Source organism: Tripterygium wilfordii, chromosome 3, assembly GCF_013401445.1.
Source record: "Tripterygium wilfordii isolate XIE 37 chromosome 3, ASM1340144v1, whole genome shotgun sequence".
Lineage (NCBI taxonomy): Eukaryota > Viridiplantae > Streptophyta > Magnoliopsida > Celastrales > Celastraceae > Tripterygium > Tripterygium wilfordii.
Window position 1 is genome coordinate 4,001,274 of NC_052234.1, and position 61,808 is coordinate 4,063,081.

Here is a 61,808-nt window from a genome sequence, read left to right on the forward strand (position 1 = left end):
GCGAAGTTTACCCGGAAACAACTTAAGTCGAGAATCAAAGAGAAGGACTTTCTGGCCAACTTCAAAGGTCTTCTTGGCAATTAGCTTATCATGAAACGCCTTCGTCTTCTCCTTGTAAATTCGAGAATTCTCATATGCTTCAGTCCTTAACTCGTCAAGTTCGTTCAACTGAAGACGTCTATGATCACCCGCCAACCTCATATCAAAATTGAACTTCTTGATGGCCCAATAAGCACGGTGTTCAAGCTCCACTGGAAGATGGCATGACTTCCCATATAGTAACCGAAAAGGACTCATGCCAATGGGGGTCTTGTAGGCAGTTCTATATGCCCATAAAGCATCGTCCAACCTATCACTCCAATCTTTTCGGTTTGTATTGACGGTTCTTTCTAGAATGTGTTTAATCTCTCTATTCGAAACTTCTGCTTGACCATTCGTTTGAGGGTGGTATGGTGTAGACACTTTGTGAGTGATATTATACTTCTTCAACAAAGCTTCAAAAGATCTGTTACAAAAATGAGTTCCTCCATCGCTGACAATAGCTCGAGGCGTACCAAACCTTGAAAAGATTTTAGCTCGAAGAAAACTGAGAACAACTTTAGAATCATTAGTCCGAGTGGCCTGTGCCTCCACCCACTTAGAAACATAATCTACAGCGAGAAGTATATAAAGGAATCCATGAGAAGAAGGAAAGGGACCCATGAAATCAATGCCCCAAACATCAAAGATTTCAACAATATTGAATGGGTTTAGTGGCATTTGATTTCTTGGCCCAATATTACCTGTCCTTTGACAACGATCACAAGTCTTACAAAAATGATATGCATCCTTGAACAATGATGGCCAATAAAAACCACTCTCAAGTACTTTAAGAGCTGTCCTCTTAGCTCCATAGTGGCCTCCACATGCATAAGAGTGACAGAAAGTTAGAATAGAATCAAACTCACTTTCAGGTACACACCTTCTTATCACTTGATCCGGGCATTGCTTCCGTAAATATGGATCATCCCACACATAGTACTTTGCCATCGTGACAAGTCTATCCTTTTGTGCTCTAGTGAAGTCCGCCGGAATCTTCTTGGTAACAACATAATTGATGATATCCGCATACCAAGGATCCGCAACCTGCATAGCAAAAATTTGTTCATCAGGAAATTGTTCTTGTAAGGGTAAAACCTCACCTTCCCAACTTCGAGTATGTGTCATGCGGCTGAGATGATCCGCCACAACATTCTCACACCCCTTCTTGTCTTTGATTTCAATATCAAACTCTTGAAGCAAGAGCATCCATCGAATCAGTCTAGGCTTAGCATCCTTTTTTGTGAGAAGATATTTTAATGCTGCATGGTCAGAAAAAACAATCACTTTAGTGCCTATAAGATATGATCGAAATTTATCTAAAGCGAAAACAACAGCAAGTAGCTCCTTCTCTGTGGTGGTATAATTGACTTGAGCCTCATTGAGAGTCCGAGATGCATAGTAGATAACGTGAGGCAGCTTGTTTACTCGTTGTCCCAAAACAGCGCCCACTGCGTAGTCACTTGCATCGCACATTAATTCAAATGGAAGGCTCCAATCTGGTGGCACAATGATAGGGGCTGTCGTTAACATTCCCTTAAGCTTGTCAAACGCCACTTTGCATTCTTCATTGAACTCAAATTCCACTTCTTTTTGAAGTAGGCGGCAAAGAGGCCTTGTAATCTTTGAGAAATCCTTGATGAAGCGTCGATAGAAACCTGCATGACCAAGAAAAGAACGAACCTCCCTCACACATGTAGGGGGTGGTAAAGAACGAACAAGATCTATCTTTGCTTTATCAACTTCAATACCCTTAAGAGATATAATATGGCCTAAAACTATGCCTTGTGTTACCATGAAGTGACACTTCTCCCAATTAAGTACAAGGTGAGTTTCTTGACAACGTTTTAAAACAAGCGACAAATTATGAAGACAATGGTCAAAAGAATTACCGAAAACTGAAAAATCATCCATGAATACCTCAATAATTTTTTCGACCATGTCAGAAAATATGCTCATCATACAACGTTGAAATGTGGCAGGCGCGTTGCATAAACCGAAAGACATCCTCCTATATGCAAATGTTCCGAAGGGACAAGTGAATGTCGTCTTCTCTTGATCTTCCGGAGCTATGGCAATTTGGTTGTAGCCCGAGTAGCCATCCAAGAAACAATAATATGCATAACCTGCAAGACGCTCAAGCATCTGATCAATAAAAGGTAAAGGAAAGTGATCCTTACGCGTAGTATTGTTGAGCTTGCGATAGTCGATGCACACTCTCCAGCCCGTTTGCAAACGTTGAGGCACTAGTTCATTGTCCTTGTTCTTGACAACTGTTATTCCAGATCGTTTGGGCACAACTTGTACAGGACTCACCCATTTACTGTCAGAGATAGGGTATATCATACCGGCATCAAGAAGTTTGAGAACTTCTTTCTTTACCACTTCCATCATAGGAGGGTTCAATCGACGTTGGGATTCTCTTGTAGGTTTTGATCCTTCCTCAAGAAGTATTCTATGCATGCATGTGGTTGGGCTTATGCCCTTGATATCTGCTATACTCCAGCCAATTGCTGTTTTATGCTCTCTGAGAACTCGAATCAGCTTATCTTTATCCTCTACCGAAAGGTTAGCTTGTACCCGTGGCAAAGCTTCAAGGGCAGCCACCGAAGTCTCCAATTCTTCACACCAAATAGCTTCTTGGTTGGTCATTGTGATGGCTGATTGTTGGCATGGTAATAAACCCAATTCCAGCACAGTTTTTAAAGAGTCATCACCCATGCTTGTATTGAATGTATCCTACACCAAATAATCAAAAGTATCAATGGAAAAACAAGATTGATCATCACAAGGATACCTCATTGCTTCGAAAATTCTAAAGCCAATTTTTTCTCCTTGAATTTCCATGGACAAGGTTCCTTCATAGACATCAATCTTGGTACGCGCAGTTCTCATGAAGGGCCGGCCAAGTATGAGGGGTAAGGAGACCGGCATAACAGCTTCTTCCATCTCCAACACAAAGAAGTCGGCCGGAAAGATCAATTCATTCACACGTACCAAAACATCTTCCAACAAACCTCTTGGTCGTCTAAGTGATCTATCCGCAAGTTGAATAGCCACACTAGTCTCTTGGAGCTCACCTAGATCAAGTGCTTCATAAACAGAAAAAGGCATTAAATTTATAGAAGCACCTAAATCAAGTAAGGCTTTTTCAAACCTTTTTTCACCGATGGTACACGGTATGGTAAAGCTTCCATGGTCTTTCAATTTGAGAGGTAGTTTACGTTGGAGCACAGCTGACACCTCCTCACTCAGAGCTACTGTTTCATGTTCTTCAAATCTCCTCTTGTTAGTGCAAAGCTCCTTAAGAAATTTCGCATACTTGGGAATCTGTTTTATAGCATCCAAGAGAGGGATGTTTACTTGGACCTTACGAAAGGTATCCAAGATATCTTTATCGTGTTGCTCCTTCTTGGTTTTCATGAACCTGCGAGGGAAAGGAATGGGCACAGTATACGAATTTGAAGCATTGGTTACCTGATGGTCGGTTATTTGCTTCTCCTCAATATTTTTTTCCATCTCCTTTTGCCCAAGAATTGTGTCCCTTTTGTCCTCCTCCTCTACCACATCATTCTTTCCTTTGTTATTCAACATTGGCTTGTCCAGAATGTGCTTTCCACTCCTCAAAGTCACAGCTGCTGCTTGTTTAGGGTTTACTCCTTTAGGATTAATTTCGGTTTGGCTAGGGAGTTTACCCGGTTCCCTTTGAGAAAGAACAGTCACAACTTGACTCATTTGTCTCTCAAGGTTCTCTATAGCCTTATCTTGCTTTTGGAAACGACTATCTGCTTTCTGTATAAAGGAATTAGTGCTATCAACCATAGTCATAACCAAATCTTCAAGTGACTTACCAGGTGCACGTTGCAAAGGTGCTGGAGGATTCATAGCTCGAGCTATCTGTCCTTGGCTCGAGCCTTGAGGTGCAGTAATTGCTTGTTGGACATTGTCATTGTTACTCCATCTTAAGTTTGGATGGTCATGCCAACCCGGATTATAAGTATTGGAGTAAGGGTTATACCTTGACCTTTGTGCCGCATAGTTAGCTTGCTCCAGCTCTGTAGAATACATGTGACAAGTTTCAGTTGTATGATCAATATTGAAACATTTAGCACATACCTCACTTTGAGTAGCTTGTCTTATTGGGAGTATGGTCTTCATTAGCATGTCTAATTTATTTTCAATAGCTGTTATTTGTGAGGAAGATCCATCTCGAACATTTACTTCATAAACACTCCTACTCCTTGATCCTTGCCTTCCTCCAGTAGAGAATTGCTGAGAATTTTCACTTAAAGTCTCAAATATTTGAAAAGCCTCATTACTTGTTTTATTCATGAAAGCTCCCCCACATGCTGAGTCCACTAAGACTTTGTTGGCATCGTTCAAGCCTTCATAAAAGGATTGAGCTTGGTCATCTTTGGAAAAACCATGATGAGGACACTTGCGAAGCAACTCATTGAAATGCACCCATGCTTCATGAAAAGAATCTCCATCTTTCTGCTGGAAGGCATTTATCTCCTTTCTCAATTGCCTTGTTTTCTGAGCAGGGAAATACTTTGTGATGAACTTGGTAGCCAGCTGATCCCATGTGGTAATAGATCCTGCTGGCAAGGAATTTAACCACCACTTAGCATCATCCTTTAGAGAAAAGGGAAAAAGAATTAACCTGAGTCCCTCGGCATTTAGGTGTTGGATGTTCTGTGTCCTACACAGATCATAGAATTCCCGAAGGTGCATGTTCGGATCCTCCATCGACTTTCCATAAAAGTGTGGTACAGAATTGATCAATTGAGGAGATATGCTATATGTAGATGCCGTAGTGGGAGTAAAGGCAATGCATGACGGCTGAGCTAGATTTGTAGGGACAAAAAAAGCCTTGAGTGGTTTCTCCTCTTCAGCCATTGCGTTATCCTCAAAAATATGCTGCTCTTCCTCTTCGTCCGAACTAGATCGTGGCAATAGTGGTAGTGACTGAGAGGATGTGAATTCCGTAATTCGGCGTTGGGCTGCTTCTTTACGGTGTAGACGAGCAGTGCGTTCAATCTCTGGATTGTAAACAAGGTCCTTTCCTTGAGAACTTCGAGTGTGCATACACTGAAAAGAGAAACAAAAAGAAAATCAATTTGCAATTAAATAAAACAATCCCCGGCGACACGGCGCCAAAAATTGTTCAGCTATTTTCGAACACCAAAATAGGTGCTGAAAAATAACTCAATTTAATCCTTGCAACTTAAGAAAAACATTGTTGAGTACAGTGAGAAGCAAGGGTATCTCCCGCAGAGGATTGGAATGTAATTGCAAGTCAAATCTAATTGTGATTCGAGCTAAACAGTATTGTGACTCGAGCTACACGACTAACTTAGAATAATCAATAAGAAGTAGGAAACGTTTTTGATTCTTATAAGAGAAATAGTCAAGGGAAAGCTATCCACCACTAACAATCATGTACTGCTGCAATCTTCAACTGTAATTCTTGATTCACGAATGACGATGTTTAAGATAAAACAATGGCATGTTGATTTTATCTTATTGCTTTCTCTTAATTAGTATGTCAAGTGCATGGCATGTACTCCTTAACTTAGTTCTTAAGATGCAATCTAGAATGGCATGTTCATAGATTCAACACTCAAGAATCATTAAGCACAAAGAAAGCAAACATCACTAAATTCACAAGATGTGGCATGCATCTTACATAACCTAGAAATCGATTCACATGAATATGAGCTATCTTATTCATTGGCTACTTGAGACTTTATGAAGATATGGGCGATCAATCATATTGTCCTAGCAATAGAATTCTAAGACATGCATCTAAGCGTGCACTCAAAGAAACATATCTCAGATTTCATCAACAAGTAATATAGTGAAAAGATTTTCATTCGATATCAAGAAATAAGATTAAAGATTAACGAAGCATCAATACAATCATGTTCGGGCTTTAACCAGCCCCTTAACTGAAGGAAAACTAGCCACTCATCATCTGTTTTGAACACTAAAACACAAAAGAGAAAGAGACAACCAAGTAGTAGATCTCCGCTTGCTTGCTGCCGATTTCACCTTCTCTTTGCGTCCTCCGTTCGTTCTTTCCTCCGTCCGTCTATTCTTTGAGGACTTTTACATCCCTTTTATAGTTTCACAATAGGGCACGACTGAGACTTTTGAGACAAAATAGGAATTAAGTCCAATTACCATAAGGAAGTGATTCTCCTAATTGATACAGAACTCGACTTTCGATGCACTTCTCCTTATGGAAACTGAACTTAATTGATTGAGAGAGTTGTCATTGACTTCTAACACATGATTCGAGTGCCCCGTAATCTCCCAAGATTTGTTCCTTGTCTTGAGTACCAAGAATGGTAACTTGAGGTATCAAATCTTCTAATTTCGTATATAATTTCTGCACTGAACCACTGATGCTAAAACTGATGCAACTTCCTCTAGGGAACTCCAAATCACGAACCGTAAAATTCTATGGAAACTAGACTTCTAGATCTTTCCAACGGTATATCACTTGTTGTCCAATTCCTCCTGAGCACGTCCAGTTTATTCCGTGAAATTGACGAATCTGTTTAGGAACCTGACTTGGCTTCAAAATTGTGAACATATTCATCTTTTCTTATTTCACCATATTTTTGCCTCTTTAGCTCTCAATCACCATTAGGGACGTATTCCTTCAAAACTTACACAAAACACATCAAAACAACCAATTTCACAAAGGAAACTAGTGCAAAGTATAGGAATAAGGGATGTAAAATGTGCATAAATATGTGTTATCAACGATCCTTGTAACCGTGCGAATGAGCCAATTTCAATGAAAGTGTTGTGTTCAGAGTTTCAATGTAACACCCCGACCCGGAATGCGTTACTTTTGGTACTATCTAAATCAAACCCTAATAAATTCAATCATCACACCACCGAAAATTTTCACAGCACTTCCCCATATTACGGAGGATGTCAACATGGGGTAAACAAGCAGCAAAATCACCAATATATTCACAACCTAGACAGGGCCTCCGCCATCTAACAATTCATGTCAAAATTTAAATTCTCAATTCTAAGCAGGGCCTCAGGCCACCTAACAGTCACACATAATTTCTCCACACAACAACATATATAATCAACATCCAGCACAAATAGCAATCCAGCAAACATAAGAAATCGTCAGAACACGAAGTCCACAAACCCAGTTCGGGAGTCCCGATCACACGGAGTACCCTCCCTACCGTCCATCCCCCAATCAAGAATAGGGATATCACACAACGTCTCAACTAAGAAATATAGATACGACCAAATAGTAATAACATAAATCAAGTTTAGAACTATTTATTCCTATCACTCCCCAGGGGTCCATCAATGTCACTCTCCCTCCTCCTGATCCGCGACCCTGGTACCGGAGTTAGACTCACCTGCGATGAGAGAATAGGAGAAAGAAAAGGGTGAGCGAAAGGCCCAGTAGGGAATCATAAAGAGTAAGTGAATAATATAAGGCTGAAATATTAAAGAAATGCATAAATGCAACAATATGATAGCTAACATCATGTACACCAAACACAAGTAGATAACCATACCATACGAGATCCTAACATGGCCCACCGGCATCCCTACACATCGGGACCCTAACAGCCCAACGGCATCATCGCATGGTGTTTTAAGCACATATGGTATCCTGATCCGGCCCACCGACATTCCCGTAATCATGGGAACCCTGAACAGCCCAACGACATTCCACATTTCACACCAATCACAACTAGGAGATATGCGGGTCCATACCCGACATCTTCCATGCAATTACAATGCATGTCCAACATGGTTATGCAATAGGGTAAACCTACAACCTACATATATACATATACTACTACATGATGCATGTTCAAGAGTAATTCATGCTCAATGGAAGATTGAACACGTAAGGTATGCAATATAATTCAAATCATACAATAAAGATATCACAAAGTGGGGTTATTCTCCTTTAGGCACAAATAAAGGCGAGAACTCATCATAATGAATAATGGGGAAGAATAAATGTTCTCAATAGGAAGACATATTCGAAGAGAATAACAAAGAGTGAAATTTCCCTACCTCGCACTCCAAAAATTAGCTATGTAACTCAATACTGAACCTTGACTTTTCCCGGCCTCAACCAACCTATTATTCGATAAACCCATCGTCCAATCAATATACAAATAACTTCAATTGCACATATCTAACACAAATTAATCCAATAAATCAAGAACTCATTACCTTCTCTTACCCAAAACTCCCCAAATTCTTGAACTTCACCTACTCAAGCTTGCTACTCCAATCAACAATAGAATCTAGCAATACAACCATAAACAAGTCTAAATCAACCTATTAGATCACTAATTTCATCTAATTTAAAGATTTTCCCCCAAATCTACAAAACCCATAAAACCCTAAAATCCCAAATCACCCAATCTTTAAATACTAGCTTTTAGGTTTAAGAAAACTAACCAAGGTTGTAGAAACAAGTAGAGGGAAGGGATTCAAGCTACCTTTAGGCCTCAAATGATGTGGGAACCCATGGATTTGAGTTTGGGTTCAAACCTTGAAAGATTAGAACAAAGAGAGGGATTAAGAATATGTAAGCTAGAGAGAGAAGTTAAAAATCCAACTTGAAACAACTTGAAAGAGGATAATCTTACCTTGGTTGATGATCTTAGATTGATGGGAGGGAGGAAATTTGAGAGAAAATGAGGTTTAGAGTTTGTTTTGGTCGGTTATTTTGAAAGAATCGCGAAAATGGGTGTTTAAAACAAATTCTCGAGTGCAGATTTTTTGGAGGTGTCAGGACACCTCTGCCTAAAAACGCTCTGTTCCCATTTCTTCAGTAGCTGTTCGGACGGCTTTTAAAAACTGTCCGGACGGTTACCTCTGTAGTCAAAAATTTCAGTTTTAAAACTACTCGTACACCCCCCAAATCAGCCGGTATTAATTTCTAATGATTTTATATATATATACATACTCAAACGTGTTTGTCATACCTAATTTCTAAAAGAAATGAAGTTCGGGGTATTACATTCAATGACTTAATTTCTCAACAATTTCAATAACATAAGGCAAAGTGTTGTGGTCAGAGTTTCAATGACTCAATTTCTCTCAACAATAAACCAAGCTCTTGACAAAATAGATAAAACCCGAATGTACAATTTTCTGAGACCAAAATGGCATCAATCTGAGACCAAAAATACGGCCTGCAATAGGGTTAATACAACTCTGGAATCAATCTGAGACCAAAATGACATCAATACAGGCCTGCAATCCTAAAATACTAATATGAAACCAAAATGGATAGTCATTCCCCAGGTATTTACAGCCCATCAATACCAGTATCTCAATATTTTCAAAGTCACATATCAATATGAACATACAATACATAAAAGTAAAATTTTTAGGATCAAAACATCATCAGCTTATCCATCTTCCAATTGTGTCTTCCATGCATCCAATGTCCCATTATGTGAAGGCCTGCATCAAAAAACCAAAAAAAAACTGTAAATGTAAGTTCAGTTTATTATTTTCAAATAAATTTGAATTAAAAACCAAATATGTACCTAATTGTTCTTCAACAAAGGACAATTCCTCTTGTCATGTGATTGTCCAGCAAGGCTACCTTGCTGACTAGCTATTTCTTTATCCCCTTTGAGCCTCTTACCACAACCTTTTGCTTTTACTTGTTCGAGCTCATTGATGACACGTTCTGAAAGAGCAATGCTAGGTTTGCTAGAGCTCTGTCCCCTATCATTTTGAGTCATCGCATTTAAATTGCTTTCAAGAGACTTCAACGTGTTGAAGGCTAGCTTATATGTATCTTCCCTAACCACAGATGCCTCAACAATTTTCCATGCAAGCCCACGCAATGCATTGTGCTTTGTAACTACGTTAGTATCAAAAGTACCTTTTCCATTGTCGCTACCATAAGACAAGGTATTTAGATACTTTGCAGATTTTGTCCATCTATGCAATATATATACCTCAGGCAGAGGAGCGTGCACTTGCATCTTGGTGTTGAAAACAACAAATATGTGACGACATACGTAACCAAATGACTCAAATTTCCTACAAGTACATGCCAAACGATTTAGTGACTTGTTGTCCACTACTTCCACTACTTTTCTTCCACTTTTTTGGCTCCCATCAACACGCATAACATTGTAGAAGCACCTATTTTCTCCCTCATACTCAATAGTAACTATGTACGCCATGCCTTGATACATTTCCTCTTGGACTTCGTAAAATATGTTGTGTGTATAATTCAGCCATGGACTTCTCTATAGACGACATAGTCTTAGTAATTGGTTGTTCATTAATGTCTTTGTGGTCAAGATATAGCTCTTGGTGTCTTTGATGTTTTAGATCTCTAGCAAACCTAACCACAAAATCCATCAACGTATTTTTCTTCGAAACATAGGACTTGAAAAATACGTGACAACTTTCTACTCTTTGACTTGAAGACATTCCTGCAGAAAATGTGTCATTCATATCTACCCAAAAACAATGAGTAATCTTGTCATTAACATCCATGTTGATTGCAAAGTAAAAGTCTGGATTTTTTTCCTTTTCGGACTCAAAATACTCGTATAACATTTGTGCATCATGTCCAGCATACATTTGCACCTCATCTCGCTGATCATTGTAAAAATATTTTTCTATACTCCCCATATTCTCTATCCCTCCCGTATCTAACTCCACAATATTGATTTGTTTATGTATTGGCACATTTGCTACACTAAGTTGTTGTGTCAAGGCCTTCTTGGCAGGACACATGGAACGGTGCGACCGAAGCATATGAACTTTCCTAGGTGGTGTTAACACATGATTATGAGCCTCGTAAAATGTTGAAACAATGTAACATTGACTGAAATCTGACTTCACAAGAGATATCCTAGCATTACATCCTTCTCTGGTTAAACCTCGTTTCCTTTTAGGAACATAATCTTTCTCTACCTTCTCTCGAGACCCTCGTTTAAAGCAAACAAATTCCCTCTGATTATTTCTTTATTGCTAGTTTTTTAGAAGTCCACAGATGAGTACTAAATCCAGCTTCTCTTGCATATTAGTTATAAAAAGAAAGGGCTTCTTCCAATGATTCGAACTGTTGACCAATTTTTGGAACTTTTTCAAGGCTTACTTGTGGAACGAAGGTTAAATTATTTGACGAGGAGGAACTCATATCCATAGTAATGCCATCGATACCAACCCACAATTTTCTCCTACATTTGTCAAACAACAACCATGTTCAACCAAAAAATAATTACAACAATAAACAATACATTACTAAAGAAAAAGAAGTGTTGATTGAAAAACACAGTACAAGATTCATTTGCTCCTAATATTCATCTTATACCACATATTTGCCATTGGGTTACCTCAATGGCAAATAGCTCAAAACCAGGTGAAACAGAGAAGCTCGCCACTGACCTAAAGCGTAAAAATGCACAAAAAGAGAAGGTCGAGAGTGAGTATTAACTTATAGAAAAATAGAGAAGATTATGAACTTACAGAAGCTCTAAACCTTACCCAGTAAATTTAGAGATGTACTCGCGACGAATGTGCTGATGTGCACAAAAAAATATATGGGTAAGAGGCGTGCTTGAGGAGAAGACGCTGTCTATAATCATGACGGGTCACCTTGTGTGGATTTCGACAATTAGTGACTTAATGGTGTGATGAGTTTCATGAATTTTCCGGTGAAGGGAAATCACAAAGGGAGGAAGGGGGTAAAGAGTGAAAAAGATGGTGTACAGTAGGGTGTATCTTGCGGTTTTAGATCTCAGCCTTAAGATTGATCCAACGGTTGTCAAAGAAACCCACAAATTAGACCCTTATGAGAGAAAAGTTGTATATGTATATATCAATTCTCTCATGAGGTCTTAAAATGAAGTCTTAATTTTTAGGAATCAAAATATTTTTAAAACAAATTTAGAAAAAATATATTGTATTTTGATCGGTTTTACGAACCCAACAACATATTTTTTGTTCGAAACAAAAATCAAATTCAACATGAAAAATACGTGATAATCCATTTGACCAATTCCATTACCTTGGGCAAGTACAGACAATGACCAATTTCTTGCCTCCACCACCTGTGGGAACATTTCTTGCTCACATTTCTTGCTTTCCATCTTCAAGATATGAATCTCACTGCTATTGGCATGGATGATTCCACAATTTAGATATATAATGTCCATGTGCATGAGGTATGTTCGAGATTCATGTGTGCATAGTTTCAGAGAGATTGGCTATTTAGTTGCCATTGTATTCGTTCAGGTTAAGAGCAAACGTTAAGGCTAGGGATGGCAACGGGGCGGGACGGGGGCGGATAATGGCTGCCCAACCCCCGCCCCGCACCGCACCTCAATGGGAGCCCCCTGTCCCGCACATCGGGGGAACTTTTCCCCCCATCCCCGTCCCGTTATAATCCGTGGGTCTCCTCCCCGATCAAGGGCCACACAAATCCGCTCGACCCCGACCCGACCCGATTTAACATATACAAATAATGAAATAAACACCTAAAGTCCTCAATAAACATACAATCAAAATTACTATAATCCAAGCATCCAAAATAATCATCATACTACTTAATCCAAGTATCCAAAATAAACATATAATCAAAGTTACTATAATAATTCAAAGTCCAAACTACTTAATCCAAGCATCCAAAATAAACATCCAAGCAAAACTACCACAATCATCCAAAGTCCAAACTACTTAATCCAAGCATCTAAACTAAACATTCAAACAAAACTACTACAAATATCCAAGCATCCAAAATAAACTACTACAATCAAAGTTACATAATCCACGCATCCAAAATAAATAAGTTCAATACAATCAAAGTTACATCACCCAAAGTCTCAAACAACCAAAATAAATAAGTTCAAGTCTTCAAGACAATCAAATAACATCCACAAGCATAAAAAAATCAACCAAGCATGGTTACATCACTTGCTTCTCCTTCTTCATCATCACAATCATCAAGAATATTTTGAATTGTGCTTCCACCCTGATGTGAACATCGTTCGTGAATCCCACATTGGTGGATTCAGGTTCTAAGTTGCAGTATATAAGTGGGTCAATCCTAACACTAGTTAACCGATTTTCTAGTGGATAGTTAGGGCCTGCTTGTTGCTGGGCTTGGGCCTGGATTTACATCACATCCATTGGTAATTTTTTTGATGAAGAACCTAACACCAAAAATATATTGTAAAATAAGATAAACTCAAATAAATAACTTTCAACTAATTTACATATTAATTTTACATACCTCTATTTGTAGAAATTTCATTCCATAGCCAGTTTTGAGCATACATCAATGCCTCTACGGTTTTCGCATGAAGTTTACTACTGTGTGGACTCAACAATCGACCACTAGTGCTGAACGCAGACTCTGAAGCAACTGTAGAAATCGGAATGGCATGAATATCCCGTGCAATACATTGCAAAGTGGGATACTTGGGTCCATTAGTTTTCCACCAAGCTAGGATATCAAAATCATTAGACCGAGGCAATACATCATCCTCAAGATAGTGGTCCAGCTCCATTTTCACATTTTCAATTGTACCCTTTTTTCTGCTATTAACAAATTGGTCAAAACTTGCAAGAGAGTCTTTCTTGACCACATTTGTAATACCAGATGATGTTTCAGAAGAGTCACCAACCTTGTCTATATTTTGGGACCTATATTCACGCATCAAATCCTCACAAGTTCCCTTAATCATCCTAATATGATCTTCTGCCTCATCACCATAAATCATAGGAAAGTAGAATTCCAACAACATCATCTTATATCTAGGATCTAGGACAGTTGCAACACCCATGATCCCACTAATGACATTCCAATAACTATTAAATTTATCAAACATGTGAAATGTCATTTCCTTAATCACAACATTATGACTCAAACACCACTCCATCAATGCTATTTTAATCTCACAAACTTTTGGAAAATAAGAATTAGAAGTAGGATATGTGGTACCTGAGAACAATTTAGTCACATTGAAGAACAACTCTAGCTTCTTGCAAATATTTTCACAAAACCTCCCATTCTTCCTCTCTTGACATGCAGTCATAGGATGAGTCACGTTGTTTTAAGCGAAAGAAAACATTCTTGTACATTATAGTAGTAGACAACATTATATATGTGGAGTTCCAACAAGACTTACAATCAAGTACCAATTTTTTATCTCTTCCCATATGTAACTATAGTGCTGTCTCTTTAAATTTTTGTCTTCTCTTTGTTGATGCTGTCCAACAAACAAGGAAGATAAGATGTACCTTATCACTCGACTATGTAAAGTCCACGAGTCATCAATAAAATGTGTTGTTACAACTATAAATCCCCTTTTTCTGTTACTTGATGTCCACATATCAGTTGTTATGGCAACTCTACCTCGATTCTTATCTAATTTCTTCATCACCTTCTCTCTCTCATGCTCGTAGATATTGAAGATCTCCTTCTTTATTGTATTTCTACAAACCATCTTAAACATAGGTTGCAATGAAGCAACAAATCTTTTGAACCCAACATGCTCAACCATAGAAAGAGGATACTCATGCAAGATAATCATAATCGAGAGTTCCCTCTCTGCTACTTCTTGATCAAAGTGATAAGCAGTCAAACTCATTTTCTCATCTTCTTTATTTTGTTGATTCACCAAAATTTGTTGTCTCATATCTCGAATATCCTTGTACTTCCGCTTAGGGCATCTCTTATAATGATCATGTAGATGACTGGTCCCTATTCTACTTTCTCCAACAAGGTACTTAAAACAATATTGGCACTCCGCTTTAACTTTTCCATCGACTGTTTTTCTTGAAATGATTTTGGGTATACATAATTGACTTCAATTTTCTAGTACTCTCACTCTCTATAGCAGGAGCTTCAGACTCTTGTTGAGTATCCATAGGAGGAGGAGACTCTGACTGAGTCTCAGGAGATGGGATCACAGGAGATTGTGGATTCTCATTGATCGGTGGAAAAGATGGATAACCACTACCACTTTCATTATTTACATGAGAAGATGTTGTAGACATTTTCTTCACAATACCTACAATCAATTATTAAAAACATTAACACAAATATACAAATATAGTATATATATAAATGATCTCACACATTTAAACACAAGTATAGTATATATAATTATATATAAATGACTCTCAAAAGTTAGAAAATAAACAGCATGCCTCGCTAGTATATGTATAGATTCTCTGCCGTGTCATTTAATTGATCATTTATTTTGCACTATTGATCAATTAAAGAGTACACATCATGCTAACCTTGACAAATCAGGCTAGCAACATCAATCTTTTTAATACAACAGGAGGCTGAAACAAAAAGGAAATAAAGACAACACTCGTGTGTTGACACCATATACAGATATACAAACACTATCACAATGGCAAATCAGAATCCATGTACAAAATAAGATAATGACACAAAATTAATGACTTAGGTACAACAACAGTGCTCGAACAGATACGGTTGTGTGTTGACAATTGGAATAAACAAATGTGGCGCCGGAATCATGAAGAGAGATAAGATGAGTAGTTACCGGGAGCAGGGGACTTGCCGGAGGTAAGTGAATGAGTGAATGAGTGACTGATGCCCGGATGCCGTAAACCCGTGATCACTCTTTCTTGAAGCTGTAGCGGCAGTGGCGCGAGAGAGTAGAGACCGAGTGATGGGTTTAGCCGTTTAGGGTTCCTACTTCCTACTTCCTACTTCTTAGTCTCTTAGCCACTTAGGTGAGCTGGCAGTGGGGTTTGCCGGTTGGGACTTGGGGTATCAGGTATGGGTTTTTCATTTTTTAAAATGTTTTGAGTTAATTGAATTAATTCATAATTGGATTAATAATGACTTAATAAGATTTGATTTTTAATTTTAATAAATGAATTAATGACTTATGGTTCAGGGATTAGGGATTATTTATATTGGATTAAAATTAGTGTTTAGGGTTTAGGGTTTATTATATTGGATTAAAACTAGGGTTTAGACTTTAGGATTTAGTGCTTAGGTTTAGAATTTAGGGTTTATGGATTATTTAGTTCTTGGGGTTTAGGGATTATTTATATTGGATTAAAATATTAAAACTAGGATTTAGGGTTTAGGGTTTATGGATTATTTAGTGCTTAGGTTTAGGGTTTAGGGAATTAGGGTTCATGGATTATTTAGTGCTTATGGTCTAGGGATTATTTATATTGAATTAATTCTAGGGTTTAGGGTTTAGCGCTCAGGTTTAGGGTTTATGAATTAGTTAGTGCTTAGGTTTAGGGGTTTAGGGTTCATGGATTATTTAGTGCTTAGCGTTTAGGGATTATTTATATTGGATTAAAACTAAGCATTCAAGTCTCTATTTTAACATTATTAGTTTATTACTATATTAGAATGTGTTAAAATCAAGTCAATTTAAGTTAGACCATATTTAATTTAAGATTTAGGGTTATGTTTTTATCAATATTATTCAATAATCAATCTAATTAAGAGTGTAGGAGTATTGTAATATTATGTTTAGGTTTTTAGGGTTTTAATGTTTAAGTACTTAGGTTTAAGACTTACCAAATAAGTTTAGGGGTTACTTTGATTTTGATAATAATGTCAAATTAATATATGTTTAGATAAACAAATATTTATCTATATATATTATAAAAGAAATCTTATATATATATAATGTACATAAACAACATCTATTGCGCGATAGGTCGGGTCGGAGCAGGTGGCATACCCGCCCCTCCCCCGCGCGGGTTGAAATACTTTGCCCCCGTCTCCACCCCGCACAAGTCTCGGATCGGGAAAAATCCGTACGGATCAGGGTGGGTCGATGCGGGTCGGGCACGAATTGCCATCCCTAGTTAAGGCCACTCTCAAAGAACAACAAGCCTCGCCTTCTCTTATGTATTGAATGTGCTAGTTTCATTAGGAGCAGATGCTCAGGTGATAAGTTTATATTTCCGTATTTGTTGACAAACATTTGCTCTTTGGCTTTATTATTCTCATATAGTTGTAACTTGTAACTAGGTTACTGCATTTATTTAACATCTTTCAAATGTCATTGCCAAAAATTTCCCCGAGGCGCTGTCCTTGGAAACCCACAAGAGTTTTGGGGCGGATAAGAGTGATATCGTTTTAATATTAGCCTATCACAACATAACTTCTTGGCTCCGCCTTTGAATTTATGAATTCAGATGTAGTAGCCAAAAACTTGTCGAACCCACTTTGCAGTCAACACAAAGTTCAGTAAACATATCCGGTCAAAGCAAACCAAAGTTGGGGATGACAGGGGGCTGTTGTAACTTTTACAACAACCCCAACTGTAGTATTATTTTATGGCCGTGTTTGATGAATCATTTTGGGCAATAAATGGTTTACCATCACCAAACAACAATTTCATGTACCAAAAATCGAGGCATTTTTTTAACAGTATATGATCTTTTCCGAAATTGTCTCATTTTAACAATTTTGAGAAACTTTGAAACCATTTTTCATTTATGCCCTCGATTTTCTATGCTTCTCTCACCTCTCCAATGAAGCAGCTTTTCATCTCGTACTGCGCGAACTCTCTGACAATGGCTGATCATTGAAGAGTAACAAGATGAAAGATAGCATTGAAAAGTGGAGAGATTTGGGCATACTTTTTTTATTTCTTTTTTAATATAAAAAAGCAAGCTATATAAGGAAAATAAAATACGTATTTTTAAAAATATTTAATATTATTTAGTAAATGTACGAATTTATTTGTATAACGTATGAATTTATTAATATTATAAATATTTTCCAAATTATTTTAATATGTTACAACTTATATATATAATACTCTTGCACGTGATTTACACAACAATTTTAACACCATATATGCTATCAACAAAAGTACAATCAAACACCTACCAACATTTTAAGAACCATATCTGTTACCATTTATTACCACTATTTATTATCTACAATAAATACAATATATGTTACTGTCAAAATTGTCTACCAAACGCACCCTATGGCTCAATTTTTTTAAAAAAATTTTTAATTATATTTATATTTTGATCGGTTTACGAATTTAGTAGTGTATTTTTTGTTCGAAACAAAAATCAAAATCAAATAATAAGTACATGACAATTTTGGATCATTGATTATAAATCTAAAATATTACATACATTTTTAATATTTAATTTGATTTTATTTCAAACAAAAAATATATCATTAAATTCATAAAACCGATAAAAATATAAATGTGTATTTAGTCGAGGCATTTTTTCATATTTCATTTATATATGAATGTTTTGTATACGTAGTAATTTTGGATACTAATATACACTTTATGTGTGAGTATATATATACACACAATTTATTATTACATCCAAAATAAACTAATCACAACTAGACTAACAAAGCTAGACATTTTATTAATATAGGTAGTAGTGCATGGACATATCCAAATACCAACTAATACATTTTACACTGAGCTCTGTTGTAAAAATAATTATAACAAAGCCCAGCACCCAAAGTTGGGTCACTACTCACCTATGTCCAATCTCGCGAAGTCCCGTACTCGCCAAGGTACAAACTGACGGAGCCTAGGTCCGCCAAGCTCAGTCCACTAGCAAAGCCTATGGCGACCAAGCCCACTCATTGGGCGACCAACGGGTATGAACTATACGTCTATACCCGCCTCACTGCCTCAGGTATAAATGCTCAACCTATTCTTGGTCTTGCTGTTCATGCACGTCCATACGCATGACCTTCCACCCCCATAATCGCTAAAACCTCCCCCATCACTATTTAATCACATGACTTGCCTGCCTTTCTCCTCTGTCTCGACCACCCTATGAGATCAATCATCATAGGCTATTGTCAACCCTTGTCCTGACCAACTAACTAAACACATCTCTGAACCTCACACGCCGAGATAGACACAACCTGTAACCGCCATCCGTCTACTCACTAATATCGATTCAGGCACAATCATTTTCTCAACGAATCACATTGCGCCGTGCTCTCTGACACGAGTCAACTGTAACTCCCACCTTCCCACGACTGCCCTACGACCTACATTGACATGTCGCCTCCGCTACAACAAATTACCATTGTACTTGCCCTTTTGTTTCTGCGATCAACAACTTACCACAGATAGCATACCAATACAACTTCAGTTTTAGAGAGTGAAAGGGTTGCAACTATGGACCCCTGTGATTTTTATTGACCACAAGTGTGAATCTCTCTCTTCTCTCCTATAACAATCCGCCAGGAACGCAAAACACTTTCGATAATCAGATTCTTCTCCTTCTGCACCCACAACCGCCCTACCATGATCAAAATTATCTTCCCCGACTTTCGACTTTCCAGGGCCCAAGTTAATGTTAAAGGTTCACGGTATGGTTAGCATTTATTTATTTTGGTTAATGGTTCTGCATTAATAGGACCACGGTTTTGTTCCATCAATGTGTCCTAGAGAATTCAATCATTCTATACGAAATTTTGGATGGGATTGTTACTTTAAAAAGCCACCAATACAAGAAGTGTTTTTTGCTCGTTAATGCAGATCCAATTCAGACTTCGTCCGAAATAATATTAAACGAAAATTGAAAATTTCTCATATCACATTTGAAAAAAAAAGAGAGGGTATTAACTGCATTTGTTTTTTTTTTCCAGAGAGCGCTACTCTTACAGGTAAACAAAAAATGTTCCTCGCCAATTACGAGAGAACCAATAACCTTTCAAAAGGGCGCTCCCTTAAAACCTATATCTTGATGTTAAAGTAATCCGGATCGAAGTGATGTAGCCTCACATAACCATCTTCACCTCCACTTGAGAAACTGTAATTTCGAAGAACAAAAAAAGAAGGGGAACTGGTCAAAATTATGAAACCCTAAACTACACAAAGCTTCAATTTGAAAGAAATTTTCCACCCTCAACAGGAAAAAAAAAATCTTAGCAAAACCAGAAAGGCATCTCCCTTGTGCATGAACTATGAAAATGTAAAAAATGGCAGCAACTATGATTTGGTTCACCAAATAGGAACTAGTGATTTACAAGACAGAACATTTGAAAAATTAAACCACATAAAAGGCATGCGAACTTAAAAACAGAACACACATTCTCGAAAACTAACATTCAATGACACTATAAAATAATGGGATTCCACTGCAAAACAGCTGTTCAAGTGCTCAGTGAAGCTAAAGACGAAGGATATAAGGGTAAAATTCACTGATCCCCCTATGTACTGCCAATTATCATTTTGCTACCTATCATTCAACTTCAGTCGCTGCGTCCACCAAGGTTTACCCCCCAAAAACGGGTTCAGGAAATACTTGCTGAACTATGGCCCTCACTCGGAGGATCTGCTAACAGCTTGAGGTGGTAAAGGGAGACAACAAAACCACAAAGTTCCAAAAATATATTTGCTAGCTCAAAATTCTAATCCATCCCACAAGAAATATCAGTTAACCCAAGCACAGAATATTTGGGCATTCAACATATCAGTCAGCCCTTGCTCTTCACAAAAAGAGTGAGATTCAAATTTTTAAATCACTTGATGTTCAAACACACCATGTATACCCAATGGCCACGAATTTCTGACTTCATAAATTGCTTCAAGGAAGTTGTCCTTCGTGAGCATCTATTTAGCTTTCTAGTTGTATGTTAATAATATAAGCAGGTGATAAACAAAATGCAAGGAATGTTATATGCATAATTTTATTGCTGAACAAGAAATTAAAAGGTCATATTAATGAATTTGACGATTTCAAAGGGTACAACAGCAGATTTCTTTCTGAAAATTATAGAGCAGCAGATGTCATAAGGCCAATGCACGGCAAGAAATCAAAGACCAACACTTAAAAAGTTCCACCATAAATGGAAATACGCCAAGATAAATGTATTAAAAGAAAACTATACCACCCACATAAAAAGGTTCTAACGTTGGACCAACAAGAACTTGCGGTAAAAGCAGATAACAACCAACCCGACTGATGTGAACAAGAACAACAGAGCTTAAATAATTTTTCACCTTGACAACTAAACAAATTTTTTTATATAGATTAAATTCAATGTATCACCTCAAAGGTTATCTGTCAAATTCAATCTCTAATATAATTGAAAAAAAAAAAAGATTCAACATAGTCTGTAAAGAGAATCTCTCAACTTAAATGGATACACTTTCTAAAGATAATAAGTTAATAACCACCAACGAGATGTGATATAAACTGAACTTTCATGAAAAATAGATGAAGGACGACATTCTATTATGAAATGGCACAGCCAATAATCAATTTATGATTCATAAGCTGTAATATATTAAAATCCTACCTCCTCCCATCCGGATTGAAAGCCAAAGCATTTATGGGTCCAAAATGTCCCTTCACACCACCAATTTCCCCTTGAAGAATCTGAACATGCAAAAGTCAAAACGCAAAATAGATTGAAGAAACTTCATAGCCACAAAACATACAAAAGCATCAACTACAATTTACCTTATCATAAAATTTAGCCTCAAACTTTCCAGCACGATGGTCAGTGGTTGTAACAGCTGATGCATCCTGACCACCTCCAAGAACCACCTGGATAGAAAAAAGGCCCGTATCAGTCTTAATTTTTAAACAACAAAATACTGAAGGTCAAGAAAAAAAAAATGTAGCATCATGAGAAACCAGTAATAATAATCAAACGTACCATCTATTCATTTATCTACATTGGACTAAACCATCTAGCAATCTATCACAACCAAGTTGCACCATTTGTTTAAAAAATAACTACTAGCACAGACCTTTCATAATTCAAATACACAAACTAAGAATGTCTAAATGACCATTGAAGCAAAACTCATTGTACAAACAGTCAATTCAGCAAAGGATTAGGAACTTAAAAAATGTAGACCTCATAAACTGCTAGAGCTAGAAGTAAAAGACCGTTTAATGAGGCTGAGCATTCATACGAAGAGAAGATAATTTAAGGAGTTGAACTGATCCAACCTCAGCTGAGTATTACGCATGCAAACATTCATCTAAGGCCCTAATTTATAGACCATATTATACAACGATGAGTGGCTAGACTTATATCTGAACAATTGAAAATACGATAATTTCTATTCCATTACAACAGTTTTTAAACCTCATGCCAATATAAATAAATGGTAATATATTAACGGCTACACCTATTCACATACCCAACCAAGCATGGTTAACCAATACCTCTTAATCTGTTCTCTTAATATTTACTCAACAATTGCTAGTCCTACAATATTCCATCACATTCTATTAAACTCAGATGTCTGCACCCATAGCTGATCACAAGGAATAATGCGACTACAAAAATTATTTTCTTCTTGTAAAGCACTTGAAACATAAACAAAAAATCACACTTGATATCTAATTTTCCATTAAATTTAAGCCCTTCAAATACTCTTTAAGAGCTCAGTCATGGTCATCTTAGAAAGACCTCCAAAAAACCAAAAACCGGTGGGGGACGCACTGCCACCTCTCTATGTAAAATAGATGGGAAAAGTACAAATGAGAATGTAAATGAAACTTTAATGCATCTTCAGTCATATGTAATTTGAGAAAGAAAGATGAGCAAGAATCCAATACAAAAGTTGAATAATTGAAAATTCAATATTACATACATGATCAAGAAGAGGTGACATTGCAACAGCATTCACAGGGCGTTCAGTCACATAGGTCTTGATAAGAGTCAATGTTCTGGCATCCCAAAGCTATAACAATTGAAGAAAAAGAAAACAGACATGTCAAAGAGAGATAATCCAGAATTTTTAGGGGAAGACCTATTAATTTCAAAAATGGCGGGAAACACACATACACACTCACTCACACGGAGAGAAGGGGAGGGGTATCATACCTTAGCAGATTTATCCAGAGAACCAGTTAGAAAGTGAGAACCATCGGCAGATTTCATAAGTGATGTCACCGTCTTTTTATGGCCAGTTTCCTTATCTGATTCTTTAAGCAAGTTGCCAGTCTGCCCCATAATAGAGAAGGAAAAAGTTTACACGCAAGTTTCTGGAATTAATAACACGATTGAGAATGAACATAAAAAGTGATCAATGGAATATTCAAAACTCATATTTTAGAATATTCAAAGCTGATAGTAATAATATCTAATATTTTCATTCAAAGCTGATAGTAACAATATCTAAAACTTAAAATTTGAGCAAGAAATATGTATATATTAAATTAATATAAATGTCAAAGGGACAAGGACTGCAGACCAAACAGGAAAAAGATAAAGCATGCAAATTGGAGTCAATCCAAGGCTTAATAAGCCAAAAAACAAAAGTAGCAGAACCAAATTTCTCTTTTTGGAATGTAAAAATTATTTATTAGAGGAGCACCAAGGGGGTGCAACCAAGAAACAGAGGGAGACAACAGAAGACCAAGCCACCAATATTAAAAAGTGGCTAGATCAATGTTCTCCAAGACATAATTACATAAATCTGCATCCAGAGCTTAACCATAATAAGCCAGCTGTCAATAAAAAGGTAAACAAAAGACTTGATGGAAAAACCAATGTTAGCTAAAAGATATAGGCGAGCATGTCGCCTAGTGATAGAGTTCCAGTGTGCAACCTAGAGGTAACAAGTTCAATTCCTGAAAACAGCTTTTTCACATACTACGTGGGGATGTGTACATCTTGAGTCCTTGACATCCCAACCCCGCCCACTGCCAGAACCTCGTGCACAAGTGTTGTTTACCTTTAATGGTAGCTAAAAGATAAATTTGGTGCAAAAATATGCACATAAAATATCCACTAACCTCAGTATCCCAAATACGGACAATAGCGTCTTCTCCGGCACTTATAATAGTCTTGTTCAATGGCCCCCAAACAGCTCGGTTAATTCTTCCTTGAGGGCCTTGGATGGTTAAGACAGATTCAGCAGTCTCTGCAAAAGTAAATTGAAAATGCTACAACTGGCTGAAGCTGAACAAAAAACTTTCTTGAATAAACAACATAATTACACAGTAGAACCCCAAATTCTGAGAATGTGCATGCAACAGAGGAATTGTAAATATTGCTCTACTGTGCTGCATAACCAGTTAACCACCCCTACCCCAAAAAAAAAAAAAAAAAAAAAAAAACTGAAGTGGGAAAGGAAAAAAAAAACATTGGTTTCGAATAATCAGAACCTTCAATGCCTTTAAGTTTTGCATTATCTTTGAGGGGAAGAGGCATTTTGCTGAAATCATTCTATTCTATTTTAAAAAAGATTCCTGGTTTCAAAACACTTGCCTATTTTTAGATATCATAGAGAGAAATTTATAGTTCTCCGTAAACCTTTTTTATTAACTGAAATAACATCTCATATTAAACATAATAACTCTCCTTCAACCCCACCCCCTTGCCAGAAAAAGAGAATCAATATTTTTTTCATTTAACAACATTGTTTTATGAAAAAGGAAAAGCTCATAATAATCATTCACTGCTTTCCTCTGTAAAACATAACTTCCTTGCAGCTCCCCTCCCTTTTCCAAACACAACCTCTCCACTATAATGAAAAATTGTAACTATGATTTAGGGAAATTGGCTGCATAACAAACCAGCATTAAAGTTTCCAAGTCAGGGAAAAAAGAAACTGCAAAAAAGAGAGGTCAAATTTCAAAATTAAGAACCACAATAGAGACATGGTTCAGTGGGAGACGTGTCAATATTAACAAATCAATGTAATCTAACTTTCTAGTAGCAGTTATGATAAGCACTAACATGCAAACTACTAGTCGCAGTGAAATCATATTGTTTGCAAGAGAAAAAAATATATAACAAACTTTTAAAAACATAATCCATGAAAACAACATCTTTGCTTTCTTTTTAATCAAAGGCCATCACTGAACCTAGTTCTCCACTGAACTGGACAGTCAAAAACAAGAAGAAAAAAAATCATGCTGAATTAGCTGATCATTAATCTATTCGAAACAACTGATAATCTGATATGCTTACGTTCATCGACATCTCTTGCAATGCGCTTAACATGAATGGCAGAAGTCAATCCCATAAAGGGATCAGTGGTGATCACAGCATGCTTATCGCCAACGGAAAAGTCCACAGCCCTAGCTGGTGATTCAAATTTGAATGTAAATAATTGCTGTCCTGTTTGAACATTCCACAGCTTTGCAGTCTGATCCGCACTCCCAGTAATAAGTCGCGTTGAATCTCCTGCAATTTTATTAATTCAAAAATAGATAAGAATCCCAAAAGAATGTTATCAAACAAGGAAAAAAAATCAAACAAGAAACAGATAAAAATTTTACAGGAAAAAGAAAAGAAGCCATACTTTGTCCCAAGAAAAAAATTTCAGTTTATAAGGAAATTTTAAACATCAAACTTCACATGCTAAGCCCTTTACCAAGTCAAGCTAAGTTATGAGCCCATTTCAATCGTTTAAGTCAGCAATCTTAAGTTCCACTATGTTAGCTTCTTTCACGTACAGAGATTAATTATCACGATTCACACAGATTGAGGCATCAATGCAACGGTTCAGATTAGCTTTATTTCAGTTTTGCGTATATAGTTAAAAGTTTATTGTCTATAATTTTCTTAGCAAGAATTGTTTTTCATTCAGCTCTATATCCTCGATTAGAAGAACGTATAAAAAGAAGAGATGCAAAGAAGAGAAGAGGCGTAGAAGACAAAACTAACTTGAGACATCGCAACACCAAACGGCGCCATTATGGCCGCGATAGGTGCCGAGGCGCTCGCCGTTGTCGGCGAACCAGACAGTGGGGTCGTGATCCTTTGCACAGGAGAATAGAAGATCTCCGTCTCTGTTGTACTTTAGGAACGTTAATGGCCTTTCATGGCCCTTCATCAATATCGGCCTCATTCTTCCTTCTCTTGATTGCCGTTCTCTCTTGAAGGTGAGAGATTTCGACTGTAGGGAGTTAAGGTTTTTTTTAAAAAAAACTCACTTGCAGATGGAGCTGTGAATTTTGATGAGGACTATTTGCATCTCTAGTTAACTAAATACATCCTAAAGTCTAAAAAAAAAAAAAAAAACTCAATCTAACAATACCACTATTGACCCTATCAAATTCCCCCAATTTCTTTCCTTTCTCCCGTTCTCTTTTTCCTTCTCTCCTTCTCCTCCTTCTCAGATCTCAGCCTATCTGCTTCTCTCCTCCTTCTTCCTTTACCATAGCAGAGGATCTTCAAAAAAACCCAGATGGAAGATCCATAACAGCATTTGGAATCTTCAATAAAGGAAAAAAAAGTCCAAAGAATTTCTTGGGAGGGAGAAGAAAGTCGAGTGATTAAAGAAAGATGGTGTGGATGGTAAATTAGGAGAAGGGGAATAGAAGTCAATTATGGGGAAGAGCGTTTCTGTGCTGGGTTTGCCTTATGTTGGCCACTCCCAAGATACCACTATCCTCTGAGTACCACCTGTTCGCTGATATGCACAACTTCTTTCAGTCTTTGGTATGCCATTTCTTCTTCTCTCTTTAGATAGACTCTGATTTAGGGTTTTGATGAAGAAGATGAAAGAGTTTTTTTGAAAAATAACTGTCGGTAATAAATAATTTTTAAATCTAATCATTTTTTTCAAAACACTTAAATATAATCTTTTTGACAAAGGAAAAGAGATTCATATCGTTTCATGTCTTTTTATGCATTATTTCTCACTTAAACCCCAAAAATGGGTTTCCCTCCCAAAAACACTCCTCTCCCTCTACGAAACCACTTTCTCTCTCCTTCAAACCCAGTAAAACCGCCCCTGTATACCTCTTTCATTCAAAATTTGTCACAGATCTAGTGAAATCCATAAGTCAAAGCTCAAATCTTCAAGGTTGACTCAAATCTTCAAGGTTGAAGTATAGGGACGTCTAAGCTCCATAAGCTGCCATAGCGACGTCGTCGAAGATGCAAACAAGCATAAAGTCGGCAATGCAATCTCCGTATTCGTTCCCCTAGAACATATAAGTGCTCACCGTGGTCGCTAAGTGTCCAACCCTTCGTCTCCTACTTCATCGAGTCTGCATTTTACCGTACAACATCTTGTGCTCAAAAATCTTGTCATTTAAGTCGAGAAGGAAGATAGCACCAAACTAAGATTAGTGTAGTGCATTTTATGAGTTAATATACCAGTACAAATATTTCGTTGATAAATGATTTTTCGTTGATGTGAGACAAATTTTTCGTTGGTTACTTCATTAGTTTTCGTTTAACTCAAGCAATTTTTCGTTGATAAAACATTTATATGGTTGATAATATCACGATTTCAATGAAGTGGGTTTCTCACCCAACAACTTTAACCATGGCTAGATGTATAGCGCAGAAGATAGTTCGACCAATCGTAAATGGCAGAAAGTTTACACTTACACTTCACCATTCTGTTAGTGTAATAAAAACACCAGTAAATATATTTCGCTGTTAAACTTGTGTATTTTCGTTGCTAAACGGGTATATTTTGGTTGCTAAACGTGTGTAATCTCGTTGCTAAATGTTTGTATTGTCGTTGATATCAACAGCTTTTTTAGTTGATAACTGTTTTACTTTTCTTATATCATACCAATTGCAGGTGTTTCGTTGATAACTGTTTTACTTTTCGTTGTTAAACGTGTATAATTTATGCCTGTTTCGTCGACAAATTGCATGTTTTTGGTTTTTAATATTTCAGATGCAAGTTTTGGTTGATAACCCTGTTACTTTTTGTTGAATTTTTTGATTAAATACTCACTTATTTTGTGATTCAGAAATGGAAGAGGTTAGCATATTGGTTCGTTATTGTGGGTCTTGGGAAAAGGTTGGTCTCAGTTATGCATATAAGGGTGGGAAGAGTAAGGGCATGATCACTCCAAATGACATTTCCTACAACCAATTATTGGATATGGTGTACGAATTGACCAATATCGATTGTCGGACACATAACATCCAATTGAAGTATATTTTCAATGTCCATGGTCCAGCTGAACCTGTTGAGATTGAAGGTGACAGGGATGTTCTTTTTTTGTACGATGCAACAGCGACAAGAACATACCTGGGACATCTCTATGCATTTCAAACACTGATAGAGAGGTATATGATGAATGATGATCGATATGATATTGCAGATATAGAATTGTTTGATGAACCTGACATAGTTGGATTGAGCCGGAACATTGATGATCGTAACGAACCTGAGATAAATATATCAGAAGTTAACGCCAATGATCATACAACTGCCCAGGAAAATTTTTCTTCTGAGGGTAATGCTGGATTTGCCAGTTCTAATTCAATTGGTGCGTCACAAAGCTGTGGTAATATGATCTCACCTGTTGTACATGATGATTCATATGCTGTTTTGAAAGTCGGAGAAATATTTCCAGACAAAAAGAGCTTGTTTAAAAAGCTATGCATGCATGCGCTTCATTTGCACTTCGAATTCAAAGTGACAAAATCGACAAAAACTCTTTTTGTTGTTCGATGCAAAGTAAGTGAATGCAAGTGGTGGTTTCGAGCAACAAGAGTTGATGACACTTGTTTTTTCGTCATAAAGGTATATCGTGACGAACATTTGTCTTCTTCTTGTTTTGAATTTCATGAAGCTCGTCAAGCAACAGGTTGGGTTGTGGGGGAATGCATTAAGTCTACATATGAGGGGTTAGTTGAATTTATAGACCAAATGACATTGTCAAGGATTTTCAGAGAGTGCATGGAGTTTCAATCACTTATGGGAAAGCTTGGAGGGCTAGAGAAAGTGCCCTACATTCATTACATGGTACGTCAGAACAATCTTTTGCTGAACTTCCTTCTTTTTTTGCACAATTGGAATCAAACAATCCAGGAACGGTTACACATATTGAGTTGGATTCTATCAATCGATTCAAATACTGTTTCATGGCCATTGGACCATCATTAAGAGGTTTTCGTACTTGTATAAGACCTGTAATTTGTGTTGATGGAACTCATTTGAAAGGTAAGTATCTTGGAACATTATTTGTTGCCACATGTTTGGATGGAATCAACCAGGTTTATCCTTTGGCTTTTGGAGTAGGGGATTCAGAAAATGATGATGCGTGGACATGTTTCTTTGAAAAATTGAATGGAGCTATTGGAAGCATGGATTCACTTGTTTTTATATCGGACAGGAATGCAAGTATTGAAAAAAGTATCCGGAGAGTTTTCATGAGGCCATACATGGTGTTTGCATGTATCACCTTGGTCAGAATTTGAAGTCTAAAAAGTTTAGTGATTCCGTCATCCCTGTATTCTACAAGGCAGCAAAGTCATACAATAAGGTGGAGTTTCACCATATCATGAATCAAATACGCAGATTCAATGCAGGTAATGTTTTCAAGTATTTAAGTGAAGCTGGTTTTGAGAAATGGTCTAGGGCTTATTTTCCTGGACAACGGTATAACATCATGACAACAAATATTGCTGAATGCTTAAATGGAATATTGAGGGATGCTCGAACTTTACCTATTACGAAGTTGATGGATCATCTGTAATCTTTATTACAACGATGGTTTCATGAGAGACGATCAATAGCTCTTGAAATGAAAGGTGAACTGACTGACTATTACGATAAAGTTGTAGAAGAAAGAAGGAATAGGTGTTTAAAGTAATTTAATTCTCGTTGATAACCTTGAGAAATTTCGTTGATGATTTATTTATTTCGTTTAGAATTTAGTTATTTTGGTTGATAAAACTTTGAGAATTTTCGTTGATGATTTAAACATTTCGTTTAGAATTTTGTTGTTCTAGTGGATAAAATGTATCGTTGATAACTTTGATGATTTTGGTTGATGATTTATATATTTCATTGAGAATTTTGTTATTTTCGTTGACTAAATGTTTCGTTGATAAATATTTTTTTCTTGTTGACTACTATAATTTTATGGTTGATAATTAAAAATTTGCAATTTTCAGGGCTAGGGTCATGACTGTGAAGCCTATTAGTATAAATACTTTTCTTGTTAAAGATGGTGCTGATGGAGGACAAGTGGATTTGGCCAGCAAGACTTGCTCCTGCAGAGTTTTTGATATTGATCATATACCTTGCGTCCACGCTTTTGCAGCATGTAGAGTTAGAAAATTACCAATAATTTCATTGTGTTCGTAATATTATCGTACTGACAGGCTGCTACTGGCATACGCAGAACCAATCAACCCTGTTTTGAACACATACACTAATGTTCTGACTGAGGAAGTGAGGGTTGTCTTACCTCCAGAAACCAGGAGAAAAAGTGGACGACCAAAGAAACGTCGAATTCCATCATCCGGTGAGTAAATACAAAAAAGAAAATGCAGTCGTTGCAAACAAGATGATCACAACCGTCAAACTTGTAGTGAGCCCATTTGTTTACACCCTAGCACATTAACACAATGAGAGTTATGATTGAACTTGGTCATTGGTTTTTATTTGTTAGGCTATCTCATGTTTCGTTGATAACTATTATTCGTAACGTTGATAACTCTAACTGTTTCCGTTGGTAGTTATGTTATGGTTCATAGTTTTTCGTTGATAACTATTACTTGTAACATTGATTACTCAAACTGTCTTCGTTGGTAAATATAGAATATCATATATATAAATGAAATAATTACAGTTGTATATATTAAATAAAGATAATATGTTAATGAAATAAAAATTACATTCTCATCATACCCATTTTCCATGTCCCGACTGTAAATTTTTTCCTAATAAATCCCATGTCCTCAGGTTTCAAAATGGCCACGTCCTTATTGGCTGATAGAATCTCTATGAATTTTATACAGAACATGCCGCAGTCCGAACTAAACGAAAAAGCAAGCGAAATTAGATCAATTATTTATTAGAAGAATATTTATTAAAGGAATATAAAACCTTACCCATTTTGTTGTTGAGGAACTTCAGGTTGACGCTCTATGGTCCATGGAGATTCATTGTCGATGACGTTGGCCCGCTTTAGCATCTTGGGGATCAATGTTGCAATGGATTTCATTTCATTACTAAATGTCTCCTGTCTGGTGTGTTTGATAAGTGAATCATAACAAATGATCCTCTTCTCTTGAAGGTCTATCACACCAGCAGCCCAATGATCAGCAGTTATATTAATTGGGAAATAAACCCTATCCAAATTGGACCAAGAGACCATATTTGCCTTAGATCCGTCAACAAAATGCAATAGAAGATCATTAGGGTCCCAATGTGAAGCCTCATTGTTCTCTTCGTGCAATTTGTAACGGATGTTGAGATATGTCTGGAAAAAAAATTATATTGAATTGTTAACGAAAAAATATTTATGTTATCAACGAAAAAGTGTATCTTATAAACGAAAAGTGTAATATAAATGTCAACCTAAACATAGATAAAATCAATGAGAATTAAAATACTTACATGAAAAGGTGTATCCATAATCGCACATTTTTGTCTGAAAATATCAGTATTCTCAGACATTCTTTTACGAATGAACTCGAATGCAACGTCAAGATGCTGCAGAACATATTTATATCATTATAAGAAATAAAATAAGTTTATCAACCATAAACACCAAAACAAATACAGTTATGAACCAAATCTATATGCATATATCAACCTATAATTCATTCACGTATAACGACAACCATTGGATATCAATCTAAATAGAAGCAGTAGTCAACGTAAAAGTAATTCAGTTATAAACATAATTTAAAAACTTTCATTAACATAGACACTAATGTATAAATTTCTATATCATTAACAGAAAACGTAATGTACATAATGTACAAATTAAGAGTTATAAGTGCGTACCGTATATAATAGCCACTTGCTTTGGTCGATGATTGTATCAAACCAATCCTGTTTTGCATCAATTATTTTTAGATCAATTGTCTTATCATGATTGATGGGATTCTTATAGAATTCATCCATTTCAACTTCCCATTCGTTCGGATACTCTGAAATAGGATTGAACTCTGAGAGGATCTTTCTCTTCTTCTTGGAAGGGTCCGTATATGGTGACACTTGGTATGGACCCCTCTTCTTCAATCTTTTACTCTGATACTGTTGACCTTTTGTTGCAAGCTTTGTCAACAAACATAATTTATTTGCATTAGTATCATCCTCCTCATTAGCAATTGAACTACCCCCATCAACCATTTCTTCATTCTCAGTTTCTTCAACTGAGGCATCAACAAGTTCATCAGGTTGATCAACCTTAACTTCAGAGATACCAACCATAAAATTCATTGGTATCAATCTTATCTGAAGTAGTTGCAATCGTGTTGTCAATCATCAACCTTAAGTTCACTGTTATCAACTTCAAACTGGTCATTATCAACTTTATCATCAACCTTGATATCAACACTGTAACCCTTCTCAACTGCTACAGAAGGATTATCAAGATGACGATCATCATCATCAACAATCTCATCGACATGGGGGGCAACATAAAATCTATTTGCATCATCATCATCATCGATTGTTTCAGTTGGCAACTGATCCACCTTCTCAATAATATCGCCAATAACTTTATTGGATTCAGTTGCCAAGTGATCTTCCCCCTCGATGGATGTTATATCACCCTTCTCTAGGTGCCCAATTTCCACCTGAGCAGCTCCAACTCCATCTTTATCATCATTTAAAGAAGGCTTCTTCTTCATTGAAACCTTCTTTCTCCTGGAAATCAGCTCTTCCATACCCACTTTTTTCTTCTTCTCCAACTCTTGTAACTCTGATATTTCTTTGGTGGCCTTCGGCATTAAACTTGAGCTCCTTCTCATAGTATTTGTCTTTACATTCTTCCCCTTTTTTATTGCCCTCATCTCACAATCTTCCTCTTAATCCCCACCTTTTCTTCCTTTTCCTCAACTTTATCATGTACAATTTTCTTTTCTTCTTCTTTTTTGCTCAACTTCTGAGCAGATTTTAGGCCCACAATCTCGTGCTCAATAGAACTGAGTCTCACCGAGATATCATTTATCTTCCCATCCAGTTTATTTTCTAATGCAGCAAGAGTATCCTTGACCAATCCCTTGATCAACGAACTCACAAGCAATCTCATCTCAAATGTATCATCTGACTTTTTAACTGAACTGACATCAGAGTCAGCTCCATGGTTCTGAATGGGTTGCTTGGCTTTCTTTGCCTTCTTTAACAAAACACCTACATTCCCTTCACAATTAAATGTGTAGTCTTGCTCACTTTCTGAGTGTGTGTTGACCATTTCAAAGACTGTAACCTGAAGATGAAAAAATAATATAAATTAAAACATCTAAATTATATTATCAACGTAAATATATACAATACCAACGTAAAATATATACAATACCAACATAAATATAACAATACCAACGTAAAATTCTCAATAACAAATAAAACATCTAAATTGTAAATTATCAAACTAAACATTTTCATTATAAACCAGAAAAATATAATTACCTCATCCGCCTCCAATATATCGTTGACAGTCTTCGACTTTGGTGCCTTAGTTGATGACCATTTCAACATTCTAGGCAACAAATTCAGATCAACACAGTCTGCAAAACTTGCTGCAATTCTGGGAATAACCTCATATACCCATAGTTGGAAAGCCCAATAGATTGTACCATTCATAATCATTCTACTTGGCCTTAAATTTGTCGAACCTTCCAACAAGACAATTAGTTAGGGACTGTATTGTCTTCTTGTAGGACAAAGTCCCTCATGGGTACTTGTTGAACATATCAACATAATCAACTAGATTCAAGAAATCAACATCAATCAGCAGCTTCACGTCTCTACCTAAGAGTACATACTCAATAAAATATACAAGTGCCAACTTAAAGACATCTTCTGGATCTTGACAGTGCATAAAAGTCCTTTGTAACTCTTGGCATGAAATATGAGAGCTTCCATTGAAATACTTATTCTGCAAGCCCACCCTAGGTTCACCAGACTTCTCCATCTCTTTCAAATATAATGAGATGCCTGGTAGGGAGTGACACCTCAGTTCAGTTATGAGGTTAAATTCCCTTATTGAAAAACTAGATTCTTTTCCACCAATCAAAAACACCAACTTCCCTTTCTTTTCATCCTCTTTTGATTGTATTTGCCGAAGGAGGAGTTGGTGTACAATCTGTGGAGCCCATTTAATGTTTTTCAGTTGTAAGAAAGCACCAAAACAGCTTCCCCTAAACAAAGTCAGCTGATCTTCGCTCAGCTTACTCTTGATATCGCTTATTGTTTCATATAACTTTGAAAAAGAAAGAACCTTGGCACCAAATCTCTCATTGATGAGAATCTTGTACGCCATTTTATGTCAAATCTGCATATATATGAATAGTGTAAAATAAGTTTATCAAACATAAACACAAAACCAAAACAGTTATCAATTAAATATATATGTATTTATCAATGAAAAAGTAATACAGTTCTCAACGAAAACGTAATACAGTTCCCAACGAAAAAATAATACAGTTATCAACGAAAAAAGTAATAAAGTTATCAACGAAAAATTAATAAAGTTATCAACCTAAAAGTAATACAGTTATCAACCTAAAAGTAATACAGTTATTAACGAAAAAGGTACAAACTTTCATGAACAGTACAACACCTTTCTACGTGTATTGTAAAACTGATAACAACCAACATGCATGTCTTTACCAACGAAACCCAACACCCTATAACATATATGTTACACACATGACTGTTTCACTAACATCTTCCAAAAATCTCATACATATGAACGAATATTCAAATAAAAATAACGTAAATCAGCACCGTCAATCCATGAATTGCAACTAACCTTAGTCACGTTTGTTGTTGTTGTTCGTTGGTAAAAAACCAGAAAAAATTCCAACAAAGTGGTAGTCTCGGAAGAACGAAGAAGATGAAGATGTGAGAGAAAATTTTTTATCTTGCTCGTGTGTGAAGAGACGAAGAAGAAGATGAAAGGACGGGTATAACGCAAATCGAGACGGTTACTATTGGCTTTTAGAGTTTTGAACAGTGCAAGGGTAATTTTGTCTTTTCCTTTGTCAAAAGGGTTATATTTAAGTGTTTTGAAAAGAAGGGTTAGATTTAAAAATTGCTTATTACTGAGGGTTATTTTTCAAAAAAAACCCAAGATGAATTGGTTAATTTTTAATTTTTTAATTTTCTTTAATCTCAACCGTTGATGAGATCCAATGACTGAGATTATGGGATGCAAACTGCAAAAATTAAACAAAAAATGAAATTGGGGTGAACTCATAAATGTTATGTTTTTTATTGGGGTTTATTTAGAATGGGGTGTACTTAGTTAAGTAGGGGGTGTAAATAGTACTCATCGTGATTTTTTTTTTTATTTTTTATTTTTACGTTTCTCCCCTTGCTGTGGATCAGTAGATGGTGGGCCGTTTGACCACCCAAACGGTCCAGCCCATAACGCATAGCACAGTAACAGTTCCAAGAGTAAATACTGTGATTCCATTGCACTGAGAGAAAAAATAAGAAAAAAAAAATGTACGTTGAGTTTGAGCTTCATTTGTCCTTTGTTTTATTTTTTTCTAAAAAAACGCTGTGGGAGACAGTCATACAGAGATATTGGGTCCACTTGATAGAGCGATTGAATTGATTTTTAATGTTAACGGGAAAACAATAAAAAAAATAATTGAGCTTAAAGATGTGGAATTGTTGTGAGGTGATTGACGGACAAAAAGCTGACGCTAGTGGAAAAGTTGTCGAATTAAAATATTATAATATAGATTTTATGATTTTGTTATTAAATTTAATCTAATAAATATAATTTTTATTAAAATTAATTTTAAGCGTAAATTATCAAATATTATATAAATTAATAAAATATTTAATATTAAATTTAATAGTTTTATATTATAATCTTTATATTAATAAAATACTATAATATGATGCAAGTGGGAATAATAATATAAATTATATTTTTAAGTAAAGCTAATAAAAATTGTTACCTAAAATAATTATTTTATCAAATATAAAGTTGGGTCCATGTTTGTTTTGTTAAAAAAAATAATAAAAAGGTTAAGTACTAAAAATTGGGGCCCATGTTTGTTTTTTTTAAAAAATTAATAAAAAAGTTATGAATTAAAAACTGGGCCCATGTCATTAAAAAAAAAACAGACAGCTTTCCGCTAGGGGTGTTCATTCGATTTTTGGTTCGGTTTTTAATCAAAACCGAAATGTCCGAATTGATTCGGTTATGATATTTTAGAATCCATAATCGAACCATATATGTTTGGATAACCAAACCGAAATAACTATATTTTTCGGATCGGTTTTTGATTTTTGAAGAAATGGAAAATAGCCCATGGTCGACTCCAACTCCATCTAACAAAGTTTGATAAAAATTCATGATAATGATAATAAATATATTATCTCATCACAATTAAAGAAAAATAAATTTACAAAACCGAGAGACAAAATATGATCTAGAAAGAGAAAAGGAAAAAAAAAACATACATGAAAATGTCTCCCCACTTTCGCTTTAGCAATAATCAATCTTAATTTATGTGAATTTTAAAATGATGAAGCCACCATGAGTTTCAACTAATCGATCTTAATTTATAATTTGTCTAATGATTAAGTTAATTGGTATCTAAATTTATAATTTTTTATGAAGATATAATTAGAGTTTTACAAATACTACTTGATCTCTCATAGTCTCATATCCCAATATATAATTTATATATATATATATATATATATATAATATTAATATTATTCGGTTTTTTTGGTTACGATTATGGTTTACGGTTTAGGTCACACGACTGACCAGACAATGATCACTCATTGTACTGTACAAATCCTTCAAGTCATTACGCCTTCTTCGTGGGGACAAGATTTAAGCAAATATAAAAAAATTTCTCAAAATTTTGATCCTTTGGGATATAATTATTGGGATTATCAGGAAGCTTGGATAAATGCTTTCCTTTTTCAAAATCAAGAACAAAAACATTCCTGGTTTTTCTACTTTAAACCATAACAAAATTATAATTTTCCTTATTGGTTCAATGAATGGTGGTGGTACCACGGACCGGTCCCACAAATTCTTCCTAAAAATGTCCAAGAGGGTTATGACCTCTTTCGATCCCAATATCAACCTAAGGACAAGTCCTTACCCCCATTATTATATTTTTTCTCTTCATTTGCAATATCCTGGATATCAAACTGGGTTTATGATTTTCATACTGAACCCAATTCACAAAAATTCCTTATACGTGTTTTCAAGTGCAAATGGTGGGATAAATTTAATTCCTGGAGGGCTTCTCCTGACAATGTCACAAAATGGCTGTCAATAAACAAAACTTTTTTAAAGACCCCAGAAAAAGAACACCAGAATATTCAAGGAATAAAATCATTTATCAGCTCAAAACTGGTTTCAGCCAATTCAGAAAATGAGCTCACTGAATTCCTTCAAAAAACTCTTTCTGAATTAAAGACCAGCCAATCCTCTGTTCAATCATCTAGAAAATCTTCCCAAAGTTTTGGATCTGATGATCTCTTAGAGGATTGACACTATTCAAACCCAGTTATGGTTTGGCTATTCCACCTCAAACGGTCGGTGGTAAAGAAATTATCAAATCCGTTGATAGTTGGAGACTTTACTAAAAAGTCCACAAAACCCATGCGGTACCTAATCAAATCTAGGTCAATGATTTGGCTATTCCACCTCAAACGGTCGGTGGTAAAGAAAATATCAAATCCGTTAAAAGCTGGAGATTCTGCTCAAAAATCCCACTGGGTCAAAGCTCAAGACCAGGTTCATAGCAAGCTGGCGAAAATCCAGCCATAATGCCTGCTCTTCCTGACAAAAACAAAAGAGACGACATTATCATTAAAAGCACCAGTCGTCAAAACCACAGGAACTAGGCAGCGCTACAGGAAAATACAAAAGCAACAGTGACAAAAAGTGAAAGCTACAGGGATCGGCGCAAAAGTTAAAGTAGGCCAAAATAGTCCAAAAGAGCTTTTCACTTTTATTCCAAATGTCATGCTCTCTCCATCTATATAAGGAGAAGACATGTAGTTTAGGAGGGAGTTCACTCCTGAGTAAAAATACCTCTCTCTAAAACCTCTCAAGTTGATAGTCTCTCGGAGTTCCTCCGCAGTAGGTTAGTTTTCAATTTTAAATATGCTTTCATATATGCTTGCATATATATATGTTTGCATAAGCATACAGATTGGTATCATAGATACCGCAAGTGGTCTGTAAAGCTTTTAAATTTATGCATCAAAACACCAGTACAAACTGATATCACAGATATCACAAGTAGTCTGTCAAACATACAGATATCATTTGATATCTGATTATCAATACAATCAGTTGGCTGATTTAACCGCCTTCTTTATTTATCAATTATTTAAGTTTATGCAATTTATTGCATTTTATTATCAAATGCTTGGCCGGTTCTACCGCCTAAAGCTTTAAATTATTTATGCTTCCAATATCAAACTGCTGCCATCTCCATCGGATGGTTTAACCACCAATGGATGGTTTTATCCAATTTTTATTTATGCAATTAATTTTAATTTTATTATGTTTATTATTTGAATATATTTTATTCTTAATATTTGTATAAATAATCTGTCCATAATCTTAGCATAATTTTAGATTTCTTTTATATATATTTTTGTTTATGTCTACTTTAAGACATATTACAGGCCTCAATTGCCTGTCTTAGTCTTCTCCCTTAATCTCCTCTCCGCTTGCCTTGGTCCTCGTCGTCTTGGTATCGGAGCCAGAGGCAAGTACGTTATCTAAAATAGTGAGTCTGTGTCGCCTACGGTCTGGGTTGGTGTCTGGCCGATAATTGTGAAATATAGGGCCGGCCATGCTGGCGTTTGTGGGTGAGGACAGGCAGTAAGGGCCGACGGACAGGCCAGTAAGTCCCAAGTGGCCTCTTCCCACCATGGTAGGCATGTATCAAACCCTATAGGAAACAATTCGTAGGTCACCGTACCCGAGTTCAGACATGAGTTCACTCTTTAGATCAATGTCTACCTCCAGCTCAGTTGCTGGCGATGGGATCATCAACACTGAGGAGATTAACCTTGAAAACTTAGATAGATCAATTGATATTTGGGATATTCCCCGAGTAGAAATTAACAAAATTTATAAAAAAGAATCTAAGTTATCAATTTTAAATAGGACAGATTATACAATCAAAACTGAGGAACGTGATGTATCTCCCAAGAAAATCGAAAATACAAACATTGAGTACATTACTCAATCATCCGACGGAAAGGTCGAAATCTCTTTCGGCTCTCGACGTCATTCAAGTTCCTACAAACCACCCCTTAGTCCACAAAATAGAAAGTCCTTTTCTACATTAAATGTCAAAAGCAATACTAGAACTCCACAAAACACCTCTTATCATTCTGAGATACGAGGAGTGGATACCTCTAGTACAATACCAAAGCCCTTTTACGATGTCCAACAACCCGAATCCTCATTGGATTCCCAAACTGAACAAAAAAGCTCACCACCAATGTCACCCACCTATTCACAGATGGTAGGTAATTCTGACCATTCTGAAATACTAGAACTAGGTGTGCTAGACAGCAGTGCTGAATTTGTCATAGACAAAAAATTCGTCCAAAAAGAGTTTTACTCAAAAGAAAACACCTCAAAACGTGATTGGTTTCTTGCCAATTACAAAGGTCAAAAAAGAGATTCAATCCAAAAATCATATTATGATTTTATGACAAACCATAGAATCCAATTATTATTCTTTGAACGGTTCGAAATGACTTCCCCCATTGGGAATGATTATCCTTCCAGTTTACCCTGTGAATACCACCGAAAGAGTCCAAAAATGGCAGGATATGCCTCAAGACACTGTCATCGAGTTTGAACATCCACCTTTAACCCAACTCAGACTTCAATACAAAAAAATCCCTGTAGTAGCTACTCATTTTAAGATAGCCAAGTCAGATACGGAATACAAAAACTTAGTTGAACAAAATAATTTCACAAATCAACATTTATCCACAATAGGACAACAGTTGAATAGGATTGAAGACTATGTCCAAAAACCATTTCTCCATCCTACTTTAGATAAACCAATTTTTAAACCCTATGAAATCCCTTCACCTTTGATCAAAATTTTTAAACAAAAGGACAATGATTTCAAAGAAACCTTAGATAATAAATTAAACCAATTACGAAGTGAAATTGCACAATTTCCTTCCTTACAAATTCCGGACACCTCAGAAACATCTTCAAAACCTGTTCTACACAATCTTGAGAAAACGATCTGCCACACTGACGACTCGGCGCTTGAGCTAAACAAAATGACGTGGCAGGCGCCACAAAAATTATATTATTCCAAAACCACTGTACCCGATCTTATAACCGAAAAAACCATAACCGCAAAAATATTCAAACATTTACTAAAATCATAACCGTATCCGAAACCATAACCGAAAAACCATATCCGAAAATCGAATAACCACGGTTGCGGATCGATTGTGGATACCCCTACTTTCCACTGTCAATAAGCTCCCCATGGATCCGTTGGTTCCGCATCATCGTTTGGTGCAACGGAACCGCAAAGAGGCGGATCTGCTACACCACACTCTATACACCTTAATACTATTGGTTTATGAAGTGTTACACTCCAATATACCCAAAGTGGGTACTCTTGTGCTAACACTCCAAATGTTTAGTGGGTCCCGCAAGAGAGAGAAAAACAAAACCAAAAGAGAGTAAGAGATGATGTGGCATCAATTAATTGGTTGAGTGGGTCCCACAAAAATTACTATTTATCAAATTAGAGTCACTCCAAATATGGAGTATGGATAAAATTTCTACATGTTTTCAAGTGTGAAATGTTGCCCATTGTGAGCAACTAGCACTCCATTCATCAAGAAAATAACATTTGGCGCACCCTCAATGGCTCCCATTGGAGTTGCTCTTAGTTAGATTTTGCTAGTTCGCAATCCATGCAATATATCGAATTATACATGTACAAATCAATGTCGAGCAGAGAAACCCATACTACGATTAGTTCGGGAATCGAGAATTAGCTTCGTTTCTGAGTCAGTTCCTAGGCTGAGTTTCTCAACCTTAGTATATTAAATTTTACTAGTATGTTCATTAAATAACATTAATTTTTAAAGGGCAATTAATCGACACCCAAATATGCAGTTTATACTTACCCTAAGTGTAAGGCGGTCGTCAAGTAGTAAATCCGAAGGATTTCGGTATCGAACACAGAGAAACAATGGAAGTTTGAAGTGCACGAAATGCAAGAAACTAAAAAGAGAGTAAATCACAACGAATAAAGTGTTCGACCAAGAATTAGTGTTTAGGTCAACATTGTGTTTTTGATGATTGTGTATGATAGTATGAAAAATGTGTGTGAGTATGCTTGACTTGAACATATCAGAAAACATGTTTTAATGGTTGTTTGCCAAACTATATGTTGATTGTTTAATCTTAATTTTGCATACTTACTCTGGTTCATGATCATATATCATGTGTTAAATGCTTGTGCTTAAATATGTACATGTGCCAAGTAATTGACCTTAAGTGTCAATATACTAAGGGCTTGAATTGGAACTTGCAAGTTGCTTAGAATTGCACTAGGGTTTGTGACTTTAGATGAGCATAGGTGTTGTCCAATGGCAGTAGCTTCGACACTTGAGTGATTTATCGACGTTACATATATTGAATTAGTTGCAGCCTTATTTCTTGATCAAACGATGTACGAATGACTTGAAACTTGGTATGCACATCACATTATGTCTAAAATGATTTATCATACAAGTGTCATGATTTATTGAATCTGAATTTTATATGATTAACCAAGTGGCTTTATATGAAGATATTTGAGCTTACATGTAATTGGGGAATTTCATCTCCTATTTCTTTGTAGGCTAATGCATATTTCCATCATATATGACTCAAGAATCAATCTTGGACCGTATGAGAAGGTTCGGCATTCAATCGTGAGCTTGGAGCTCTAGGATGCTAGGAAAAGTCCTCATACCTTCCACTAAGGAATTCTATGAAATGATTGGAACCAGGCTTAGGGTTACTAATTCTGGATATTGGAGCTGCAATATCATTTTATATTGTGAAGAATTCAGGTCATGCATGACAGTAGCAATATTGGACCCAATTGACTCAAGTGTTCAACATTGGTGCAATGTGTGCATGGAATTCTTATATGGTCGTGTATAAAAACTATATGGTGCTAAAATTTATTTGATAAATCTTCAAGAAAATGTCTCAAAGGTTGGAGGGAAGTCTCTTACCCATTTGAAATCAAGAGAGAAAGAAACGAGCCAAAATACTTGGAGAAGAATATGTCAATAAAGTTTTTACCTAAATAGACCAATATGTGGGACCAGCCTTGTACTCTCTACTAGATTTGTATAGTTCTTTGTTTGGCTATCCTTGTGAGAACCTATTTGTATACACTTGTAAAAGCCCTTTTTGTAACGCCCCGACCCGGAATGCGTTACTTTTGATACCATCTCAATCAAACCATAATAAATTCAATCATCACATCACCGGGAATTTCGACAACACCTCCCCATATTACGGAGGATGTCAACCTAGAGTAAACACACAGCAAAATCACAAATATATTCACAACCTAGGCAGGGCCTCCGGCCATCTAACAACTCATAACACAGTTAAATTCTCAAATCTAAGCAGGGCCTCAGGCCACCTAACAGACGTACATAATTTCTCCACACAACAACATATATAATCAACATCTAGCACAAATAGCAATCCAGCCAACATAAGAAGTCATCAGGACACAAAGCCCACAAACCCGGTTCGGGAGTCCCGATCACACGGAGTACCCTCCCTACCGTCCATCCCACCGTCAAGAATAGGGATATCACACAACGTCTCAACTAAGAAATATAGATACGACCAAAATAGTAATAACATAAATCAAGTTTAGAACTATCTAGTCCTATCACTCTCTAGGGGTCCATCCGTGTCAAGCACCCTCCTCCTGATCCGTGACCCTGGTACCGGAACTAGACTCACATGTGAGGAGGGAATAGGAGAAAGAAAAGGGTGAGTGAAAGGCCCAGTAGGAAATAATAAAAAGTAAGTGAATAATATAAGGCTGAAATATTAAAGAAAGGCGCAAATACAACAGTATGATAGCTAACATCATGTACACCAAACACAAGTAGATAACCACACCATACGAGATCCTAACTTGGCCCACCGGCATCCCTACACATATCGGGACCCTGAACAGCCTAACGGCATCATCGCATGGTGTTTCGAGCACATATGGAATCCTGATCCGGCCCATCGACATTCCCGTATTCATGGGAACCCTGAACGGCCCAACGGCATTCCACATTTCACATCAATCACAACTGGGAGATATACGGGTCCATACCCGACATCTTCCATGCAATTACAATGCATGTCCAACATGGTTATGCAATAGGGTAAACCTACAACCTACATATATCCATATACAACTACATGATGCATGTTCAAGAGTAATTTATGCTCAATGGAAGATTGAACAAGTAGGGTATGTAATATAATTCAAATCATACAATAAAGAAACCACAAAGTGGGGTTATTCTCCCTTAAGCACAATTAAGGCGAGAACGCATCATAATGAACAATGGGGAAGGATAAATGTTCTCAATAACAAAGGGTGGAATTTCCCTACCTCGCACTCCGAAAATTAGCTATGTAAATCAATACTCAACCTTGACTTTTTCCTGGCCTCAACCACCTATTATTCGGTAACCCATCCTCCAATCAATATACAAACAACTTCAATTTCACATATCTAACACAAATTAATCTAATAAATCAAGAACCCATTACCTTCTCTTACCCAAAACTTTCCCAGTTCTTGAACTTCACATACTCAAGCTTGCTACTCCAATCAACAATAGAATCTACAATTTAAAAATTATCTATTTAACAATAACTACATCAGAATCTCTATTCTAAACTACATTATCAAAATATTAATTTCCTCTTATTTTATTATTACTTGTGTATATTATTTTATTTGAAGTAAAAAATTAAATTGTTTACGAAATATATTCTAGTTTATATATTAACTTTAGCAAAGACAGTTAATAATAATTTTTATAAATATATTAGTAAAAAATATTGAGTGATAATAAACTAAAAGTCTGAATTAATTATAAATAAACTAAAAGTAAAATTTCCCAACGACTATATTTTAAAAGAAAACATTCTCAACTATTATATTTCAAAAGTAAAGATTTTCAACGACTATATTTGAAAAACAAAGATTCTCAACAACTATATTTAAAAAGTAAAAATTCCCAACGATTATGTTTTAAAACTTAAAATAAAAGTTAGAGAGAGCGCGACTCTCTAACTCCCCTTCTATTGTGCTAGAGGACTCCCTTTCATATGAAAAACCTAGACTTCAAAAAGTTTCTTCACGCGTAGCTCTCCTATTTCTAATTGAAGTACTTCTCGGCTGCGCAAAATCTCCACCTTAATTGACTTTTCACACGGCTTCCTCTCCTTAATGGTCGGCTTTCTTTCTAGTTTCCTAATTTAAGTACACCAAATCTTCCTTTGCCTTGTTTGATGTCATACCTTTCTTTCTTCATGACACTTCATACACGGCTCAAGTCTCCTTTTGTCTTTTTCTTCCCTAAACTTTCTCAAGCTTGCATTGAAATTGTCTTGATGGGCTTCAAAGAATCATTGGCTTATGGGCCTTAGTTGTACTTTGTCTCAAAGCTTAACAATAGTATAACTTCATATCTAAATAAAGTTTTATTGACCAATTTCGCATATATACTCCTGAAAACAAAATCAAGAGAATTTTATGTATTATACATGCTCAATTCAATTAAAGGACACAAAAACATTTGTAATATGAGGTAAAAAATATCTAAAATATAGTACGAACTAAAGACCAGCAAACTCGATTGTCGTTTCCTGTTTTGAGAATTTGCTACCCTATACTTGTGATAATATCAGATAAACAAAAACCTGGGAATGGATCATACGCTCATACCCGTAACTGCATACCCTGCCCACGCTCACCACCCATCAATGCAAAAGAAGCAAAATCCCACCACGTCATTAAATTGCATGGCAAGGACGAGCTATAGACATCCATGACAATAACAAATGTCAATGACTCCTACAGACGAGCATGTTTTTCTTACCCATAACACAAGCATGAATTAGATGAAATATCTGAACAGAGATGCACTATGACAATGTCTGATAAAATGTGTCCGTGTACATCGACAAATAACAATCCACGAATACCAAGCAAATGAATGTTATAAAATACACATAATCCTTTGAACCTGAAATGAAACTTTATCTTTGTAAAACAGGCAACCCTTATATACAATCAATTGTCGTGACGAAACCATTATCAGGACCAACTATAGCACCTTCCTCTCAGATTAACCTTAAGAGGTCTTCTTATGCTTATATTTACTAGCGCAGGCAGTGTAAACTATCATGTTTAAGAAGCTGAGGCCAGCCAGAAGCCAGAAAAAGTAATCCAGATGGCCCTCATTCAAGTTATCCGGGATCCATCCTGAATTTCCACCCCTAGTTGTGAAGTAAGTTACAACGGTCAGAATAAAAGAGCTCAAATAATTCCCTAAGGCGGTTGTCAGAAGCGACAATGCGCTGCACAAACTCCTCATTGCATCTGGAGATTGGTCATAGAAGAACTCCAGCTGCCCAATGAACGTAAATACCTCTGCAGCACCCAACAACATATATTGAGGTACCTGCCAAAAGATATTAAGAGGTACCGGAACAGCCTCATCAACCAAACCTAACGAACGTGCAAGCTGCAATCGCACAATTTCCACCAAAGCAGCAGCTGACATGCATAGAACTGAAAGAAAGAGGCCAATTCCCATTCGTTGCAACTCAGAGAAGCCTCTTTCCTTCCGTGTAAATTTCCTTGCAACTGGGACAATGATCCTATCATAAACAGGCACCCAGAAAATAACACTGATAACATCAAAAGTTGAGAGAGAGGCAGGAGGAATAGTGAAAGAACCAACTCTTGTGTCCATCATTGTCCCTTGTTCAACAAACATAGTAGACATTTGCGCATACACAGCAGAAAAAACAATTCCAGTAGCCCAAATTGGAAACATGCGAATCAAAATCTTCATTTCCTCCACCTGTGTCACAGTGCATAACTTCCATGGGTCAGAGAAGTCCCCACTTTTGATCTCATTATCCGAGAGTACAGCAGCTTTATCAAGACACCTGCATCATAAATCCAGTTTGTTTTTGATGAGTATACTACCACGCATAAAGGAGCATCTGAATATCTTAAAGCTCAACAATTTAAATCTAACGATAATGGACAGAATAAGGGTGATAAGATAAACCAAATTCTCAAACAGACAAAAGAAAGAGAAACAAAAAAGAAAGAGCTGTCAGGTGGGTGGGGTGGTGGAGAGAAGTCGAACAGAATTCCCTTCAACCTCCCGCTGGGAAAATCACACATAACTGTCCATACTTTTAACTATATTTTCAAAACATTAACATTTTGCTGACAGTCTTTCCTCAGAGACAATGTAGATAACCATTATCGATGATAACCTCATGCACCTAATTGGAATAATAACACCGTACAGAAACAAATTTCCAATGGAAAGGATAGAAAACGTAAACTAGAATCTACCACATTACACGTTAAATCATTTTAATTCAAGGCGGAACATAAAATGTAGAACAGGAACTGAGTATCTAAAACCACCACAAAAACCATCCCCCAGATTGCCCTTGGGATGAATAAGAAACTAATGACATGCCCTTCCACTTGAAAATATGGTAGAATGATAAGAATTCCTTTCAAGATTATTCTTAAATAAGATAAATTAATCTAGAAATCTTGTCAATCAATAAGATCATTACTTTGCCATTTCACCATGAAGTGATGTGTTTTTTAAATGTTCAACGAAACATGGGACATATCTAATTCATGCATGTTTGAAACACTACCAAAGAAGTGTGTTGCGATAAATCAATCACAGCCTCCTACATCTCTGTACCAGAATCTCAGTCCACCTCAATGAAGTCAAAGTACTAAATTCATTGCTTTCCAATATCATGCAAATCATCTTTCATTGGGTCCAAACAACCCTTAAAAATAAAACACTCATTAACAAAGCATTTTATAAACAAACATATTATTCAAATGAAAATAGCAATTGACATGGCAAAGCATTAATCTTTGAAGCTTTGTCAGAGTGGATAGTGCTGTGAGGTGGAGTGAGTGTGTGAAGAAAGGGGAAAAAAATGCATTTTAACTCAGCACATTAAAGAAGAAATTTACTTCAGCTCATCACTGTGCTCTATTTTCCGACTTCCTTCGATGGCTGAGCTCTGTGTTTCATACAGGAGACTACTGTCCTCGGGGACCTTCTGATTCCACTTCCGAAATGATGCAACCAGAACCTGACACATCCTTGTAAGAGGACTTCCCCCGGGTTTCTGAAATCTGTAGAGGGGTGTGCCAGAAAAGAAACTAGCAATTGCGATTCCCATGAACAGTGCGGGAATGCCAAACCCTAGGCCCCAACCAGCATTGTCTTGAATCCATACCAGAAAACTACTGGAGATAAGAGCACCAATGTTGATAGAAAAGTAAAACCAGTTGAAAAATGATCCCTTGCTTACTCGTTCTTTAGGATCCGTATCATCGAACTGATCTGCCCCAAAAGAGGAAACACAGGGTTTGATGCCACCAGTCCCCAGTGCAATTAGATACAGCCCAAAGAAGAATACTGCATATTGAGCTGGAGTAGCTGAAGGGCAAACAGAATCCAAGCATTCAACAGGCTTCAATGCAGGAACTGACGCTGATAGGGTCAATGTACACATCCCCTGTGAATATTATAGAAATGAAATGTTAGATCACAATAGAGAAAATACAACAGCAAAAAGAAAAGGGAAGTAAAGATTTCTAGTCGTCCCACTCTCTTGACTTTCTAGCCTAAGATGGACCAAACTCTGTAGTCAAAAACGCTAAATATTTTCTTCGAAATCTAAGTTTTGGATCATTCAGTTTTCATTTCTATACCTTCATATTGTCATAGTTGAATTAGAACAATAAAAATCAAGGAAAAGCATATATACGCAGGCTTACTTCGTTATAGGTGGTTAGAACCCATGACGCGTAGGTTGCAACAAAGCAATTTTATCACTCCACAAAGGGTTGCTCCTTAGTTTAGACTCCCAAATACCAGGTAGAATTTCTCTAGAACTATCTTCCCAACATTTTTGAAATCTGAGGCAAATAATATTGAAGGTGGGTGGAAAACCCTGAGACTCTTATTTCTAAACTGAAACTCCAGAACCAGAATGATTTCGCTAGTATGTATAATGATGCACTATCCCCAATAGATCACTTCAAGAACACTGAAACACGCAAAGCTTGGATGGGGTGATTCTGCAAATGACTAGATGGATATCTACCTATGACCTCATCTATTCATAACTCTCTCGTATCTGAGATGAGGTTAAACAAAAATTTCATTCTATGGTGCTACAAATTGTGAGACAACACTGCAGGACTGACTGAATGAAGGGATATCAATAACCAAATTCTCTAGCTCCCTAGCCTTGAGGGAACATGCAAGTTCCTGGCATATGTAGAGACCCAAGTAACAAACCAAAAGCATAAATAATAAATAAGAAGTTAATCTAATTACCATTAAGTAAATTGTAGAGAAAGCAGCTATTGTCCAATATCTTCCCCAATAAGCATCTGCTAAGACGGCTCCAATGAGAGGGGTAAGATAGCAAGTGCCTTGCCAGGTGGTAACATTTCTTGCAGCCGACACGTTTCCTTCATTTAGCTTCTTCGTAAGATAAGAAACAAGATTTGTCGCAATCCCATAGTAGGCCAGACGTTCACAACATTCAGTACCTGTTTCCATACTCAAAAAGTAAGAAATAAAATTAATTGTTCACCATGTAACTGAAGTAAGAATTTTTTTTAAACTGCTGCCATGCACAATGCTCCCGTGGTGGACGGGGTTGGGGACACACTATGCAGGCAGACGTTACCCCCATATAACATGTGAAGATTCTGTTTTAAGAATTGAATATGTGACCTCCAAATTGCACCCCTACAACTCTACATGCTCGCATGTAAGTGAAGAAGTAAGATGCATACCCAAAATGAAAGGGCATGCTTTCCAGTTTCCAGTGCTCCTCTTCAGAACCGGCTTCCCATGAAAATCAACAGAGCCATCTCCAGTATACAGTCCACTGCCTTCATTCTAAATGTACAGTAGAAACATCATTATATACATATTTAAGTCAGATGAAGAAAAACCACAACCTCTTTGATACATCGATGCTCAAAGAAGAAAAGAAACACAACACAAAATACATATATGAGAACAGTTTTTGAACAAAGGGATAACAGCTAACCTAATGCCCGAGATTCAACCAAAAATACTCATTTTTTGTTGTCAACTAACCACAGTCCACATTTATCTTTTATAATTCCCTGTACCTGATAAAATGGTCTTGAAAATAGAGACCGAATCTGCATGTCTAAGCACAAACCCCTAATGAACTTCAATGGTCAAAACTTAGTATATTCAAACTTCGGAAACACAAAGGCATTTTATTTTACCCACAATCAAACAAGCAACAATCAGCATGAAATTAATAGCAATCATAAGAGGAATCCCTAACTGAACTCGGTCTACAGCAGCACGGCAGATTATTATACTTGAAACTCGTAGAGAAATAGTGATCAAAGACACGATCTCACTAAGAATCAAACCTTAGAATCTCCAAATACTGCTTCAGATTAAGATTTGAATTATCTAGCGAACAATTCAATTATCCTAAATCCAAATCGAAACCCTACATCATACGAAGACAGATTTACTGCATCACTTCGTAGTTATACACAGAATCAAAGTCAATCTAATGAAGGAGCTATTGAGAGAGAGAAAGGTACCTGAATAAGACAATCCTCCAATAGTGCTCTGTCTTCCTCCACGGATCCCATCGGTTTTTTTCTTTTCAGTCGCTCTTCTTGGGCTCTTTCGATATTCCCAAACTGAAAAGAGTGAAGGAAGCAAATAAGGAGAAGATCCTTTACATAGAAGGAAAGGATAAGGAGCCTAGGAATCTGACGTAGCCTTGACGACTTGCTCTGTTGCAGTAAATGAAAACCTGTAAACCGCCGTTTCTTGCGACCCGTAAATTCTGCCACGCCACAACTGCAATTGTTGTCGTAACACTCCTCTTTCCTTTTATTGGGAAATATGCAGCATGACCCTAAAGTTTGTTCTACTTGTATACACACCCCTTTTATATATTAATTTTAGAGGCCTTAATTTTTATTAATTGCACGAAGTGTGTGCAAGTGCAACAAAATAAAATTTCAAACATAAAAAGTTCCCCACGCAATGGGGCAACTTGCACGCCCCTTACGTCTGGGGGCGGCCGGAAGAAAATTAGGATGTGATTGACATGTCAATTTTCTTGTAGGGTAGGTAGGTGACTAACCATCAACACGACTATTCACTTAAAATCAGTGTTATCATAATCGACCTTCGCATCTATTGGTCACAACAATTTTGAAGGTTAAATCGGTTGACCCAATTGATCAAAGGTTGAACCGCTCTTTTTTTAAATAAATTATTTTATTTATAAAAGGGATAAGTATCAGGGAAGCTCCTGAACTATCAAAAAAAGGTCATTTGAGCCCCTAATCTTTTTTTGTGTCAAACCAGCCATTCAACTTCCAACTATGGTCCACGTTAGCCCTTCCACTCCTTTCCGTCAAAAAATACTGACGTGGACCTCATTATCTAACATGGCTTTATTTTGTATAGAAATGTAAAATATGTGTAAAGGATGACATGGCATAGGAAAAGGAAAAAAAAAACCAAAATTAAAATTTGAAAAACCCTAATTCTCTCACCCTCTCTCTCTCTCTACCCCCTCTATCTCTTCCTCCTCTCCCTCTTCTGTCGCCTCACTTACTCATCCACCTTCAATCAGATCCAGCCCAAACTTTTTACCCAAAAAACTGCACTTTCTTAAGTTTTTGTCATGTGAATAACAACTACCCTACAGATAACGACAGCGAATCAAATCTAAGGTTATGAGATGCTCTTCCAATGGCCTCTAAGTCTCATTAATTTCTATGGATTTTTGGGTGCCAAGTCCTGGTTGCCCACCACTTGTTTGATATATGGTTCTTCTATTTGATTTCAATGGTAATTAAAAATTCCACTCTTCGATTATGCTTGTTTCTATTAAGTTTTACAACACCGATCTAATTGACTTTTTGAATTTGTTGTGTGTGTACTTTTCACGTTGCTATATTGACAGAGCTGAGATGTTGTACTTGTTGCCTATGTCGTGTCTATCGTGGACGAGGAAGACAGTGCGAATGGATTGCTGGCAGTAGGGTCGGAGACCTGGTCGTGGACAAGGAAGATGGTGCCATGGCACCGTTGATAGTATTGTTGAATGGAGAAGACAAAGTTAATTGATAGGTGTCATTATTTAATAGGCCATTACCATGTGTATGTCATGTGGAATTCATTAAAAAAATTCAAAATTACATGTCATTGGTCAACGGCCAAGTCACCTCAGTTATGACGGAAAGTGGTCGGATGGCTTCTTTGAACCAATACTGGAAGATGAGTGGTTAGTTTGACACAAAAGAAAGATTAAGGGTTTAAGTGGCCTTTTTTTGATAGTTTAGGGGTTTCCTTGATACTTATCCCTTTATAAAATAATAGTAGTAGTAGTATATATAGTCACTTAATTTTTGAATATTCACTTAATTTTAAGACATTAACAAATTGACTTAATTTCAAATATAACGAAACAAGTATAACTACGAAATATATTGGTGGTGTGGTGAGGTGTGTTCATCCATTGGATTGCTAAAAAGTGAGGCCAAATTGAGATTTTTCATTTTTGTGGTGTTCTTTCTTCTTTTTTTTTTTGATTAGGGAACCCCTTCCAGACACGTCTTGCGAGCTTTGCTCTACGCGACGGCCCACAAGAGTAAACCCTAACCCAGCCCGCCACCCCACTAGACGGTCTGGGCTTTAAGTCAAGACCGAGGCCCAGGTGGGATATAACTCCAGTGGACTAGCATGCTAGCGCTTCGTTCCCGGTTGGAATCGAACCCCTTCCCTCCACATGCACGCGCGAGCACGCACAGTTGAGTGTGGAGACCGAGTGATCGACCAACCAGGCTATACCACTTTCGTTTGGTGTTCTTTCTTTGGGTCTCACAAAGAAAAAAAAGATAATGGAAATTATTTTTTGAAAGACCATTTTGTCCCACATGGAAGATTCAAAAGACATGACATTTTTTTTGTCAAGATGGAAGATTCAAAAAAAGTATGACATGTTTTTTGTCCCACGTCGAAGAATCAAGAAAGAGATATGACAAGTTCCATTATAAAATTAGATGTTGCGAATGTATAGACGTATGGCTCGTGCAGTTCTCATTTCCCACGATTAAACCTACGGGTCTTGAGCGTTGTCATGGGGCAATTGCGTATTTGGGCCAACATGAGAATTGGCCCGACTTCAGTAAAAAATGAAGGTTGAACCTGTCTGACCAGCGGGCTGATCTAATAACATTGCTTAAACTACGTGCTAAGACACCACAATGTGTCTTGTAGAGATCAACTGAGAGATATAGTTGTAGAGAAGAGTAAGGAGTAGGACAAAGAGTAAGGTGCAACGGTAATGTTGAATAAAATATAGAGTAGTGTTCGGCGTAGTGTAGGCTCATATCCCAACACTCACACTCAAACTCAAGATAAAGTCCTAGCTCTCTATGTAATATGTTTGTTTCATGCAACATATCCAATTGATGGCTGGTAATGACATGTTGTTGCCTCTTTCATAGTGAGGCCAGTTCCATAACAAACACAACCTAGTCAAACAAAACCCAAACCAAACCAAATAGACAAACCCTATCCCACTATATTCAACCCAGATCAAACACACTCTCAAATCAATAGTGAAGTGATCGTAGAAAATGAAGAACCCCTAATCGGCAAAAACTATTCACTTGGATTGGGATTTTGGCATGAGTCCTATTGCATCCACCACGTCACGACAGCTTGAGGAGAATCTTATGGCAACACCACTTCCTTAAATACGAAAAGAGAACCTAGACGAAATTGGCCTTTTGTCTTACCAGAGCTAGAGGTCTAGTCAGGTGCTCCCACGTGCCAGTAAAGAGGACAACTACAAGTCGCCTAGAGAGAGAATCCTTTTTTAGAGAGAATCTTTTTCCTCTCACACATCAAGTTTATCCGCATTTGAAAGATTATTTGGGCATGCTCCAGATTATTTTTCTTTAAGAATTTTTGGTTGTAGTTATTTTGTTCTTATACCTCATTTAGAGCGTAACAAATTATCCTTGTGCTCTGCCATTTGTGTTTTCCTATGATTTAGAGAATGTCAAAAGGGATATTATTTTTTTGATCCCAAATGATGTCATTGTTTTGTTCTTGAGCACATTCCTTTCTTTTTATATTCTTGCTAGCACTCATGAATTGATAAAATCATATCTTATTCATATTGACCATTTTTTATTATGATCTTGATAGTTTCTCTTCTCAAATTTACTGCACTAGAAATATTGACCTATCTTCTACATCTCATTCGCACATTTCTATAATCTATGTTGTAATTAGGTTGACTGTTTGTATACATTACATTTAATTTTCTATTTGACGGTCAACTTGGCTATAGTTTTTGCCTTAGAGGACCTTTTGTCATTTTTTTTTTATCAATTGTGAGCTCTGTGTGTCTGCACGTGTGTGTACGGCTCATGAAGGTGGTACAACGTGCGGCATAGGAGGCATGTCCACTATCCCACATCGAACAATGCTTGAGGGGAAGTGCAGAATATAATAGGCCAAACTCTCAAACTAGTAACAATCGGTTTTCCTTGGAGTGGTGGCATCAAATCTCATAAAAACTCCGTGGTAAAACGTGCTTGGGTGAAAGCAATATTGGGATGGGTCACCTCCTGGGAAGACAAAGCCATGAGGGCCAATTGGGCCCAAAGCGGACAAAGTGTTACTAGACTTAAGGGGGCGGGTTGTTATAGTTGGTATCAGAGTCGATGGGTTGGGTCGGTAGGGTACTCATGGTCCTGTGTGGGTGCGCTCACGGGGATGTGAGCCTCTTAAGAGGGGTGGAATGTGGGCTCTGTGTATCGGCACGTGTGTGTACGGCTCCTGAGGGGGGGTACAACGTGTGGCAGAAGAGGCATGTCCACTATCCCACATCGGACAATACTTGAGGGGAAGTACAGAATATAATAAGTCAAACTCTCAAACTAGTAACAATTGGTTTTCCTTGGAGTGGTGGCACCAAATCCCATAAAAACTCCATAGTTAAACGTGCTTGGACGAGAGCAATATTGGGATGGGTGACCTCCTGAGAAGACAAAACCATGAGGGCCAGTCGGGCCCAAAGCGGACAAATTGTTACTAGACTTGAGGGGACTGGCTGTTACATTGATAGCTGTCTGATTTATGGTCATTGTAAGCTATTGATATAGCAGTTGTCAAACACATAAGGGATATGAATCTATATATTATAAAGTGAACCTCAATAAAGTTGAAGAAACATTCTCATGCTACGACGTCACCATCCAAAATTGGTGAAAATATGACACCTGACAAATTATTTGTTATGGATATTCACTTGATTTTAAATAAAAAGTATGTTAATTTATTCACTTTGTCTCTGCTAGACTTTTGTTGTATGGAATCTAGCTTGAAAGTTCTGATATGTATATATGTTCAGGCAGAAGCACTTGTTAAGACGAATCAATGTTATATTCAGGGCTAGAGGTAACAAGAAGAGAGACATGTATGTTGATCCTGCATTAGCCGGGATAATCATCTCGAAGAAGGCAGAATGATCCCTCTTCAGATGGAATTGGTAGGCAAAGATGCCTACATTGTTCTAGATGGTGCTGACATGGATTTGTCTGCAACAAATATTGTTAAAGGAGATTTCTTCTACAGTTAAAGGCCACAAGGCCAACAACACAAGTAATGGATTGTCTTGAAAATGTGGATTCCTCTGTTCTTCCAACTGTTAGTATTGAGATTTGGTTGAACAATTCTCAAACATTAATTCTTGATCTCATTAACTGTTTCCTCGACCCCAAGTGACTCTCTTGTGCATACCTATCCTATTGAAGGATTTTTTCCAACTTTTACAATGGAACATGTTGCAGAAATTTTGAGAGTATCTCAATCTGAAACGTAGGTCAAGCAAGATATGGCCACCCTTCAATTTCTTCAGTAAACTTCTCTCTCACTAAAATCCTCTATTTCTCCCTTCAAGTCTCTTATAGGTTGTTTGAGCTTCAATTACTTTGAGCTACATATTTCCTTTACTTTTCTATCTCGGGGGTGGTAGAAGGGGCTTTGTATTTGAGATTCACTTACTAATTTTAGTTATGAGTTTCAATTAGAATGAATTGTATGCATTTATTCTGAAAGTTGAACTTTTTGGTTTTTGTTCTCTTCAATGTTTTGCACACTGTCGTATGTATGAGGAAAGTAGTTGGTGGACATCACCTTATTTGAAGAAAACATTGTTAGTAAAAAAAACGTTGTTCTAGGGGGTATGATACCTGTTGGTACCGGATTCAAAGGATTAGTGCGTTTTTCACGGCAACATAATAACATTTCTTTGAAAACTAAAAAGACGAATTTATTCAAGGGTGAAGTGAGAGATATTTTGTTCTACCACAGAGAATTTTTTGATTCGTGCATTTCAAATAATTGTCATACAATTGATGCTGCTCAGTGATCACCTATTTTAGCCTCATGTTGTTGTTATTGTGAATTTCAAGGGGTTTCCTTTTCGTCTCCTTAAGCAATTACGAGATATGTACCTCTTTTAGATTGATTTGATGTTTACATGCCAATTATGTAATGACTATATTGTTAGAGAATGACTGATATTGGGCAAAAATTCTAATTGCAACTAGGTACAATTATGTAGCACCATCTTTCCGGGCATGTCTACATGGAAAGGGGGGCGTAGCAAGACTCAGAGGACTGGCTAATTTTGTTGATCATGTCTTGGGCATGCTCCAAAAAAGATGAAGCAATTCATAGATCAAATGGCTTGGATGGAACTTTTATTGGCTATCCCATTCTAGAATATGTTTTGCATGTGCATTTAGCATGAATCTATTCGCTTTGATATGAGATATGTCCTACATAGCTGCACAAAATAACTAAAACATTTGTTAGTCATATTATTGAACTTTCAAATCAAGTATTAGGCTTATGATATTTTCCTTGAAGAGCTTCCCTGTTGAAGAGATCATGTGCATTTATGTAGCAGTATATGTTGCACTCACTCTTATTAGCATAGTTGATGTCCCAACTTCATATGAGCAAGCTAGTATCAAAAGATTGAATACTTAATTTCAAACATGTTAAACTTCTCAAAAGTAACTCATACAAATTAGCACATAAAAGATTTAGAAGTACAATTCAAAATATACCTTGAATGATTAACCCATCCCATCCATCTTCAAGAGCTAAAACATTAAAAAAAATACTTAATCACTCATGATCTTGAAAGAAAACATAAATTTCATTTATATAAAAAGATTTTTACACAAGATTCAAGAGAAATCTAAGTTTAGAGAACACTAGAGAAAGACACAACAAAACAATATGAAAGTATGTAATGTGGGCTTGGACACTTTTATTCGTGGCCCATCATGCAAGCCCACACTTTTGGTCTAAAAGATCATATTCCATGCAAACAATGGCCCACGGGTTTTTGGCGATTTTCATGAGCTATTTTTGCTAGGCAATCAAAGAGTTGCGTTCTAATTGTAACTTAGGCCGTAATCGACCATAGTTAGGCTGAACGTTTTCATATATTACAATTAACTTTCTATTTGATTGTCAAGCTTAGGGCTTTTTTTTGTTTATCTTTCACGACAGTAAGCCATCTTCTAGATAGTTATGAAATAATTTTTCAAATAATGACCATTGATTGGTGAGCAGTCTTTTTGACTCGGACAACTGTTTGATTTATGATCATTGTAAGCTGTTGTGATAGCAGCAAATGAAAACTCACAAAGGATTGTAATACTGTGATGTATGACAAAGTGTAGTAGTTTTATAATAATTAGAAGACTTAGTTTAGTTATTTCCTTGTCTTGTTAAAAGTCTATTTCTAATTTTATTATTAGTAGTATTTGGTAATTTCATATCTATTAGGGTTTTATAGTTTTAGTATTTATAGGGTTATAAGTCGTCAGGCTAAGGGATCTTTGAATCTTTGAAATAAAAGTAGTCTACGTTATTTTGAGGCTTTTCTCAACTTTCTTGGTGGATCCAAGCTTCCTTGGTGGATTCCAAGTTATATTGGCTTAGTCGTGTACTAGACAATTGATCCGTACTTCCACACCGCATCAGTTGGTATAGTTTGATCTTTACTACTAAATTTCCTGTGTTGATTTGTATGATTTACTTTTGATAATTTAGCATGATTAAAGCTAGATATTCAATGTTATGATTCTAGTACGCTTGTATGAAGTTAGGACATCAACTAGGCTAATGAATGACAAGAAAAGAGAGAACAAAAATTTTAAAAGTCAACCTAAAGATTTTCCCCCAACTGTCAGAAAAGAGACTACCAATGCAAAGTATTACAACTCAAAACAATCCAAATTCCATGGGAGAAAGGCAGCTAGTAACACTTCTAGAGCAAATGGTGATAGTCATTGTCATTTTTACTTCTTCATGATAGGCAGCATGTCGAAGCGGAAGTAACAAACTAAATCGTACTATGACGAATTTAAGTGAAAACGTGGAATTTTCCACAAGTTGAGATCAAATCTCATTTTTATTGATATTAATAATAATAATCAAGTGTACCTCAAATTACAACTTAGAGAAATATTTATACTAGAAAAGAAACTCTAAAACGAGTAGAAAATGAAAACTAAACTAAATAAGGAAATATCGTAAATTATGCGGAATAATATAAAAGTACCACGTAAATCCCTTAAACTTACGAATTTGGGCTCAAACCCTGTTGTTACAAAGGAAAAAATCTCATTTTTGTGTAGGGCACATAATTCCCTTTTCAAAAATATATTATGGGCCCCGTAACTCCCCCTGAATTGAAAATTATGAGCCTTCAAAACTCTACTGTTAAACATTGCCCCTACATCAAATATTGAGGTACAATCAATAATCGTCTTCTGCAGCCCTTTTCTTTTTCAAACTTCTTATTTGATTATTGAAAGAAATTGAACTCAAATTGAATTGCTTGATATGACTAATTTGTTTAGAGAAGGGGATTCTAAAAATCTTTTATCCATCTTTTATAATGGCTGTCAATAACTACCACTAACTATCCATAATTGTCAGATTCCTTAATTTTCTCCACTATTCCACTACTTATTGTCATTAACTGTCATATCCTTATGTATCAATAACTGATAGCAACTACTTTCCAAATACATTCAAGTGCCTCCATTTTATGTGCCCCTCTAATCAGTCACAACTTTACAAAGTCCAAGTCTTCTCCAAATAAATACTAGAATAATCTTTGATAGCAATTGAGTTTTACAAGAGTTATCATGTACTGCCTAAAAGGTTGCCAATAAATTACGCATTGGAAATTTAAAATGTTTATAAACAAGCTACCAATGATCAATTAATTTATCATGCATATAGACAAAGAAATGTGATTCACAATTGGGGTTTGGAACAAGTCAAAGAATTGGTTAAATAATAAAATCCCAACAGAATTGGAAAAACCTAAAAGCCTAGCATACCATATGTTCAACAAAGACCATTATACCTGTTAATGCAAAAATCTGCACAACTCACACGTCAGTAGTTGGGGTCCAAGCTGTGACATAAATAGCAAAACTTTGACTCCTCCATGGGTTGACTCTAGGGAGGTCCCTGTGAGGTCTTCCCTCGTTTGTGCCACCAGTCATGTTGACCAAACATGTCATTTTCGTTCATTCAAAATACCAATTAGCCTACCTAGCACCCCAATTTCATACAATTATGGTAGAATAATAAAATTAAGTAACAAACTTCTTTAATGCCAACACTACGCAAAGTAAAGCACAAATAGGTATGATTCATAATTAGAATTTAGGATATAGGGTTTATAGTTTAGAATTTAGTATTTAAATTATTATTTTTTCAAAATCTATTATATCATAACATTATGAACACCAAAATACTCAATCCCACATTTTAATATAATTTTGATAGAGAATTGAAGCCAAAAATTGAAGCTCCCCCATTCCCCAAGTAAACGGTTTAGTTATTCAATATATTAAACCTTAGGACAATTGACAAATTTTTGTCGAGATGTATTTCACCATCGAATCGTGGGGAGGTCCAGTGTTAAATAACACTGTACCCCCTCCAGTGGAGGACTTAAAGAATCCCAATTCGTTTCATTTTTTCATTTTTTATTTTTTTAATGAAACTCCAATTCGTTTCAAGTCTTGATAATAAAATCCTTCAAATAGACTACTTTGTATAAAATAAAATCAATAAACTTCTTTGAACATATTTCCTATATAATATTTTTAAAGAGGAGAAGCCCAGTCCGTCTACAAAGGCCCAATCTAAGGCTCACACCTAACAAGACCAGCTCAACTATTTCTGTAACCATCTTTAGTTTAGTTCAAACCTATATTAAGTCTCAACGGCTCTCTAGTCAGTTCGCACAGTCTTTGTGCAGTCCTCTCTGTACCTATGTCAGTGTTTTCCAACCGTTACCTCTGTTATCAATCCTTTCTATATATGCTCTGTAATATCAATTGTTTCAATTAATGAAAATCATCTCTTCATCTTCTTTATGGTATCGGAGCTTTCACGGCTTCGATACCATAAAGAAGATGAAGAGATGATTTTACCAAATTTTATTTCCTGGAGGCTGCAAATTGTTTCTCTTCTAAGAGCGTATAACTTACTTGGATATGTTGATGGGACAAATCCATGTCCCCCTGCACCTGAGGCAACCTCCACTTCTACTTCTGAGGTTTCATCCTCTACTGCCTCTGTAGCAACTTTGCATCAGACTTGGCTCAGCCAAGATCATTTTATTCTCCACGCAATTGTTGCCTCTATTGATGGAGCGATATTGCCTCTTATCGGTGAAGTTACCCGCAGTGCTGCTGTCTGGGATAAAGTTCATAAATTGTATGCAAATACATCATGCTCGCGTATTATTCAACTCAAGTCACAGCTTTCACGCTGTCTCAAAGGTGACGAAACAATGACCGACTACTTACAAGATGTCCGCCTCCTTGTTGATGAACTCACTCTGGTTGGTCAGCCAGTCGCTCAAGACGGCCTTACTCTTTATATTTTGGATGGTTTGGGTCACGAATATGCTGGTATAGTCGGCTCTATTCGCACTCGTGAAACATCTTTCAGTTTTGAAGAGCTGAAGGATGTCTTAGTGGCCCAAGAAGGCTTTCTTCAACATCTTCTTCCTGTTCACTCGACCTCTATTGCCACTGCCAATTTTCACCAGAAAAGACCACCCTCAAATAATTCTTCAGGCAGTGGTAACTCAAACTGGCAAGGCTCTAAGTATAATCAAAACTGGACAGGCTCCCGACCTCCATTTAATCAGCATCATGCGAATCGTGGTCGTGGCAAACCACGTCTCATCTGTCAATTATGCGATATCCCTGGCCATCCAGCTTCTAAATGCAGAAAATTTCGAATCTCTGCAGCTCCTCCCCCTGCCTCTGCCAACTATGCTTCCACTACGGCTCCTTCATCTCACAATATCTACTCTCCTGCTCAGACTTGGCTAATGGACTCGGGCGCGAGCCACAACATGACTCACACTCTTAACAATCTTTCAACTCACTCTGAGTGTGATGGTTGTGATGAAGTTCATGTTGGTGATGGCACAGGTTTGAAAATCACACACATTGGCACCACTCAATTGCACACTACTACACGACCCATTCATGTCACTAATACTTTATGTGTTCCTTTCTTACAAAAGAATCTCTTATCTGTTCATGAGATAACTAAAAACAATAATGTGTCAATTGAATTTTTCCATTCTTCTTGTGTGATTAAGGATCGAGTTTCGGGGGAAGCAATGGCTTGGGGGCATTGCACTGATGGCTTATACCATTTTCAACCACATCAAATGTCATGTTTTGCTGTCTCTACTGGATCACCAGGCATTAAGACAAGCACTGAAGGATGGCATCACAGATTGGGCCATCCCAATCTTAAACTTTTTACTACTATGATGCATTCTGTTAAATTGCCTTGTACTAATATTGCATCTATTTCTAAATTTACTTGTGAATCATGCAATATGAATAAAAGCCATAGGCAACCTTTTGGTACATCCAGTATTACCAGTGATTCTCCTTTACATATTCTATATAGCGACGTATGGGGACCAGCTCCTGTAAACTCCATTGATAATTTTCGATATTATGTGATTTTTGTTGATTATTACACTAACTATACATGGTTGTTCCCTTTACAGCATAAATCTGAAGTTCACTCTGTCTTCATACAGTTTAAAAGTCTGGTGGAAAAACAATTTCAACACAAGATACGATCTTTATACAAGGACAATGGTGGGGAATACCAGAAAATACACTCATATTGGACTCAAGAGGGCATCAGCTGGTTTACATCTCCACCCCACTCCCCTCAACATGTAGCCTTGGCCGAACGCAAGCATCGACATTTAACAGAAACTGCCCGCACACTTCTACACCATGCTAATCTCCCTCTATCCTTTTGGACATATGCATTTCAGACTGCTACTTT

At 36.6% G+C, this 61,808-nt stretch overlaps 4 protein-coding genes and 1 non-coding gene across 5 annotated transcripts; 1 reads left to right on the forward strand and 4 right to left on the reverse strand.

Annotated features, from left to right (window-relative positions):
* Positions 1–2,817: 2,817 nt before the first annotated feature.
* On the reverse strand, positions 2,818–7,761 carry LOC119995539. The gene is made up of 2 exons (XM_038842053.1): positions 7,669–7,761; positions 2,818–5,169 (listed from the first exon to the last, which is right to left on the reverse strand). Exons 1-2 carry the CDS (start codon positions 7,759–7,761, stop codon positions 2,818–2,820), a joined length of 2,445 nt encoding a protein of 814 aa, XP_038697981.1.
* Positions 4,499–4,605, forward strand: LOC119995727. Its single transcript, XR_005467689.1, has one exon. It is a non-coding gene; the product is annotated as a small nucleolar RNA R71 (small nucleolar RNA).
* An 11,844-nt stretch (positions 7,762–19,605) lies between the features above and the next one.
* On the reverse strand, positions 19,606–26,059 carry LOC119986172 (eukaryotic translation initiation factor 3 subunit I-like). The gene is made up of 8 exons (XM_038830731.1): positions 25,730–26,059; positions 25,031–25,246; positions 23,851–23,978; positions 22,937–23,056; positions 22,704–22,793; positions 21,556–21,642; positions 21,392–21,471; positions 19,606–19,899 (listed from the first exon to the last, which is right to left on the reverse strand). The coding sequence occupies exons 1-8, from the start codon at positions 25,911–25,913 to the stop codon at positions 19,824–19,826; spliced, it is 981 nt and encodes a 326-aa protein (XP_038686659.1). The 5' UTR covers positions 25,914–26,059; the 3' UTR covers positions 19,606–19,823.
* Positions 26,060–33,672: 7,613 nt separating this feature from the next.
* On the reverse strand, positions 33,673–34,263 carry LOC119995540. The gene has a single exon (XM_038842054.1). The coding sequence runs from the start codon at positions 34,261–34,263 to the stop codon at positions 33,673–33,675; it is 591 nt and encodes a 196-aa protein (XP_038697982.1).
* Positions 34,264–45,146: 10,883 nt separating this feature from the next.
* Positions 45,147–50,184, reverse strand: LOC119994999 (protein NRT1/ PTR FAMILY 8.3). The gene is made up of 5 exons (XM_038841356.1): positions 49,928–50,184; positions 49,127–49,232; positions 48,660–48,877; positions 47,282–47,832; positions 45,147–46,206 (listed from the first exon to the last, which is right to left on the reverse strand). Exons 1-5 carry the CDS (start codon positions 49,976–49,978, stop codon positions 45,384–45,386), a joined length of 1,749 nt encoding a protein of 582 aa, XP_038697284.1. The 5' UTR covers positions 49,979–50,184; the 3' UTR covers positions 45,147–45,383.
* Between the last annotated feature and the right edge of the window lie 11,624 nt (positions 50,185–61,808).

Coding starts and splice junctions, on each gene's coding strand:
- LOC119995539 (XM_038842053.1), bottom strand. CDS start 7,761: ATGTCGGTGGGCCGGATCAGGATACCATATGTGCTTAAAACACCATGC. Junction 5,170..7,668: donor CCCGATGTGTAGGGATGCCG/GTGGGCCATGTT, acceptor TTCTCTTTTCAG/TGTATGCACACTCGAAGTTC.
- LOC119986172 (XM_038830731.1), bottom strand. CDS start 25,913: ATGAGGCCGATATTGATGAAGGGCCATGAAAGGCCATTAACGTTCCTA. Junction 25,247..25,729: donor TTGGTGTTGCGATGTCTCAA/GTTAGTTTTGTC, acceptor ATAAAATTGCAG/GAGATTCAACGCGACTTATT. Junction 21,472..21,555: donor AGGCTAAATTTTATGATAAG/GTAAATTGTAGT, acceptor TTGCATGTTCAG/ATTCTTCAAGGGGAAATTGG.
- LOC119995540 (XM_038842054.1), bottom strand. CDS start 34,263: ATGGCGTACAAGATTCTCATCAATGAGAGATTTGGTGCCAAGGTTCTT.
- LOC119994999 (XM_038841356.1), bottom strand. CDS start 49,978: ATGGGATCCGTGGAGGAAGACAGAGCACTATTGGAGGATTGTCTTATT. Junction 48,878..49,126: donor AGCATGCCCTTTCATTTTGG/GTATGCATCTTA, acceptor GTATGGAAACAG/GTACTGAATGTTGTGAACGT. Junction 46,207..47,281: donor GAGCACAGTGATGAGCTGAA/GTAAATTTCTTC, acceptor TTTATGATGCAG/GTGTCTTGATAAAGCTGCTG.